The 72,089-nt window shown below is 45.8% G+C and overlaps 1 protein-coding gene and 1 long non-coding RNA gene across 8 annotated transcripts; both read right to left on the bottom strand.

Moving 5' to 3' along the window:
• Positions 1 to 9,696: 9,696 nt before the first annotated feature.
• LOC101942090 (uncharacterized) lies at positions 9,697 to 36,910 on the bottom strand. 7 transcript variants are annotated; one of them, XM_005312786.5, is made up of 11 exons: positions 36,783 to 36,910; positions 34,216 to 34,270; positions 23,651 to 23,995; positions 21,333 to 21,602; positions 20,496 to 20,612; positions 19,003 to 19,104; positions 17,622 to 17,744; positions 16,812 to 16,907; positions 16,176 to 16,268; positions 13,729 to 13,793; positions 9,697 to 12,273 (listed from the first exon to the last, which is right to left on the bottom strand). In XM_005312786.5, the coding sequence occupies exons 2-11, from the start codon at positions 34,268 to 34,270 to the stop codon at positions 12,232 to 12,234; spliced, it is 1,308 nt and encodes a 435-aa protein (XP_005312843.2). In that variant the 5' UTR covers positions 36,783 to 36,910; the 3' UTR covers positions 9,697 to 12,231. The 7 variants fall into 7 exon arrangements, with proteins under 7 accessions (XP_005312843.2, XP_005312841.2, XP_065412476.1 ...); XM_005312784.5 differs by having other exon boundaries at positions 9,697 to 12,402; XM_065556404.1 differs by lacking the exon at positions 17,622 to 17,744.
• Positions 36,911 to 57,626: 20,716 nt separating this feature from the next.
• LOC135973390 (uncharacterized) lies at positions 57,627 to 67,875 on the bottom strand. The gene is made up of 4 exons (XR_010590206.1): positions 67,474 to 67,875; positions 62,135 to 62,260; positions 60,544 to 60,587; positions 57,627 to 58,591 (listed from the first exon to the last, which is right to left on the bottom strand). It is a non-coding gene; the product is annotated as an uncharacterized LOC135973390 (long non-coding RNA).
• Between the last annotated feature and the right edge of the window lie 4,214 nt (positions 67,876 to 72,089).

Here is a 72,089-nt window from a genome sequence, read left to right on the forward strand (position 1 = left end):
GGGGTGACAAACTCAGGGTCTCCTACATCCTGCATGGGTACCAGGAACCTGCAGGTGCAGTGTTAATTCTAAGATCTGGGTCTAAATCAGGCAGACAAGGGGCTCCTTGCAGGTGCATTGGGATTCTCAAGCCTGCTGGGGTGGATTTACCCCTGTGCTGCAGTCACCTCACACTGGTGTTACTGGTGCAAAGTGACTGCCTGGGGCCCCCATTAGCAACCACCCTGCCTGGCACAGAGTCGGCACTGCATCTACCTGTCAGACGCTCCGGCTCATGCAACCGTCCAGGGCAGGCAGAAAGAGGGTGAGGGAGGATGGAGGTAGCAACAGCCATGGCTTGGCTGGTCTAGCGCCCCAGTACCTTGCCGCTGCCACAAGCCCCTGAGAAGCTATGGCAGCAGGTCAGGCAAACTAATGCAGCCCAGGAGCTAAGCCAAGTCCCAGCAATGCCTTAGTAGGAGAGGTGCAAGGTACCTCCCCTGTCTCTGCAGAAGAATGCTGCTGCTGCAGGGAAGAATTCCCCATGTGTGTACACTTGATGATTCTGAAGCCCTCCATGCAGAACAACCTACCCATCATCAACTGCATGATTTGAAAATCTAATCCAAAGGCTTTTTAAAAACAGATTGAATCCTACATCTGTGTCTTCAGGGGAGTCTAGAACAGCAGTGGGTGTGTCTAGTGCAGCACTAGCAGACTCCAGTTTGCTGGAACATAGGGCATGACTAAGGCAAGCCCAGGGCCTAGCCTCTAAGTGGGGGTGGGGCATTGGGTAGCAAAGGACAGCTGTATTGGGCCCCGTCTCCTCTTCCAGGGGTGGCAGCAAGGCCCACGCCATTGGGAACAGCAGGCATGACAATGGAAATCCCTTTCTCTCCCCTGTATTTACCCATGAGCAACTGCTCTACAAAATGAATTCCCCTAATTATCTCATATGAATGTTTGTCCACCGCTTTTTGAACTCGTGTGGGAACACACTGCTGCATTGTCTCCCACTGGAAGCAGCAGGCTTGGGGGGGCTTTTTACTTTTTAATCTCAAGAAACGCTCGCTGTCACTCTGAATATGCCATTAGGTGAGAGAATCTGCAGCAGTGCATTAAACTAGTCCCTTTGGGGTATTTTAAGCCGCTACTCAAGAGTTGTACTCAGACGGGTGTAAATTTTGGCCAAGGAACTGGGAACTGTGCCTTTATATTTTACCAAATAAAGGAGCTGCTGTGGGGAGACTATAAACATGATAGAAATCCTAAAGAGAGGTGCTTATGCTGGTACAGCATGTCGATGGTCTGTACGATGAGTCTACACTTACAGTGACCACAAAGTAACTAGAACAAGTGCAGTGATGTAGGGCTACTAAGAACAATAGTCATGAGTTTAACTGACTCATTTGTTGATACCGTTTCTTAATCACATCCAAACTCTGGTAGACTGATTTCTTGAGATTTTTGACTTTTTGGTTGAGTAAAAACACATTTAAAAATAAAATATAGGCGCTGTCATATTTTGGGTGGGGTTGTGGCATGCCATTTAAATTAGGTTCCTGGAGCATAAACTTGCTCCATACATGACCGTATAATTGTGCACCTCCTCATCACTAAATCCACACCAGTCAGTAAGTTGACTATGAAAAAGAATCAGTTCAGTGCTCAAGCAATACGTCAGAGCTTTCACTGGTGTGGGGAGGAGGGAAGAAAAGCTCCCTCCCCCCTTTATTAACATGTCACTGGTTTTCATTTTTTTATTTGACAAAAATGAGACTGTTGAAAAACTCACGCTGGTTCATGATGCAGTTTGCATTCTTTGACCCATCATTTTTTGCAAACAATTTTGTTTTTTGATGTGAAATTTTTTTTCAGCTGTCTCTTTTCAGTACAGATGGGGCCTTAGGGGCTCCTTTGGCCCAAAAGGAAGCAATCACATCCAGAACCAGGCTGTTGGCCTTTAAGGCCCTACACGATCAGTTTGCTAGGCCATACAGGAAGGACTGAGCATATGAGGGTTTTTGAGCTGGGTAAGGGCTGCAGTGTTGAGCTACTTTACTGGCTGCGCTAATTGTACAGGTGCTATTATGCTACTTATCAGAGGGGTAGCCGTGTTAGTCTGTATCCACAAAAACAATGAGGAGTCTGGTGGCATGTTAAAGACTAACAGTTTTAGTTGGGCATAAGCTTTCATGGGTAAAAAAACCCACTTCTTCAGATGCATGGAGTGAAAATTACAGATGCAGGCATAAATATACTGGCACATGAAGAGAAGGGAGTTACCCTTACAAGTGAAGAACCAGTGTTGACAAGGCCAATGCAGTCAGAGTGGATGTGGTTCACTCCCAATAACTGATGATGAGGTGTCAATACCAAGAGAGGGAAAATTGCTTTTGTAGTGAGCCAGTCACTTCCAGTCCCTATTCAAGCCCAAATTAATGGTGTTAAATTTGCAAATGAATTGTAGCTCTGCAGTTTCTCTTTGAAGTCTATTTTTTAAGTTTTTTTTGTTGAAGGATGGCTACTTTTAAATCTGTTATAGAACGTCCAGGGAGATTGAAGTATTTTCCTACTGGCTTTTGTATGTTACTATTCCTGATGTCCGATTTGTGTCCATTTATTCTTTTACGTAGGGACTGTCCGGTTTGGCCAATGTACACGGCAGAGAGGCATTGCTGGCACATGATGGCATATATCACATTAGTAGATGTGCAGGTGAATGAGCTACTGATGGTGTGGCTGATGTGGTTGGGTCCTCTGATGGTGTCGCTAGCATAGATATGGGGACAGAGAGGGCAACGAGGTTTGCTACAGGGATTGGTTCCTGGGTTAGTTGGTGTGGTATGTAGTTGCTGGTGAGTATTTGCTAGACATTGTGTTGACCTTGATTGGCTGCGAAAACAGCCAGCAGCTGTGGTAGAACTTTCTATCAGCCTTTATGATCACCATCCTTATTTGTTACCCAAGTATATAAATTGGGTAGGGAGGGGGATTTTGGTTGAGCCAACAGTTGTGTTTAAATTATGAAGCAGTGGCTATACAAAGGAAGAGCACAGTCTTTTCTTTCACATGTGACCAAGGGTGGCAGGTGAACCCCTGCCTTCGGGGAGGCTAGCTCGCTGGCCCTGCCCCCTCCACCTGAGGCCCCACCTGGTGGCCCTACCCCTTCTGCCCAAGGCCGCTGGCCCAACCGCCGGGCCGGCCTGAGCCGCCACTGGCCACCCAAGCTCCAGGCTGCTGGTTGGAGCTGAACCCCTGCCAGCTTCAAGGGCGAGGGGCAGTGGGGTTGAGGGCGGAGCCTCGACACAGAACATGGGCTTGGGTTAGGAGCGGCTTAGCCTCCCTGGCCTTTGATACCCGCTGCCCGGAATGTGGAATTTGCCGCCACCAGCATCCCTGCCTTTGTCACCTCAGCTCTAACCACTGGAATGTGCCTACTTAAGACTATTCAGAAGCTGAAACAGCTGCTGCAGGCTCAGGCTCCAATTCAGCAAACCGTAGTCTTATGTGCCTTGCTGAAATCTATACAGACTGTTGACTCGGGGACTCCGTAGGTTCTGGTTGGCTTCTGCATAGATTTTATTGTACTGGCTTTGACACCAAATCCTAAATGGCCTTGAACCTGCTGCCTTGAGAGCCCTTTGCTCTCTCAGTGTAGCCTTGCCACAGATGAGGTAACTCAGAGCTGCTTCAGCTGGCTTGTCCTCTGTTAATGGAGAGAGACAGGCAAGCAGTGCATGTTCCATCAGGCCACTTGATTTTTGGAACGCACTTTCTTGCTTCCAGACTAATGTGCTCTGGGGCAGACTGGAAGGTGTATCTCTTTGTTTGAGCTTTTGGGATGGGATGGTGGGCTGGGATGCATGGGAGTAATTTATTTCTTGATGACTCCTGGTTTATTGAGGCTGGCTGGATGCTCATAGTGTGCTTTATAACAGGGGGTGGCCAAACTTACTGCCCCTTCAAGCCGCATATGACAATCTTCAGAAGTTGGTGAGCAGGCAGATGCATCCCACGGGGCTGAAGCCCCAAGGCCTCTCCTCCTCCCCACTGCCAGAGGTGGTGCGTGGGGGGAGGCATGTGGGGTCATGTGCCTCCCCATATATTTGCCAGGGTTTGCTGTCCCAACTCAGTCTCATGGTGCCACCAGGCCCTCTCTCTGCACGGCAGCTGGTGGAGCTGGCAAGCTGGGACCTGCAGCCATGGGGAGAGGCAGTGGCAAACAGTTGGGAGCTGCAGGGAGAGCTAAAGCAGCAGCCCCTCCCGGCGGCTCCCATCTGTTTGCTGTTGCCTCACCATGTGGAGCTAACACCTGGGAGCAGGGCAGGCGCAACCCATTAGGCAACCTAGGCAGTCGCCTAGGGCACTAACATTTCGGGGGCGGTGACCGCGGCGGCCGGATCTTCGGCCGCCCCGGTCATCGGTATTTCGGGGGCGGGACCTTCCGCCGCCTCTGTCAGGGGTGGCATTTCGGGGGCGGGACCTTCCCCCGCAAATCTTTAAATTGTGCCCCCCACTCTCAGCAGGCACCAATTGTCTCTGCAAAGCCCCTAGCTCCACCACAGGGCAGAAGCCCCGAGTTGTCAGCCCCCAGTCTGGTAGGCGGAGAATGGGAGGGGTTTGGGGGGCTCTGGGAGCCGCACTTTAAATGTGAAAGAGCCACATGTGACTTACGAGCTGCAGTTTGGCTACCCCTGCTTTAAGATGATAAGTTCTTAGATTTATGTTCTCTCTTTAAATATATTGTCTATTTGCATAGTATACTGGCACTTAAAGTTATTAAAAATCTTATCTCCATGCTACAGTGGGAAACAGAGCTTGCAACACCGAGGCTGAAAATCATAGCACCTGCTCTCCAACTGCAATAAACATTCTGTGTCTGTTTGAAAAAACAAAACTTGGGGAAAACTTCCCCCAGTTTGATCTGTGAGTGGTTCAAGCAGCAGCCCCAACTTTCACTGTCAGAGCCAAAGGCAAGAAGTTTCTCTCCCATCTGGATCTCCCTTGTTTTAGTGGACTGGAAAAAGCACTCATGGAATATATTTTCCAGCCACAAGTGGAATATGGCTTAAGGAGGAGTAAAGGCTGCTATAGGGGTAAAATCTTAAACGATATCTGTGAATGAGTCTCTGTAATACACATACAAAACTCTCATTCATCAGATCTACACTGGCAGCTTTCACTCCTCCTTGTGCATTGTGCCATTCGTGGCTGGAAAATACAACCCCAAAATTAACACAATGTGATTCTTGTTGCAGACTGTCATCTCTGGATAGAATAAAAAACCTAAACACTGGAAGTGTCTGAAATGTACACATTAAAGTCCAGCCACTATTGCACCGGTCCTGTTGCTGTTGCACTGATGTAGAGAGGTCAGACTTTAAAAAGCTCACAAAAAATCCACACAGCATTAGTTGTTTTTAATAAATGCAATTGCAAGAAAATGTAGCTGTACTTTTCTTCCTTTCCAAAGAGCAAAATGTGAAGCCCTGATTCTGATCTCCCCAACGTTACACCAGTGCAGCTCTAGTAACTTTGGAGTTACTCCTTATTCACACCAAAGAAAGAACAGAATCAGACCATTGCTGTGATCACAAATAAAAATATTTAAATTTTAATAATTGTGGTACAATAGCTCTGCTTGGGATTTAATATCGTCACAATAATGCATAAAGCAAACACATGAAAGCGTGCAGCTATGGTGGTATAGCATTTGCTCACACAAGATGCTAAATGTCCCCAAATCACTTAAAAATACAAAGGAACCACTGTCCAGTTTTACAGATAGGTGGAAACAATGTGACACTCAGCACTTCTATACTTTAGCTTTGACAATGTGATTCCTATCTAAATACATTAGTTTTTTCAAATCTATATAGACTTTTTTTAACCAATATTCAAATAAAATGTCATGCTAACACTATGTATCATTGTAATTTGTACATACTGTGAATGAAAACCCAATCAAAAAATCAGGCCACAGACAGCTGGCTTTATTCACCCCTCTCCCCACTCACCCCCACCAATACCCAACACATCAATGTCAATGGAATGTCCTTTCTTTTTCGTTCTTAGAAAACAAAAAAGGCAGGTTGGGGTCATGTACAATATAGTCACATACAGTACTGTTTGAACTAGTTGCCTGTGGCATTCCAAATACTGATCAATGGTGCCCTCCTGTGGTGCCTGAGAAAATAACATCAATGTTTAAGGAGTTTTTCACCTGGAGTGGCACTAGTTTAATCAGAGGGTACGTCTTCACTACCCGCCGTATTGGTGGGTAGCAATTGATTTATCCGGGATCGATATATCACGTCTCGTTAAGACGCGATATATCGATCCCCGAACGCGCTCACCGTCGACGCCGGAACTCCACCAGAGCGAGCGGCGGTAGCGCAGTCGACGGGGGGAGCCGCGGCCAGGGCCGGCTCCAGGCACCAGCTTGTCAAGCAGGTGCTTGGGGCAGCCGCTCTGGAGAGGGGCGGCACGTCCAGGTATTCGGCGGCAATTTGGCAGACGGTCCCTCACTCCGCCTGGGAGCGAAGGACCTCCCGCCGAATTGCCGCCGCAGATTGCGATCGCGGCTTTTTTGTTTGTTTGTTTGTTTTGGTTGCTTGGGGTGGCCAAAACCGTGGAGTCGGCCCTGGCCACGGCCATCAATCCTGCACCGTCTGGACCCCAGGTAATTCAATCCAAGATACTTCGACTTCAGCTACGCTATTCGCGTAGCTGAAGTTGCGTATCTTGGATTGATCCCCTCTCCCTAGTGTAGACCAGCCCAGAGAAAGGAGACGGGCAGTAGTGATTGACAGGCAGGGGGTGGGGTCCAGAGGCATGGCTGGAGAAGTCAGAGCAAGCCAGAAACCTGTTTGCTGGTGACAAGGGCAAAGAAGAAAGAAAAATGAGTGGTTGGAAGTCACAGCAGCTCTGAAGGGCTTGAAAAAAGACTGAGCTGTTTCCTGAGGAATGTCGTACCAAAATGGGGCAGTCACTCTTAGATGACAAAGGTGGGACTCCGGAGCTAAACCATAATAAGCCTCTGCTGCTTAAATAAAAAGACAAAGAGCCAAATTTGTAAAGGCATTTAGGTACCTAAAGATGCCGCTAGTGGGATTTTTCAATCTGTAGGCACCTGATTATCATTAAAAATCTGTCCCTAAATCCATTAGTGGGAAATAGTAAGAAACTCAAACCTGTGGGGAACCAACCAGTAGAGAGCACTCATAAGCCACACTCTTCTATAGTGGGTTACAGTAATACCCAAGAAACATTGTGTAAGACAGTGGTCCCCAAACTGCGGGGTGCACCCCCCAGGGGTTGCGGAGGAACATTCGGGGAGGGGAGGGGCAGCGGGGCCCAGGCCAGCCCCCACAGAGGGTGGGGAGGGAACACCATCCAACCCCAGCTCTGCTCTGAACCCATCCCCTGCCACGGCCCTGGCTCCCAGTCCTGCATCCAGCCCCACCCCCAGCCTTCGCCCCCGCCCACTGCCCCAGATCCAACCCCAGCTGCAGCCCCCTTACCCCTGTTTGCCTCCCACCCCCAGGAGAAGCCGTGCCCCCGCTCTTAATCCTGGCTCCTGGGGCAGGGGGGGGAGGTGCAGACAGGGGTAAGGGAATTGCAACCCTGAAAATTTGGGGCCCACTGGTGTGGGAAGTGAGATCCACAAAGAGATTTAGGCCTCGGAAGGCTGAGTACACACTGCCCGACTTTTAGCTATCTAGAAAAATCACAGCAACACACTGTGCTCCACACAGCCTTGGTAGGTGCCTTGGCTCTTGACACAGTTCGTGGGCAGAGACTGGAGTCCAAGAATGAGCATCACCCAAGCCAGCATGCTAGGTGTGGAGTCCAATTGCTACATTGTACTCAATAAATACAGATACAACGAAAGACACAGGATGACAAGGAATACCCAGCATGGCTAAACCAACCTCATTTCGTTCTTTGACAGGGTGGGTGGGGGATCGGGGAGTAGTAGACTTGATATATCTTAATTTTTAATAAGGCAAATTAAGGAAAGGTGATTTAGATGAAATTACAGTCAGGTGGGTGCAAAACTGGTTGAAAGACCCACTCAGAAAGTAGTTTCGGTCAGCCACTGCCTCCCAAGAGTCAGGCATAGTAGATGAGGCTGAGGTTGAAGCTGGATATCGGGTAGGGACTGGGCCCAAGGGAGGGCTGTGAAACCAAGATATTTGGATATGCGGGGATCAGAACAAGGATCACAGTCCGTAGACATGCCAAAACCATACTGCAGCTGGAGTGCAGGTGCAGGCCAGAAGTGGGGAGCTGCTTAGGCTAGCTAATGGGCAATGCTGACAAGAAAAAAGAAGAACAGGAGTACTTGTGGCACCTTAGAGACTAACAAATTTAGTTGATGGATTTCCACTCCATACAGCTAAATGCAGTGCCTTGCATAATGACAGGTTTCAGAGTAGCAGCCGTGTTAGTCTGTATCCGCAAAAGGTGCCACAAGTACTCCTGTTCTTCTTTTTGCGGATACAGACTAACACGGCTGCTACTCTGAAAGCTGACAAGAAAGCGTGTCCTACGCCTTGCCCCGCTCTTGAAGGTAGGCCCTCCCTGCAACCCAAATTTAGGGACTTAGCTCTGCTTCGTGAAGCATGAATAGGAACCAGCCATCTGCAGTCACACAGCTCAGGCATCCTCTCCTGAGGAAGGGGTAGAGCTGTCTACCTGTACAAATATTAGCCAGTAGTTAGAGCACTCAGCTGCAATGTGGGAGACCTGGGTTCACTTCCCTCTGCTGGGGGTACACTGATTTGAACAGGGGTGTCAAACCTCTCAGGAGAGTGCTCTAACCACTGAGTTACAGGCTATGCAGATGTGGGGGCTCCCTCTACCTTTCCTGTTGAAGTTGTTGCAGGTTGGAGAAATAATGCAAGTGATTGGAGCAGGAGGACTGGACCTTGGGACTCCTACGTTCCCCAGGGGTGCCCAAACTCCTGGGCTACAGCATCATTTTCGCTTGCTAGCTCTATTTAAGTATTTATCCACCATGGCGCAGTGTCCCACATCCTAGCTGAGTGTTGTAACTTCTGGGCTATAAGTTAAGTTATAAGGTAGGCGGCACCACCACCTTGCTGCCAGATTCTAAATGGGCCTTGATCGAGTAGGCATGCTCAGAGGCTACCTACTGGATCAGGCCCCCCACCTTTCTCCCCACAGTTCATGAATCACTCTGGAGCTTACATGGGAGACAGGTCCAACCTCCCCTGTTGCATACAGGGAGGCAGCCCAGTGACAAAAACATGCACTGAGGGAACTTTTACCCTGAGAACTTGGGTGCTCAGTGAATTAAGACACCTACAGGGTTTGGTGGGAGTTTTATGGAGCCAAAACTGGCATTTAGATGCCTAAATCTGGGGTTTAGGCAGCTAAGTACTTTTGTGGTTTGCACCCAAATCATCTACCTTTTGTCTCTGACTTTGGTCAATCAACTTTTCAGGAGAGAACGTGAGAAAGAGGATGCCATTTACCTCTGGAGGGAAAGGAAACAGAGCTCAGAAGGGTTTGGATGGCAGTCTGAAGGAGCTGGGTTTGAATCTGCCCTAATCAGCAAGGACGTGTGAGTGGAGAAACCAGAAACTGGCTAGGTGGGTGCAGTTTGGGTAAGATAAGGAGCCCTCACCTCACTGCTGAGAGTGCGGGGGGAGGGGGAGATCAGATTAGAAACGAGACAGCATGAGGTAATATTTCTCTCTGTTATTTTACTTGTATTACTCCTAACACAGACATAGGAATGCTATAAAAGAAAATCCTAACACTAATGTAACAGTGACAAACATACATGAGTACCATGGCTGCTAGATACATGCAAGAGCTGAATGACACTGGAGTTATACTCTGTAGAAGTGACATTAAAGTTGCAGAATCCAGCACTGAAAAGATAGGAAATGCCCAAACAGAGATTGTCAACTCCTGCCCTTCCCACACACACTTCCGTAAACACACAATAAACCACAGGAAGTCTGTGACAGAGTCTGAAATAGAATCTGTCTCGCTTCAGCCTCAGGCCTTCAATACAAGACAACAATTTTTTTCTTGCCACTCATCACGTCATGTAGTGTCTACCCTGAGCATTGACTGAGGCAGGGGTCCCATAGACTAAATTGTAGGTGATGATGCAATTAAAAACGGCATTATTAAAAACCTATGCCTGAGGTGCAGATTTGTGATTACATGGGCAATCTTTCCTACTAGTATTTTTTAATTTGAGTGCTTGACTTTGCAACCTTAATATTCTTCTAATGTAGCTTTTTGTAAGTCATTTTCTAGTGTCTAAAACAAACACAATCCTGCTATCCTATTGAGCTATATTGACAGCCAGGTGAACTAATGGCAGGGTTTGAACTAATACCTTTTATGTGTACAACATAAAGCTATTTAATAGTAACAGCAGTACAGTGGAATGGCTTACATGACTATTTGCTAGCTAGTAGAGGAATGGTGGGAATCAGGATACTATCAGGCACTATTCCTGGTTTGTGCATTGAGGGTTAATAAGGGCCGGCCTTATGACAATGGTGCCCTGGGCGAACTCGTATGATGGTGCTCCCTCCATCACCCCTGGCTCCTATGGCCCCCCACCTCCGGGCCATTACCTACATTTCATATGGAAAGTCCATTCAATGTAGATGGGCGTCTCCCATGGTCCAGTGTGAATTAAGTGTTCCTTGGCGAGCCACTTACTTTGACTAGTCCCTTCAAGATGTGCTGGCTAACTACCTTGTGGGAATTACCCTAGGAACAAACATTTGACATCCAGGTATAGAGCCAATACTCATTACTTCAAATACAAAAATGATACATGCATACAGATAACATAAACATATTCAGCAAATCATAACCTTTTCACAGACAGTGTGTGTGTTGGGGAGTGTGAGACTGTGTGTGTGTGTGTGAGAGACAATCTGTGTTGGGGGACTGTGAGAGGCAGAGTGTATGTGGGTGTGACAGCCTGTGTGGGTGTATGTTGGGGAAGTTTGATAGACAGTGAGCGCACTGTCACTTTAAGTCCCCCCTGCGCTCCTCACTCATGTTGAAGTTTCGCTCCCCCTGGCCCTAGCCTGGCCGGCCCCCGCCGAAGACCCGAGCAGCGCAGGGCTGCAGGCAGGGAGGGACTCGGCTCTGCTCTGGGCAGCGAGTGGTGGGGCGCGCCACCAGTGACCAGCCCCAACCACGCTGCTCTGGGCTCCCCGGGGCTGGGGCAGAGGTGGAGCCCTCAGCCGGCCAGCTGAGGAGCAAATGAGGGAATGGCCAGGGGGGCGGGGAGAAGCCCGCCGGCCCAGCATGAAGGAGGGGATGGAGAAGAGAGGAGTCCGGCCACAGCAGGCCAGGGGAAGCCCGAGCTCCTTTTGTCACCCCTCCGGCTACAGCGTCCTGGGCATGGGTCCAGTTTGCCTGGCCCTAAGGCGGCCCTGGGGCTAATGGTTAGTCATGCTACCTCTGTGTGCTTTTTCCATCGCCAACAAAACTAAGATGGCAAACCCAACTCCCAATCACTTTGTTACCCTACAGGGCTGAATTCTACAACCAGTCCTGGTAGGAGTGACCTTGTGTAACCTCTTAGTTACAGACATCTGCAAATGAATGGGGGCAGAGGGAGTTAGACTGATACTACCCCAGTAAGAGGCCTCTCCCGCTAATAAAAGCTCTGATGTGCAGAGAATTGTTAACCCAAGGCAGTGGAAAAGCAGAGTGAATAAGCCACCCCCCTGATCGACGTAAGTTACACCGACCTAAGTGCTGCTGTGAACAGCGCTATGCTGACGGGAGAACTCTCTCTCTTCGGCATAGAGCGTCTTCACCAGACACACTGCGGCGCAGCTGCACTGCTGTAGTGCTTGTAGTGTAGACTAGCCCTAAGTGTTTTCATGAGAACCGTAAAAGGCACCTCTGACCCCAGCCCATCACTTTGCCCAATTTCAAATCCCTGCTTCAAAAACACAGAGGAACAAGAGCGCTTCAAAGAAATGGGTGGAAAAATACTCAGTTAACATTAGCAAAAAAATGAGCAGAGTCCTGACAGTGAAAATTTCAGCCTAGGTGCTTAAATTTTGGCAAAGTTTATAAGCAACCAACCACACAGGCTTGCAAGAGGAAGCCTTAGCCAGACTTAGGTATGGGTGTTACCGAGAGCTGGCCATAATGATGACAGGTTTCCAAATTTGATTGTAGCTTCTTCTGGATCATTCTTGGTGGCATGAGACTAGGTAATGCTCTTTACGGCCGCTGCAGCATGTCTGCCCCAAGCTCCTGCCGCACCTGCACAACACATGTATGTGCATGAAGTGTGCCCTACCGCATCCCACTGCTGGGGCTCAGTGCCAGCCTTGTCATGGGGCGCAGGGAAACTCGGAACTTCCATAAAATATTCAGAACAGTGACAGGGCCCTGCACAGACAGGGGAAAGGATTTCAAACCCCCTTATTGCTACTTGGATGCCAGCAGCTCCAGGGCAATGGAGAGAACTGAGAGAACGTGTGACTAAAACCAGGGCCACCCAGAGGATTCAGGGGACCTGGGGCAAAGCAATTTTGGGGGCCCCTTCCATAAAAAAAAGTTGCAATACCATAGAATACTATATTGCCCCACTTCCTCCCCACCTCCCCACCTCCCCCCTCCCCGGTCTGGGCAGCCCTGACTACTAAAACTGGCATTTTGGAGAACTTGATGGGCCGTGGTCATCTCTGCTGGAAAACAAGAGCAGCATGGAAACCCTGTGGGGAGAGGGTAGATCTGCATCCACTTCGACTGTAAGCTTTACGGGGCTAGGACTGTCTTGCTGTGTGTATGTACAAAGCCTAGCACGATGGGCCCAGACCATGGTTGAGGCCCTTCAGTAGCCACTGCAGTAGGAGTGTTAACAGGAGTACGAGAGACAAGGTGAATGAGGGAACATCTTTTATTGGACCAACTTCTGTTGGTGAAAGACAAGCTTTCAAGCTACACAGTGACCCGAAGAAGAGCTCTGAGTAAATTTGAAAGCTTGTCTCCCTCCCCAACAGAAGCTGGCCCAATAAAATATGTTACCTGCCCTACCTTGTCTCTTTAATATCCTAGGACTGGCATGGCTACACCACCACTGCAAATAACGGGATTGTGATCATTATTTTAAAATAAGTTTGACAGCCTAAAGACTCCCTAAAATCAGACTTCCCCCCATTGTGCTTGAATGGGTGGCAGCCCTGTTGAATGGGTGGCTAGTTCAGCTCCCAGCTTGTTGACAAAGATCTGGAGTTAGCTTATGGACAGACACATTCTGCTTCAGAACAGCCAGGGAAACCAGAAGTTTCAATGCTTGGCTTGCACCCTGTTACCATGGCTATATAACTGGAAGAAAATAACACTCCAAGTTTAAAATACCCGAGTTCTGTTAGTTTTTGGAGTGTAGAGAAGCCCCGTGGCTGTGGGTGACAATGGGGCTCAACTCAAAGCTGAAAGTAAGTTAAGGTTCAGCACTCTTCATGTTCTTGGGTGAGAGGGAAAGAAAGCCCAACTAAAACTCTGGTATGGATTATATAATTATTCAGAACCACAACTGCCAGGATTTTCAGCTCTGGCTCCAAGTCTCCTGCCTTCTGTGGGTTAAAGCCAGGCCCCTCCCCTGCATGGTATAGGTTGTAAGTTAAATAATAATGATCATAATAATTTACAACTGAACAGGCAGAGGAAAACTCAACAAATAGACAATAAAAAGTGAGTTACAAGGCCTGCTACCTCCTGGTCTGCTTCCTCTTTGGAATGTCGTTTATTTTCTCTTTGGTCTCCTTGGCTCCTGTGATCTGCAAAGTAGTGAGAGGCTGGTTAGCTCCTGTGTTGTGTTTTATATAAGTAACGCTTCGTGTAGAGGGTGACTGCATCTCTGTGTGGCATTTTAAGGGAGCCCAGCTGTAGAGAGGAGTGCAAATCAGTCTTTTGGAGAGCACGAGTTGTCAGATCCTCCCTTTCCACCATAAGGTGGAAATTTTGGGATTTTAGAGTCAAGGGCATGAATGTGAGTGGGAAAATGAAATTTCCGGTCTAATACTCGCCATCACCTGCACTTCACCCTCTGTTAATTACCTGGTTCTAATCGGATTTACTAGAATCTCCAGTGGCATTTGCTCTTGCTGGTATTTCAGACACTGAAGGAGGAAGAGCTATTGATAACATACAGATTAACTTCAAGAAAACAACATACTCTTAGACTTTCTTCCCCAGGGCAGCGATGGCTTTTGGAAGCACTCCCAGATGTTAATACCTGTGTTACAAAGTGTTCTGAGAGAACCAGGCGAATGATAAGAAAAAGGCACAAGAAGTTGCATATCTTGAGACCAGCATCCCAGGAGAACTGGTAGATGGGGTAGGAAAGGAAGGAAATCTAGCCTGCTCGAGTGCCTTGTAACTGAGACATACCTTTATCTGCCCAAAGATCTAAAGTGACACAACAACAGCTAGAGACAGCAGTTCATATCACAAGGCCACAGAATCCAAGAACTATAAATACACAGACCTGGGGGGAGGAATGTAAGGGCATGGCTACACTTGCAGATGTAGAGTGCTGGGAGTTAAACCAGCCCTCAGAGACAGCAGTAGGGAAAACGCTGCCGTGTGTTTACACTGTCAGCTGCAAGCGCAGTGGTGTGGCCACATTAGCAGCTCTTGCAACGCCACAGAGAGCAGTGCATTGTGGTAGCTATCCCAGTGTGCAAGTGGCTGCAATGTGCTTTTCAAATGGGGGGAGGGGTGGAGTGTGACAGGAAGTGTGTTGCGTGTATGTGGGGGGAGAGACAGTGTGTTTTGGGGGGCAGAGAGTGTGTCAGCATGCTCTCTTATAAGTTCAGAGAGCAGCAGGGAGAAACCCCAACATCAGCCCCCCGCCCACTCTCCCTCAGCCCTCTCTCTCACACACACCAGCCTCGGCAGCGGTAGTATTCCACAGTAATGGTTTGCTTTGTCCCAGAGCAGATAAGCATGCCAGCTGTCAGAAACAGAGCTTTGAAAGGGGATATCCCCATGCCTGCAGCTGAGTTCAAAACAATGACAAGAGTGGCCACTTGACTTCAAGGGATTATGGGATGTTTCTGGAGGCCAATCACAGTGCAGTAATGCAACACGTCGTCCACACTTACACCCGGGCGTTTCAGCCGGGGTGCATCAAGCTTTATGCTTCTCGTGGAGGTGGATTACCAGGAGCACTCCAGCTGCAGTCCAGGCGCTCTACGTGCCTTGCCAGTGTGGACACCTCAGGAGTTAAGGCACCCGGGGCTGATTTAATGTGCTCTAACTTGCAAGTGTAGCCAAGGCCTAAGAGACACGCACAAAGTAACCAGGCAGTCTGAGCAGCGGGGGAGAGACCAATGGCATTTAAGATGCAAGACTTTAACAACTCTTAATAAAGGACAGCTGAACAATTTGCCCCAGCGAGCTAAGCAGTTATTCAGTCCTTACACTAATTTTGTTCTGTTTAACATTTAGTCCAATTTTACTCTTGTAATTTCTATGCCGAATAAAACCTTGCTTTTATTTCAAGGCAACTGGATGGGTAATTGTTGGTAAGGAAAATCCCTGGCCGAACGGTCTTGAGGGAAGGAGATCAACTGCAATGTGGATATAGGTTTTGGAGGTGTGACTGCAGTATGTGTAGACATGCCCGAGCTAACTTTGATGGAGCTAGCTTGGATTCCCATAACACTGAAACTGCAGCAGCACTGACTGAACATAGACGTTAGGTTCCGGGCTGGCTTGTACAGCTGGTGCTGTAGCCTGTGCTGCTGCAGCGTCACTATTTGTACCCAAACTAGCGAGATTAGCGCAGGTATCCCTGCAGTCTTCCAATTACCACTGCTTCCTGCTTGCAGTGTACATTCAGTCCCAGGGGGACAGAGGTACCTGCTTGAGCACTTCATTTAGGGCCAGCTTGTTAAAGGTATTTAGGTGCACAACTGCAGAGCTAGGAGCCCTGGGCCCTGAAAACTCCATGAGGCACCAATTGGAACTGTTAGGTGCCTGAATACCTTTAAAAACCTGTCCCCTAGTCAAAGACATCTCCCAGGGCATTGACTGTAGCCAGGTCAGTCGGAGCATGGGGAACTGAGAGAGCCATACACAAAGTTACCCAAGAAAGAGAGAGGCAGTAAATTATGACCACACAGCAACTGGATTGAATCCAGAAGGATACTCACACCAAATGAAGAGGGTTAGAAGGCCAAGGAGAGATATTACAGCTGAGGTGACTGCATAGCCGGTCAGATCTACAGTCTGTGAGCAGCCTCTGTCTGTATGTATTTTTTTTTAAAAAGAGAAAGTTACAGCTTGTCAGTAGCTTGCTCATTTGTCCAAAGAAATCATAGGGGAGCTAAAATGTAGGACATAAACTTGTATTTAATCCAGACCTCTATAGGGCTAAGACATGTCTGTGGGAGGAGAGAACCAGAACATCTATATTTTATAATAATACACGAGATTCAAATGTGCTGCCCTGGAGATCCCTGACCAGGACTTTCGAGTGACCAAAGGTGAGACAGACCTCCTGAAAACCCCTCCTAGGTTTTCTGCTGAGCCAAGGGCACGGCGGGATGGGACTTTGGGGGTTAGATCAGTGCTGTGTGTGGATACTCATGCAGCACAGACATGTTCAGAGTTCATGTGCAGTGTCCCCATGTTTTGATACAAGCGACTCCCAGTGATGGGGGGGGGGTCACTACACCAGGCTCTGCAGCAAGAACCGCCCATGCAGAACCTCCAGCTCTCAGAGGTGAAGGTTTGTTCTCAGGGAAACATGCAGTGTAAACGTAGGTCACTAGAGGGTCTGTTCTCACCTTGGAGCTTGTAGATTTTCTGGAGTAGGAGGCTGGCAAACAGGACCACTAATATCACTGCTCCAGGGGCTGCAGAGTCCAGGATGACACGCTGCCCTGGGACAGGGAGGGAAACAAGTGAAGGCAGAGAGACAAATGTGTTATAAAAGTTCCTGTATGAGGACATTTCTGCTATGTACAAGAGCATGATTCCAAGGAGTGCCTCATGCAGTAAACGGGTCAGATCATGGGGCTTTGCGTTTTATTACAAACCAGAGTTATGGAAAGAAATGGACAGGAATCAAGTCTCATCTAGTGGCAGCTGATATTTTAAAAAACTAGTGCAAATTCAACAGCTACGCAGACAGACAAGCCATCCTACAGCTCTGTTGGTCACCATCAAGCTGCTCAGCTCCACCTGATTATACCTTCAGTCTCTCACTCATCCCTCCCGCATACCTGGTGTTATCTCATCGCTCGCTGCAGTAAAGTGACTGACACATCCAAAATGCTGATTCATGACCCAGAGGTTTCAGAAGCGAATCCCACGTCCTTTCATGCTGCCCTCTCCTCGGCCCATATTTCCACCTTTTAAAGTCATATGTTTGGGGCAGGGCAGGTTAAGAGTTAGATGTTGGATAGGCCTTGCAGTGAATGTGAAGGGAATGGGCTGCAGTGCGTGTGTCAATATTAGTACCAGTAAAAGCCCCCTGTACAGCCCTTTCCTCTAACTTAGTGAGGCCTATCAGGGTCTTTCCTCAATCCCATTTAGGAAATAAATCAGTTCACCACCTGTCCCCCAAGAGTTGAATCATAAATAGAATGACTCACATGGTTTGGTCTTAAATCCACTGAGCTTTGCAGGCTGACACACCAACGTTGCTGATATAAAGGCTGTTACTATTATCACATATACAAACAAAATCTGAAGCAATATGAAGGCAGCAGAGGGACCTGGGAGAATTAAATCAGAATTAGAGAGACTGATATGGTTAATCTGGCTTAGTAAAGGTGAATGTCAGCGAGAGATCATTATTGGGTCTGGGCACTATACAGATGGGGCTACAGTCTGGCCTCAGTTACACCAGTGACACCCCATTGAGGTCAGTGAAGTCAATGGGGTGCAGGGGCATAGCAGATGGCAGAGTTTGGCTCCCGGGCTGGAGATGAAGTTTATAGTGGGTAAACAGTTGCACCTGTGGACTGGAAAAGTGACTGGCAAAGGGATAGTGCTGAGTGCTGAGTGCTACAGGCTGAGGCATTACAGCTTATAGGAGGTTGCAGTTTCACCCCAAGAGGCAACACTGGGTAGAATTCACTATAAACCAAAACCTTCAGTCAACATATAGATCGCACCCTTATTATACATCAACTACCCCGCTGCTCCCTCTCCTCCCATCCTAAGCTACTCTGCAACATCTACAAGATGTGCCCGTTTCCTGCTCAACTGTGACAACCAGTATCTACGATCTCGGATACCTACCAGTTTCTAAGACCTTGCTGCTAAAAAAGTGTTACTTCCATGACCTTGTCTCGGTGGACTGGATTGCGTGGGGCCATTTTGGTGCCCGGCTCTGGTTGCATAGGAAGATTAAAGCTTTCCTTCATTTTGCACACTACCTATTTGTCAGTTGGCCAGTTCTGACATTCATGCATGTCTCTGGAAGGTTTCTGAAACACAGTGTAATAGTCTAGCTTTTGTCACCCTGCTGACCCCGGCCACATGATCAGGCCACTACCTAGGTCAGCCAGTGAAACTGACAACAGGGTGGCTGAATGCACATGCACCTGAAGGTCCACCACAGCCAATCCTGCCACATGTAGCTGCACTACCCTCCTTGCCCTGAAATGAGCCACCATACCCCCCGCCCCCGTATGAGTCCTCCACCATCCCCAAATGCCCAAAGCCTCTAGTACACTCCTCTTTGAAACCCACCAAAATCACTGCTCCTTCCCCCTGCATGCAACAGTTGTCCTGTTTTTTTACTGAGGGCCAAATCCTCAGCTGGAGTAAATCCGTGTAGTTTCACTGGCTTCACTGGAACTATGTTGATTTACACTAGCTCCAGATGTGACTCTGAATCTGATCATCCTCCCCTTTGATTAACTGTAGGTTTCTTCTCTCTTCATAGACTCATTCAATTCACCTCATTCATCTCCTTACAATCTGAAGCACACACATTTGTTAGTATCAGAGACAGGGAAACTCTACCTTCCTCCTGCATCCAGAGGACAGTTGCAGCGAACAGCAAGATGCAAGAGACACACACCAGACCCTGAATGAATATGATCATCCATCTCCAGGTCTCCCCCTCTAGAAAAACAATAGACACACCAACAGTGAGTGCCCAGAGCTGCATGAAACCTCAGGCTCCGCGGATTCTGTTTTCAAGGGGTGACACAAACTTTCTCAGCTTTGGTTTGCCTGAGGTTTATTCCCCCTGAGCTTCAAACCAACCCCCAAAACTCAAAGCGAAACTTAGCTAAAACCACAAAGATTTGTCTAGTTTCAGGTGAAAACATGAGAACCCACCTGGTTTCCTCCTGAACCAGACAACAATGAAGGTTCCAAACCCAGCTTACACATGTTTACAGGAGCCGCAACCACATCTTGCAGGTGCAGGATGCATCCGTGCTCCAGTTCGGGAGCACTTTGCACGCACTGCATATCCTGGGTGTCATTCACAGAATCAGTTTTCACCCGTAAAGCCCTACATGGTTAGTGCCCTGTCTGCCTCAGACAGCTGTTCCCTCCGTCCTTTCTCAGCAGCTGGCAGCTTCTTGGCTTAAAAGAGGCAGGACTGGTGCCAGGCTGTTTTCAGTACAGGGCTGCCAACTCCGTCCTTGGTCAGACAGAGATTGAGTCTGTTGACTAACCAGGCAGGCTGCAAGGCATAGCTATTCTCGATTGCTTTTACAGATGGGATAAGGAAAGTGCAGGTGGGTTAGAGTGTGTGTTGGTTGGGATGTGGGGGTGGAATCTGGATGGGCAAGGGTAAGTTAATTATTAATTCATTTATAATTTTTGATGCTCCTAGAGCGTGGGACATGACACATTTTATATCAGAGCAAACAGAGGCTGTGCCATTGGTACAGTGAACAATAATCCATTAAGCATCGTTGTCAGTGAGTGATGATGTGCAGAGTGAAGTACTACTCTCCAGGAGTAAGGGTGGAAGAATCTGGCCCCAAATGTAGGGAATGCTTAGGAATCAAGACAGAACAGGGTCTGAAGAGTTCAATCCTGTTTGTTATGCTGAGTACAAGCAGTGGAGCTGGGATCTGCAGCTGCTGTTTAGAACTGGGTAACGCTCCCCAGGATTTCCACACAGGGTTGATCAGAACCAACAAACTGATCTTGCTACACTGGTGAGACCTTCATCTTGGGCCTGACCCAAACCCTATTGAAGTTGGTGGAAAGGCTCTTACTGATTTCAGTGGCCTTTGAATTAGGCCCACACCCGAATGTCTACACTGCAATGTTATAGCCCTGCAGTCCAAGCCCAAGTCAACTGACCTAGGCCAGCCATGTCAAGCTGCAGGCCTTGTATTGCAGCGTAGACATATCCTGGGAGGCTAAGGGGAAAGCAATCGGCCAATGCTGCCTGCCATTATCTGATTTGATCTCAAGCAAAGAAGAGAAGAGGGTTTAATTTTGTGTACAACAGACACTATCCAAGAGCCGCAGGCATATAAAATACTTACTGATTCTTTGCTTTCCTGACTGGCAGCACAAGACAAAGAAGCCCATCCCAGAGACCAGAGCAAACACCAAAGCAACAGCAGACATTTTCAGAGCATGTTCTAGAGGAGGTGAGATACCTGGTATGTGGAGAAAATAAATCCCAGTCTTATGGGGAAGCAGAAGAGAAATAATCAACAAACAGAATAGAACAGAGAGGCTGTGGGAGGTTGGGAGCTGTTGAGAAAGCTGTTGGGAGCCAGGATGTTTTCTGCTTGAGGATGTGCATGAGAGGATTGCTACCCCCTGCCAGTGATGGCACCTGGTCCCAAAGACAAACCCTTCCAGCTGGGTTCTAACCTCTTCTGCAGAGCTGCACCGATAGCAGGACGAAGTGAGATCATTACTGTGTTCATTCAAGTAAATGTAGTCAAATAGCACATCAATAGGTAGGAGAGTTCTGGGTGTTACACTGCTCACTTTTGACCTGATACAACACATCTACCAACCACTGGGAAACTACAAATTTGGTTCATAATCTGCTGTCTAGTGGCCAAAGTAGAAATGTATTCAGACAGGATCTATATCAGTGGTGGGCAACCTGCAGCCCATCGGGGTAATCTGATTGCAGGCTGTGAGACATTTTGCTGATGATGACCGTCCACAGGCACGGCCCCCTGCAGCTCCCAGTGCCCGTGGTACACTGTTCCCAGCCCATGGGAGCTGCAGGAAGTGGCGGACCGCTGGCTGCTGCTTCCCACAACTCCCTTTGGCCAGGAACGCTGAACCGTGGCCATTGGTTGCTGCGGCCACAGAATTACCCACGATAAACTGAAGCCCAGGAGTAATGCAACACTTACCGACAATGATCAAGTTCAGTGAGGATTCCTGCCAGCTGATATCATTGCTGACATTGCAGGAATAGAAGCCACAGTCTGATTTTTCCCCTTTCCCAATGTGCAACACACTGTCATTTTCAGAAAGAAGGTAACATCTTTCCTGGGGGAGAGGGCCTCCTTCTTTCTCCCAGTCAATGTTCTCCACTGTTCTCTCTGGCACGTTGCAAAATAACTCAATCGGTGAACCTGCCAGGCTAGAATTGCTCCATATCTGAGGCTGGGACACAGGCCCTGAAAAATACACAACACTGGTGTAGCACCATTCTTAACAACACTCATGCTTCTTTCCTGGAGTTAGGGGGTTCAGGACCACACCTGAGATAAGCTGAGCAGGGACAGGTCCCTGCCAGAGTGAGCCCTGGGGAGTTTGGACTGAGTGGAAGTTCAGCACTCAGGAGAAGGGGTTACGTGTTAGTGGTCTAAAGTCAAATAAAATCTGTCGTCATTGTTCATAATAAAATAGTAATGAAGTAAATGAATACAGAACTAGCTATTCAATTTAAATATAATCTATAAGGATTTAGCTTCCAATTTACAGATTAAACCCCAGGCCAGCCTAATTCCCATTCAGAGCAACTGCCAAATTATCCATGGAAGGAGAAGAGCAGCAGCGGATGAATCAGGGTGGCTGCACAGTGCACTGAATGTCCAAAACACTGCTAGCCTGTGGAACTCACTGCCACCAGATATCAGTTATGCCAAGAGCTTAGTAAGAGTCACAAAAGGATTAGACATTTACATTAATAATAGAACATTCACGGTGACATTAGATAGGCTTACACAAACATTTTTTAAAAAGAAGGAATATAAATACTCATGGCCACAGGTTGACAGCCACTAACTGAGGAGGTTAGGAAGAAAATTCCTCTATGGGCAGGGCATTCCATAACTGTTCACTAAGGAGTTTCTTGCACCTTCCTCCGAAACAGCCGGTACTGGCCACTGTCAGAGACAAGATACCGGACTAGACAGGTTTCTGGTCTGACCTGGTATGGGGATTCCTATGTTCCCAATATTATTTCTATGCCATTTCTCTTGTACAACATATCTGGAGAGAGAATAGTTCTGAAAGAAGACTTCCTGAGATGGACTTTTAATATTATTTTAACTTATTTATACTGCTCTGTTTTTTAAACAAATTGGCCATAGAGAATCTGACCCTTGTAATATATTTACAAAAATAAAAACAAATATGTATATAATATATACTGATTTATGGACCACAAATGCACTAATACTGCATTAGCATTGTAGATGATAAGTATCTATGACCAGTTTAAAGGAAATCTCGCTGTCCTATTGATTCCCGTCATGAATAGCTACCGTACACGGACAAAGCAAAAAATAAACAATGTAAGCACAACGCTCAGGGTGAGGGCAATTGTTTTGTTTAGAGGGCGATATGCTGAGCTATTGTATCCTCTGGTGAGATCTATCCAGGGTTTTCTGCCAGTACATTTTTCCCCTCCCTCAGCTCTGTTCTAACTGGTGCTCTGTGCTTAGAGAGCTGGCCATTAACGAGCAAGCACAGGCATTCAACCCTGGAGCATTACTAACACTAGGTGTCATTCATATGTTCCCTGTATAGCATCCTGAACAGTCACTCCCAAGTGATTTCCCCTACAAGAGGCATCAAAGCTGTTCTGTGCATGGGCAGCAAGGGGCGCGGTGCCACCAGAGTGGAGAGTGGTTTCACATAGCACATTCAGACTGAACACATCGAGTCTCCATCATTCTGGGGATTCAGAGCCCCTTCCATATATACACGTTTCCCAGTGCAGAGTCAGATACAGCCTTCCCCATTCCGGGACTCGCAGATCTCCCTGACATTTCCCAGTGTGTTCATCAGCATCCCCAGTCTGGCTCATAAGAACATAAGAATGGCCATACTGGGTCAGACCAAAGGTCCATCTAGCCCAGTATCCTGTCTTCCGACAGTGGCCAATTCCAGGTGCTTCAGAGGAAATGAACAGAACAGGTAGTCATCAAGTGATCCATCCCCTGTCGCCCATTCCCAGCTTCTGTCAAACAGAGGCTAGGGACACCATCCCTGCCCATCCTGGCTAATAGCCATTGATGGACCTATCCTCCATGAACTTATCTAGTTCTTTTTTTAACCTTGTTATAGTCTTGGCCTTCCCAACTCCTTTGTGGCTTGATGAAATTCCCCCTCCATTATGACTATTCCCATTCACACCCTGGATTGAATGGATCCTTCTAATGTACTGATTTGTAAACGTTGGAAGAGTAAGACCATCTCCTCAGTGTCTCTCACTTACTGAGAACTTTCAGAAAGGTTGTCCTGGCTTCACTCTCGATCAGATTGATACTGGCTTTGTAGACCCCGCTGTCTGTCTCTTGTAGTTTTTCCAGCAAGAGGGAGCCATTAGTTGAATAGAAAACGACTCTGTCTCCATAGTGCGTATAGATAGTTGGCTCCAGTGACCCCACGTAGTACTGCACAATGAAGTCTGATATGTGGCCATTTAGATATTCCCACTGGATGAAGTTGATGTCTTTTATGTTGTCTGGTGCAGACAGCAGCACCGAGGATCCCACGGCTGCAACTTTTCTTTCCAGAGGTCTTGCTGCTTCTGAAGTCCACTGGAAAACCACCAGCAGCACTAGCCAGACAGGGAAGAGAAGTGGAAAAGCAGAAAAAAAAAGTCAGTCATAAAGCAAAGTCCAAAGGGCATTTTCCATACCAGGTCATTCAAAAGCTTATACCATCCTCATTACTTTAGCACCACAGCACCTTCCAGAAGTGCATTGCACAAGAGGACTAGCATTTGTCCAGAGTTTTTCCCCTTGCTTCTTTTTCCTCTTGAAGAAAATTATCTGAGGGTTTTATAGTTGTTTATTTTTAATATTATCTCTGCTGTGCTATGTGTGTTAGGGAAGGCAAGGTCAAAGCAGCATGCCTGGCACTTGGAATGGATGGTGAGGACATTTGAGTCAAGTCTTAGATCTTGTTGGAGTTCATTCTACAGCCTTGGATTGCCCCTGTGAAAGTTCCATCTCACACACAGGCAAGTTTTACCCTTGCAAGTGGACAGCTCCAGTATGGATGTTTTATGCCTGTAACAATACTGTAAGCAGAGCTGTGCTGCTTATATTTTAACAAGGGGAAAATCCCACCAACAGTTTGTGATGAAACTTCATGCTCTGGGGTGAGGACAAGGAATATACTGATGTGTTTGCCCATTGAAACAAATATGCTCTCTCATAGCCAAGAAGGGAGGCAGCATTTCTTGGACAACAAACTTCTGTGAAACTGCACTTTGTGTGAAATGTGTAGAACTTGCTCCTGAAAACATGCCGAGTATGGGGATAGTATCGGACATACGGTGATAGCATCACAATGCAGGTGAATAGGGCTGCACTATTTTTCAAAGACATTGTCTGAAAATGCCTCAAAATAACAGCTCTGCAGAACATTTTTTTATGAACTCCTCTCCAACACATCATAGTTGGCTATTTTATTTCTATCTTTTATGCAATTCAGAGCCCAGGATCTGAAGAAAAAAACCCAACAGTCTACTTACTGAAGTACCTAAATATTTTGACCTATTTGAATGTTTCATTTTCCTCATCTGTAAAATGGGGATGAAAGGACTTACCTTCCTCACATGGTTGCTGTTAGGGTTCACTAGTTCTGTCTGAACAGTGATTGGAAATACTATGGAGCACTAGTGACTCCATAGTTAACGCTAAGTGGAGCTTTCTGTTTCAGAGCCAATTTTTCAAAGTTTCTTTAAGATTGTGATGCCTCACCAGGACCAGAGGTAGCATTAGTGGTGAAAGTATGGAGTCATTTGGCCCAGCGGTTCCCCAGCCACACACCCCTCCCCTCCTCAAACCACTGATGAGCTGCTTTTAATATCCAAAATTCACCAGCATGGGGAGATTGTCTTGGATAATTATGCCATAAGAAAGGTTGAGCAGACTGAAGTAAATTTGAGGTCATTTGGTCAAGGTGTTCCTGAAATACTGTCTGCTTCCAATAAATTGGGCTGCTTTTGAAAAGTTTCAGTGTTTTATAACTTTTTTGTAGAGTTACAGGAATGAAACAAAAAAACCTAGGGCTCCTTGGATCCTCCTATGACATTACAGGGCTGCCGAGCTGAGCTATTCAGTGGTAGTAAGGCGAAAGCAGGGGTAGGGGGGAAGGTTGCAAAGGCACATTCATGGTGGTTCTATGCTGCTGCATCCTAAATCAACATCCTGCTTATGATGGTGCAAATTTTGGTCCACTTGTGGAATGATGCAGAAGAATTTTTCATTCTACAGGAACTCCCGAGAGACAGATTTTGGGGCAAGACAAACTCCCCATGCCCCACAGCTTGTAGCTCACTAGGCGTCTCTAATAAATAATTAATCTTCCCATCTGTCACCAGACAATGAAATAGTTCCATGGCACACAGGAACTATTAGGCACACGCGTCTAATCCATGTTCTGTGCACAGATGCTCAAACCAAGCACTGGTCCGTTTGGCTCAGGTTTTTTGCTTGCTCACTTTGCACTGTCTTTTCTTCTGTTTCCCTTTCCTAAAATAAACCCCAAACAACAAAATGTAATCCCTTTTCTCTCCCTGTTTCCCACCTTCTCACTTTTGAATCTCCTAGTAGCTATGTTATCTGGTATATAAGTGCCTTGAGCAAATGGGGTGTAGATCCTGCTGACTACTCCACTGTGACTCTTCCTGGGAGTACACAGGATTGTGAGGCACCTCACCACCATCCACCCTTAGTGAGAGGAAGTCTTGTCTGTGCCTATTGGGGGTCAGTTCCCCAACTCCACTGCCCCTGGGTAACCCAAGCACTCCCCTCTAAGCTTATGCAGGGCCCTCTCTCTTTATAGGTTGGTCCCTTCCAACCCTTGACCCCTCTAAGCATCTCTCTGGAGTGTCCAGCCCCCATTCCACTAGACATGCATAGTAGTCACAGATCCACTGTTTCCAAAGCATCAGCACACCCCAGCTTACCAGCTTCAATGCAGATCACTGCTCCGCTAGAGACACAGCACAGAGATATGTTTATAGTGAAATCAAGTAAGAGTTTGTTTAACAAAGTATAGAGACTCAAGTAATAGCAAAAGAAGATTTGCAAACAAATGGTTACATATAAAGTAAAATTGTATCGAGTATTCTAGAACCTAGACTTACTTAACTAGTTCTTTTCCTGGCCTATGGAACAATGCTCACCTAAAATCCTTCCAGTTTTTTACACCCAGGCATAGCTATGATCTTCCATTTAAGAGACAAGGCACACTGTCAATTTGCCTCTTAGGTGAAAGATCCAGGATGTACCTGCACTGCCAGTTATACCCCAACAATTCACTGACTTTACCTGTAAAGAGGACTTCCTACTTGCTTTTTATTTCTTCCTGGAAATTCCCTCTCATGAAGATATTGCACTCTCTTGATTAGCATCAGATTCAGTATGTAAACAGACCTTCCCTGTGAATCCACAATGACCAAACAGTGAGATAAGTGTCTCTTACCCCCTGCCTGCAAGGAATATGTTTGAAGTTTGTCACCTGCTGGTTACCTGCCCTAGGAATATAATTTTCACCATAGAAACATTAATTCCTTAATTATTCTCCATCCAGACACAGCACAAAGATTAAGATGACGAGTGGGCTACTGGCTCCCAATAGAGATCTCAGTGCCACTCTTTAGTGAATTATTGTTTATATCCAACTTTGGGGACCCTTGTAAAATCCTATGAACCCTCCGTGCCCTCTGACAGTTGATACATAGATGTCCTTGGGTATCCTAGAACAAACTACCAAGGGAAACGGCTGTTTCTCCATCTCTTGCATTCTTCAGACCAAGACTGATGCTTTTCTAGAAGATATGCTTTAGCCAAACACAAGTATTTAGTCTCCATTCATCAGTAAGGCCTGGTCCACACTAACCCCCCACTTCGGACTAAGGTGCGCAAATTCAGCTACGTTAATAATGTAGCTGAATTCGAAGTACCTTAGTCCAAACTTACCGCGGGTCCAGACGCGGCAGGCAGGCTCCCCCGTCGATGCCGCGTACGCCTCTCGCTGAGCTGGAGTACCGGCGTCGACGGCAAGCACTTCCGGGATCGATCCCAGAAGATCGATCGCTTACATCCAGACCAGGAAGTAAGTATAGACGTACCCTCACTAGTTGAAATTCTTTGGCCTGTGTTACACAGAATGGTATCACAATCTTTTCTGGCCTTAATCTATAAAACCATGGGATGCGCCCGCACAAGTTTTACCACCACAAGTGTGATTGAAATACCAATGTGGATACAGCAACACGAGTGTTATTTTGCAGTGTGTCTGCTCTCACTCAGGCTTGGCTAACTTGAGAGAAGTAATTTGAGAATCAAAAACCCAAGTTAACTTTACAGTGAAGACATAGCCTTGGTGGTTTTTAAAGTGCTTGTACACAAATGCTAGAAATCTAAATAATAAGATGGGTGAACTAGAGTGCCTTGTGATAAAGGAGGATATTGATATAATAGGCATCACAGAAACCTGGTGGACTGAGAGCAATCAATGGGACACAATCATTCCGGGGTACAAAATATATCAGAAGGACAGAACAGGTCATGCAGGGGGTGGAGTGGCACTATATGTGAAAGAAAATGTAGAATCAAATGAAGTAAAAATCTTAAGTGAATCCACATGTTCCATAGAATCTCTATGGATAGAAATTTCATGCTCTAATAAGAATATAACATTAGGGATCTATTATAGACCACCTGACCAGGACAGTGATAGTGATGATGAAATGCTAAGGGAAATTAGAGGGGCTATCAAAATTAAGAACTCAATAATAGTGGGGGATTTCAATTATCCCCATATTGACTGGGAACACTTCACTTCAGGATGAAATGCAGAGATAAAACTTCTCAATACTTTAAATGACTGCTTCATGGAGCAGCTGGTACGGGAACCCACACAGGGAGAGGTAACTCTAGATTTAGTCCTGAGTGGAGCGCAGGAGCTGGTCCAAGAGGTAACTATAACAGTACTGCTTGGAAATAGTGACCATAATACAATAGCATTCAACATCCTGTGGCGGGAAGAACATCTCAACAGCCCAACACTGTGGCATTTAATTTCAAAAGGGGGAACTATGCAAAAATGAGGGGGTTAGTTAAACAGAAGTTAAAAAGTACAGTGACTAAAGTGAAATCCCTGCAAGCTGCATGGCCACTTTTTAAAGAGACCATAATAGAGGCCCAACTTCAATGTATACCCCAAATTAAGAAACACCGTGAAAGAACTAAGAAAGAGCCACTGTGGCTTAACAACCATGTAAAAGAAGCAGTGAGAGATAAAAAGACTTCCTTTAAAAAGTGGAAGTCAAATCCTAGTGAGGCAAATAGAAAGGAGCATAAACACTGCCAAATTAAGTGCAAGAATGTAATAAGAAAAGCCAAAGAGAAATTTGAAGAACAGCTAGCCAAAAACTCCAAAGGTAATAACAAAATGTTTTTTAAGTACACCAGAAGCAGGAAGCCTGCTAAACAACCAGTGGGGCCCCTTGATGATTGAGATACAAAAGGAGCGCTTAAAGACGATTAAGTCATTGCGGAGAAACTAAATGGATTCTTTGCTTCAGTCTTCATCGCTGAGGATGTTAGGGAGATTCCCAAACCTGAGCCAGCTTTTGAAGGAGACAAATCTGAGGAACTGTCACAGATTGAGTGTCACTAGAGGAGGTTTTGGAATTAATTGATAAACTTAACATTAACAAGTCACCGGGACCAGATGGCATTCATCCAAGAGTTCTGAAAGAACTCAAATGTGAAGTTGCGGAACTATTAACTAAGGTTTGTAACCTGTCCCTTAAATCGGCTTCTGTACCCAATGACTGGAAGTTAGCTAATGTAACACCAATATTTAAAAAGGGCTCTAGAGGTGATCCCGGCAATTACAGACGGGTAAGTCTAACATCAGTACCAGGCAAATTAGTCGAAACAATAGTTAAGAATAAAATTGTCAGACACATAGAAAAACAAACTGTTGAGCAATAGTCAACATGGTTTCTGTAAAGGGAAATCGTGTTTTACTAATCTATTAGAGTTCTTTGAAGGGGTCAACAAACATGTGGACAAGGGGGATTCAGTGGACACAGTGTACTTAGATTTCCAGAAAGCCTTTCACAAGGTCCCTCACCAAAGGCTCTTACGTAAATTAAGCTGTCATGGGATAAAAGGGAAGGTCCTTTCATGGATTGAGAATTGGTTAAGACAGGGAACAAAGAGTAGGAATTAATGGTAAATTCTCAGAATAGAGAGGGGTAACTAGTGGTGTTCCCCAAGGGTCAGTCCTCAGACCGATCCTATTCAACTTATTCATAAATGATCTGGAGAAAGGGGTAAACAGTGAGGTGGCAAAGTTTGCAGATGATACTAAACTGCTCAAGATAGTTAAGATAGGGTTACCATTCGTCCGGATTTACCCGGACATGTCCTCCTTTTTGTGCTAAAAATAGCGTCCGGGGGGAATTTGTAAATCACTCAAAATGTCCGGGATTTCCCCCCTCCCCGGCAGAGCAGAGCGAGCGGCTGGGAGGGCTGCAGGAAAGTCACGGGCTGGACTCCGGAGCAGCTTCCTCCTCCCTGCATTCTGAGCCGGCAGCTCCTCCTCCCTTGCAGCCCAGCGCCCTGGTCCGGCAGCACTGTGCAGGGCCAGGGACCGGGTTTTGTGTTGCGCTGGGGAGCGCAGCCACGTGTCTGGCTCGCACAGAGCCCAACACCCTGTTCTGAGCAGCAGGGTAAGGGGGCCAGGGGGCAGGAGAAGGGGCAGGGGGGCTCTGGAGGGGGCAGTCAAGAAACGGGGGGGGCTTTTTGGGGGGAGTGGAGAAAGTTTTGGGCAGTCAGGGTACAGGTAGGGGGTAGGGTCCTGGGGGGCAGTTGGGGGGGGTCTTAGGAAGGGGCAGTTAGGGGATAAGGAACAGGGAGGCTTAGGTAGGGGGTGGGGTTCTGGAGGGCAGTTAGGAGCAGGGGTCCCAGCAGGGGGCAATCAGGGGACAAGGAGCGGGGGGAGGTGGGGGGTTGGGAGTTCTGGGGGGGAGCTGTCAGGGGGCAGGAGTGGGGAGAGGGATCGGAGCAATCAGGGGACAGGGAGCAGAGGGGTTTAGATGGGTTGGGAGTTCTGGGGGGGGGCTGTCAGGGGGCAGGAGTGTGGAGAGGGATCGGAGCAGTCAGGGGACAGGGAGCAGAGGGGTTTAGATGGGTTGGGAGTTCTGGGGGGGGGGCTGTCAGGGGGCAGGAGTGTGGAGAGGGATCGGAGCAGTCAGGGGACAGGGAGCAGAGGGGTTTAGATGGGTTGGGAGTTCTGGGGGGGGGCTGTCAGGGGGTGGGGAGTGGTTGGATGGGGCGTGGGAGTCCCAGGGGTCTGTCTGGGGGTGGGGGTGTGGATAAGGGTTGGGGCAGTCAGGGGACAAGAGGCAGGGAGTCTTAGATAGGGGGTGGAGTCCTGGGGGGCAGTTAGGGGCAGGGGTCCCAGGAGGGGGCAGTCAGGGGACAAGGAACGGGGGGAGGGGCTAGGGCGGGGCTCCTCCCGTCCTCTTTTTTGCTTGCTGAAATATGGTAACCCTAGTTAAGACCAAAGCAGACTGTGACGAATTTCAAAAAGATCTCACAAAACTAAGTGATTGGGCAACAAAATGGCAAATGAAATTTAATGTGGATAAATGTAAAGTAATGCACATTGGAAAAAATAACCCCAACTATACATACTATATGATGAGGGCTAATTTAGCTATAAGAAGTCAGGAAAAAGATCTTGGAGTCATCGTGGATAGTTCTCTGAAGATGTCCACGCAGTGTGTAGAGGCAGTCAAAAAAGCAAACAGGATGTTAGGAATCATTAAAAAGGGGATAGAGAATAAGACTGAGAATATATTATTGCCCTTATATAAATCGATGGTACATCCACATCTTGAATATTGCGTACAGATGTGGTCTCATCTCAAAAAAGATATACTGGCACTAGAAAAAGTTCAGAAAAGGGCAACTAAAATGATTAGGGGTTTGGAACGGGTCCCATATGAGGAGAGATTCAAGAGGCTAGGACTCTTCAGCTTGGAAAAGAGGAAACTAAGGGGGGATATGATAGAGGTATATAAAATCATGAGTGACGTGGAGAAAGTGGATAAGGAAAAGTTATTTACTTATTCCCATAATACAAGAACTAGCGGTCACCAAATGAAATTAATAGGCAGCAGGTTTAAAACAAATACAAGGAAGTTCTTCTTCATGCAGCACACAGTCAACTTGTGGAACTCCTTACCTGAGGAGGTTGTGAAAGCTAGGACTATAACAGCGTTTAAAAGAGAACTGGATAAATTCGTGGTGGTTAAGTCCATTAATGGGTATTAGCCAGGATGGGTAAGGAATGGTGTCCCTAGCCTCTATTTGTCAGAGGATGGAGATGGATGGCAGGAAAGAGATCATTTGATCATTGCCTGTTAGGTCCACTCCCTCTGGGGCACCTGGCATTGGCCACTGTCGGTAGACAGGATACTGGGCTAGATGGACCTTTGGTCTGACCCGGTACAGCCGTTCTTATGTTCTTATGGTTAAAGGGGGACCGGTTCTTCAACCCAAACAGCATGAGTCTGAGGAAGTTCAGCACCCTAGGAATGCATTCCCAATGTCTGCCCAAGTCCTGCCCCCAGAGAGACGGGTAGTACTGTGTGAGTTATGATGCCAGGTACAGTGGTGTGGTGCTGGGCTGAATAGGGGTCTACTTATTCTATGCCACCCTTACTTCTCCACTGCTGCTGGCGGCGGTACTGCATTCAGAGCCAGGTTCCCCGCCTGCACCTGCTGCTCTCTGCCCTCCCTTCAGAACTGGGCTGCTGGAGGGACACAAACTACTACAGACATAGATACATTTGAGAACCACTGGTTTAAAATATAGAAAGGTCACAACAAAAAACTTCAATGTTCTCAAACTTGCACTTGAATACAAAACCTTAACAGTGACCTCCTCTGCTTTTGTATCAACAGATCAGCATCTTCTTGTTACACATTCCATGCACTTGGGATGTTCTTCTGCCTTAACGCTGCTGAGATCATTATGTCAGCCCTTGTGAACACTGTGAGCTGTAACACGATGCAGTCAGTTCTTTGTGTCTATATCTTATTCTCATTTAAAAGTTAATGTTGTAGTTATGTTCCTGAAAAAATTTGCGACTTTAAGCAAAACGATGTTAAGCAAATCCAATTTCCCCATAGGAATTAATGTAAATTAATGTAAATGGGTGGGTTAGGTTCCAGGGAATTTTTTTCATCAGACAAAAGACTATATTATATATATAGATACACACACACACACATATATATATGTATAAGTTTTAACGGTATAAGTTTTAAACAAACAATTTAATACTGGCACACAGCTATGCTGATTGTGAAGCTTGGTGGTGAAGTCAGAAGGTGGGATATTTCCTAGGGAATGCCTTACTGCTAAATGATGAACTAGCGATCAGCTGAATCCTCAAGGGTTAACCCATTGTTGTTAATGTAGTCTCACACTCTACAAGGCAGCACGAATGGAGGGAGGGGAGACAGCATGGCAGACAGACACAGAGACACACCGCGTGTGTGAGAGATGCGCATTGCCCCTTTAAGTACGCTGACCGCAATCTAAGTACACTGCCTTGTTAAGTAGATCCGCAAGTTGAGACAGTAGCTGCTGCCAGGAAGCTCCCTCCGTCCTGAGCCCTGTCCTGTCTCCCCTCTGCCCCCGCTCTATGGAGATAAGGGGTAAGCAAGGTGCAGGAGCAGTGGGGAGGGGGACATCCTGACATTAGCCCCCTTTCATCCTCCCCTGCACAGCCAGCAGGAGACTCTGGGGAGCAGCTCCAAGGCAGAGGGCAGGAGCAGCACAGGGCAGTGAAGGCAGGGACAGCTGAACTGCCAGCAATTGATAGCCTGCTGGGCGGCTGCCGCACAGGGAACTTAGGGGAATGGGGAGCTGATAGGGGAGCTGCCAGTCCACCCTGGTTCCAAGCCCCACCAGCTAGCTTCAACGGGCTGCTCTTCCTGCAAGCAGTGGACAAAGCAGGCAGCTACAAAATGATGTTATAAGGGAGCATTGCGCAACTTTAAATAAGCATGTTCTCTAATTGATCAGCAATGTAACAACAAAACAGCGTTAACTGGGACAACTTTAAGTGAGGAGTTACTGTACATGAAGAACAATGCTTCATGTTCAGCAGTGACACATCTCCTGGCAGATGGAGGGAACCTTCACCAAGGGGTCTGTGTGATCAATAACTTCCAAACTCACTCCATTGACTCTCTTGTAGACTTCTGTAAACTGAATAGCTCTAGATGCTGTGGAAGCAGCACGGCACATGCCTGTATTCCAGTAGCAGGTCTGCCCATTGTAGTTGGGGAGGGGGAAACACTTTCACTGACATAAAAGGGAACACAAAATATTGAGCCAAGTTCTCATGCAGAGTGGATCTCAACTCAGGTTTCTGCTCTACCTGCATGTATGCAGAGGATCTCTTTGTCCTCTGTTGCTATAGTAGATAATGATGAACTGTAACAATTAACATAAAATAGTTAATTACATGTTGCTTTAACTTCCCATCCAAGATGCATTATAATACAGACACACACAATGCAGTCACTATATAGTACCTCTTAACAACTGCTTTCACGAACATACAGAATTTTTTAAAAATTTATTTAGTTAGGCAAATAGCCTTCCAGACTCAAGAACAAAGAGCCTGATCACTTTCATACATTTTAAAACACAGACACTTATAAAATATAGTTCAAAGCTCACTAAAGCTGCTTCCAGACTGAGCCTAGTTCAAAGGAATATTACCTGCAATGAATGTGCAGCCTTTACCCAGGGTTTCCAAGAAGAAACAGATCAGCATCTGTGAAAGGAAAACTGTTTAACCATCTAGTGACTTTAAAACTGGAATCCAAACATTAAAGAAACCATAGTAACTTCCAAGAAAGAAACACAATTCTATTTTTCTGTGATATACAGGAGGTGGTTTACACCCTGATTCTCAAAGATTTGTAGGTGCCTAACTGCCATTGATTGATATCTTTGAGGATCTGGGCCTTGGATACTCATCCGCACCAGTAAAAGGCTAGACTAGGGCAGGGACAAAACTACAAGAGATCTAACTCAATTGCTGAAAAGTCCTTCTCTCCTACTTGTTGTTTGAATATACTGCTCTAGAGGCTACTGTCTGCTTTGGTTTCTTAAGCTCATTTTACCAAGGTAAAGGCAAGTCTCCAAGATAATCGTCTGACCCAAGAAACCAAAGTATAAGTATAATGACACACAAAAAGTAGCAGCAATTGTAACATGAAGCCAGATCCTTAGCTTTTACCCTTAGCTTGGGTAAAACTGTTGCAGCTCCATTGAAGCAACACTAGTTTACTTCAGCTAAGTAGTTAGCTGAAGATCAATATGTAGACCAGTGGAGAAGACACAACACCTCCAGAATTAAGCTTACCAGCAGGATGAAAATTCGGAAGCACTGACTCCTGTCTGGAAATCAATTAACCTGAGGTACTTAACATGTTTGTATTGGACACCCAATGTGTTTGTTCTTGGTTACAAATGTTTGTTCTTTACCTTATGTATCAGCACATGAAAGACACCTGTTAGGTCAGGTATAGTTTGTTCCCTAGGGGCCATTGCAGGAAGTTTTCTAGTGCTTCATCCAGCCTAGTTTTAGTGTTTTCAAATATTTAGATGGGCAGAAGTGCTATTTTGGCTTTTGTTTTTTAAGGAACAAGGCGGCAGTTAAAACAGCAGCATGCCAATAATAATGGGTCATCTACACATGGAGCTACACTGGAGTGCTTTAAATTTAAAACTTACCATTATCCTAGAATAATTTTCATGTGTTGACATGCCCAACTGAACCTCAGTAACCATGTTATCATTACTCTCTCCCACTTCCCTCCTTCTTTGTTGATATACTCACTTGCTGCATCTTGTCTCAAAGCTAGATCCTGCAGATACATACACCCCCACAAACCTTACTGACACAGTCCTATTAACTTCCAGTTGGGCTGCTCACATGAGTAAATAGCAACATAGGGTCCTGTGGCACCTTTAAGACTAACAGAAGTATGCCTTTATCTACAGAAGGCGCCCCAGGGGACTACTTCTGTTAGTCTTAAAGGTGCCACAGGACCCTCTGTTGCTTTTTACAGATTCAGACTAACACGGCTACCCCTCTGATACTTGACACACACCTTTGCAGGATGTAGGCTCTTCAAGGTAAGAGACTATGACAACTGCACAATGCCAAGCACAACGGGGTCTGACCCCAATCAAAGCCTTTGGGGGCTACCATAATATTTGTGATCAGAACTCAATACACATTCATTGTTAGTCACCGAATTTAGCATTTCCTACTGCACTCCTTCATCTAGAAGTGCATATGGAATCCTGTGGGCCCTGTTAACAATGAAAAAGATGCCAAGACAACTTGGCTTATAACTTGTGATGCCAATCAGTAGGTAGTGAGTGTTACATTTCAGTACCCTTCTAAATATGCTTATGCTATCCAGCTTCATAGCAGTCTGTGACTCCTGGGGACTGGCTCCTGGATCTCCTTGGAGGGGGGGGGGGCAAAGGGTGTTCCGATTCAATATTGGGAGAGAAAACAGGAATATAAAGCTATAATGTCTCTGTCTATTCCCCAAGAGGCTTGAGAGAACCACTGCAAGGTCCCCGGGGAAGGGACTGCTTTGCAGACACGCACCCCTGTCCTGTCCCCAGTTTAACTAAAAACATTTCCCATCCCCTGGGGCGCCTTCTGTAGATAAAGGCTTCTTCTGTGAACTCTCCCAGGTGCACTCCTCTGCTCCACGCCTGGCTCTCACACCGAGCCGCGTCAACCGGAAAGCTGCACACACCCTAACATGGGGGCTCCCGCAGGCTGCGCTGCTGGGTGTGTTGCGGGGAGAAGGGAAGCTGTGGTTTTTGCGTCTGACTGCCCAGTGCTGGTCACACCCGTAAGCCGCCTGCGCCTGCCAAGGATCGGGTGCACCCCCAGGTCAGGGGGAACCCGCAGAAGGGTCGCTGGGACAGATCATTGTGAAAGGGCCGGAAGCTCGGCCCGCAGAGGGAAGCGCTCAGGGCGGATTTCCTCTCCCCGTTGTTCTGGGGAGCGCGGGTCTCCTGCACGGCCGGGGGCAGGAGAAGAAAAGCACCAAAGAAACTTTCCTAATAACCCTCTTCCCAGCGCTGGTCCCCACCTGCGATGGGTGGAGCGGGGCATAAAATATCAGAGCGGGGTGCAAAATCCCAGCTCCGGACCGGGTGACCGATTGAGAGTGAAACCGAAAGTTAAAGACACGCCCTGCAAACAGCTGGCAGCCGGGGCAGGAAGGTGCCAAATCGCCACATACACTTACCTCAGCTAATAGCAACCCTAGGGCAGAGCCCAGGGCTGCTAAAGACACTGGTGAATCATTTCCGCTACCTACCCTCCCCGACAGCGCCTTGCTCTATAGTCCCAGCTCCTCCCCAGGGCAGGTCTACATTAAGCCCAGCCCATCAGATCAGGTTCAGAGGGGTAGCCCTGTTAGTCTGTATCCACAAAAACAATGAGGAGTCCAGTGGCACCTTAAAGACTAACAAATTTATTTGGCATAAGCTTTAGTGGGTTAAAAACCCACTTCTTCAGATGCATGGAGTGAAAATTACAGATACAGGCATAGATATACTAGCACAGGAAGAGAAGGGAGTTACCTTCCAAGTGGAGAACCAGTGTGGACAAGGCCAATTCAGTCAGGGTGAATGTGGTCCACTCCCAATAATTGATGAGGAGGTGTCAATACCAAGAGAGGGTAATCAATTATTGGGAGTGGACCACATCCACCAGACTCCTCGTTGTATATCTATGAAACCACTACACAGAAACCAACAATACTTTTGTATGGGCCTGATCCAACACCAACTGAAGTCAATGGAAAGACTCCAGTTGACTCCAAGAGGCATTTAGATCAGGTCCTATGTGAACAGAGTGTGATTCTGGTGATTTTGGTATCCCTTTATTATATTGTGCTTAGATTTGTAAAATAAATAATGAACAAAAAGCTTATTTCTCTATGATAATTTAGGTAATTAAAGAGAGAATTAAAATCAAGTGTTACAACATATTGCTAAGAGTTGGCTTCATCCAAAACCAATTCTCCAAAGACTTCTGAATTGTTACAATATCACTGCACAAAACGCACAAAACAAGGTTCCCAGTCTGTTCCGTACATTATAACACACTTTCACGTCCAGCCTGCCATAATCAAAAGACTGGAGAAACAGATGGCTCTTTGATCTTACTGCATGTGCCTGTCTGAAAGTGCCTGTGTTAGTGCTCACACCCACTTTCAAGGTGAAAGATGAAGAAATTCTATTAACTAAGCCAGACCCTAATTGTGCCCACTGATATTTATATGTAATTGAAATGTTCACGGTGCCAACATTGAGCAGGATCAGTGCAGATAAAGAAGTAATGCCATGCTTCACTGTCCAATGGGAAAAGGGACAGTGGATTTGGGTGGCAAAGGGGTATCTGGCTTCCAGAACTGAGCATAGTGTGTGGAGCAGAAATGATTGTGAGGCATCCAGGACTTTTGAGTCTGTGCCCTAACAGTAGTTGATTTGGAAATGCCATTTCTGATATATGAGAATTGGATACATGCTTTTTTTGCCATATATAACTCAGGAATGGTTTGGACTTGACACTGGAAATGTATTTGGAACAGGACCAGTTTTATATGTGAGTTTTGGGGCTGTCTATTTTGGAGGCTAATTGCTGAATTAGGAATGTCTCAACAATCCATTGCGCTTGACAGGCGCCTGCACTGCGCAAGCTAATGACTCAGTTCTATAAGGTGCAGAATGCTGATGAGTAATTCTATTGACCTCAATGAGACTTACTCACATGCTTAAAGTAAATTGACGGGACTACTCATGGGCTTAAAGTTAAGCATGTGCATAATGCTTTGCTGAACTGGGGCCCAAGTCAGGAGCAACTCCACTGAACTCATTAGAGTTACACTGGTGTAAATGAAGGCACCTTAAATACCTTTGATTTTGAAGATCTGGGCTTTAGTGTCTCAGGCTAATGCCCACTGATTTCAGTGGGAGTTAGGCACCTAAATACTTTTGGGGCTATAAAATCATGACTATGTGGAGAAAGTAAATGAGGAAGTGTTATTTTTTCCTTCTCATAACATAAGAACAAGGGGTCACCAAATGAAATTAATAGAAATCAAGTTTAAAACAATCCAAAGGAAGTTTTTCTTCACACAATGCACAGTAACCTCTGGAACTCTGCCAGAGGACATTGTGAAGGCCAAGACTATTACAGGGTTTAAAAAAGAGCTAGATAAATTCATGAGGATAGGCTATTAGCCTCTGATTGCCAGAAGTTGGGAATGGGTGACAGGAGATTGATTACTTGATGATTAATTGTTCTTATTCCCTCTGAAGCACCTGGCATTGGCCACTGTTGGAAGACAGGATGCTGGGCTAGATGGACCTTTGGTCTGACCCAGTATGGTCGTTCTTATGTTTTGAGCCTCTGTGCCTCCGTTCCCCCTTTGTAAAATGGGGATAATGGTACTTCCCCGCCTGCGAGAGTTGTTGCGAGGATAAAGATGTTAAAGTCTGAGAGGTGCTCAGATGCTATAACATAGGGGCCCTATAGGTGCCTGAGCTAAATGTCTGCAGAAAACCTGAAAGAAAACCCTTCCCTCATTCAGCTAAGAGGGTTTCTAACCTAGAAGCCAGATGCTAATGGTTTAAATGTCAGATTGATCACTATTTTACTGCTGATTAAAGCACACAAGAAAGAAGGACGATCCTGTTGTGAGGAGCTGCACCAGCTTCTAGATGTGATCTCTCATTTTGCTATCATGACTGGGTAGCTCTTGGTTTAAGGGGTAGAGTACTGCCACTTTTTTTCCTATTGGACTCCTGGGTCCAGGATGCCAGCAGGGAGGGACAGAGCCTAGGGGTCATCTAAGATCACTAAGGCAGCGCAAAGCCTGAAGATTCCAGAAGAGCATCCTAACCCCAGCAATAATCTCCCTGTGTGTCTGCACAGTACCCAGGGCTGGCTCCAGGCACCAGCGCAGCAAGCAGGTGCTTGGGGTAGCCAACGGAAAGGGGCAGCATGTCCGGGTCTTCGGTGGCAATTCGGCGGCGGGTCCCTCAGAGGGAAGGGCCTGCCACCGAATTGCTGCAAAAGAATGAAGTGGCGGCAGTAGAGCAGCCACCGAAGTACCATCGATCATGTCTTTTTTTTTTTTCCGCCTCTTGGGGCGGCCAAAGCACTGGAGCCAGCCCTGACAGTACTTAGAACAACAGGTGCCTGATGCAACTGGGGACCTCTGGATGGAACCTCAGCACCTGATTAATGAGGTACAGGGAAGAGTTTGGCTGAAGTTCCATTTGGGGACATAATCATCTCACCAAAAGTCCTCTGGAAGTTTACTCAAACAAAATGACTCACATGCTTTGCTTGTAAACCCATTGAGCTTTTGAGACCGGACTGTCATTACAGCTATTAGCAGGCATGTTACCAGTATCACATACGTAAGGAGAATTTCAGGCAATACAAAGGCAGCAGAGGGACCTAGAAGAAAGAGTGAATTGAACCAGAATGAGAAGTGTTAGAAGTGGTTCCTCTGGCTTAGTAACGTCGAATGTCTAATAGAGATCTAGGTGTTAAAGGCAAGAAAGCCAGAGGAGCACCGAATGAGACACCTGCGCTGCTTGGGCCTTCTAGTGTGGTGGGGAATTTATATCCCTGCTTCTCCTTATTGGCCAGTAGATTTTACCAGCAAAAGCCATTGATCAGCTAAGGGAACATTAGATCTAAAATAACCTGTCAAGGTCAATTGATGTGTGTTTGACCATATGCAGTGGAGCTGTAGCCGTGTTGGTCCCAGGATATTAGAAATACAAGGCGGGTGAGGTCATATCTTTCATTGGATTAACTTCTCACCAACAGAAGTTGGTCCAATAAAAGATATGACCTCCTCCACCTAGTGTTTGACCATCAGAAAAGCCCAGAACTGGATGGATAAGAAGGCTGAACGTGGCCTGTGTGGTCACCTATAACTGACCCTGCTTGGCCCATCAGAGATGTTTTAATCCAGGTCTAAGCATGAGCCTTTATCACTTGAGATAAAGGACCCAGCCCTCTAGTGGGAAGAAATATCATGCTCATAAACTGCTCTTATGTACGAGCCTCTAGATGGGCACAGAGATGCATACTCTCCTGGTGTGAGTTACACACCACAATCACACCTACACCGCCCCAGCCTGCCTGGTTTGGCATTCATAGGTTGATCTCCCTCTGTCCTGGGCAGTGTTGAACTTGCTCCTTTGTTTGGCTGTGGGTTTCTTCCCCCTCTTCAGACTCATTCATTCTGCTTCAGTCATTTCCTTACACTCTGAAACCTGCTAATCTATAGTTCCTCTCAGAGCCAGTGTAATTTACTTAGATTACAACCTCTTTGGGGCAGGAGCTTTCTTTTTGTTCTGTGTTTGTACAGCAATGGGGTCCTGGTCCTTGACTGGGGTTCCTATACATACATATTTAATATACAAAGTAAATAATAATTTCCACCTTCCTCTTGCATCCAGAGCAGAGCAGCTGCGTACACCAGGAAAGAAGAGACACACACCAGCCCATGAGTCTAGGCACTGAGCCATCTCCACAGCTCTCCCCTTAGGAAAATAGCAAACCCACCAGAGTTAGCAACACTCAGAACTGTAGGAAGCTTGGTGGAATCACAACTGACACATCCAGACTAAGCAACTAAAGCTTCTACTATCAGATGTATCCCGTGGCACTTTAATCAGCTAAGGTGCTACTGATAACACGAGTAAGGGCATTTATTTAATTACATGACTTTTATCTTGATAAGTGTCCCATTCAACTACAGCCTCATGACCATGGTATTGTATCCTACTGCAGGAGCATAGGAGTGATCAGATTTACTCACTCAAGCCCGGGGTGGTGCAATGGCATGGCCCGGGGTGGTGCAAATGGCATGTCCCTGCACCTGCAGGAGCAGCCGTGCACTACAGGGTGGATTCACCCTGGGAGAGGGCAGGCAGTGGGAGGAAGATGGGCAGAGAGCAAGATGGACGTGGGCAGACTTAGGAGACCTGGGTTCAACTCCCTGCAGACCTTCTTATCGGAAGTGGAGCCTGCTAAGCCAGTTTGCAGCAGCCTCATCGGTCCAGTGCAAAGCCCTCAGACCACCATCAACTCTGGCCTGAGGGCAGTCGTCAGCAATGTGAGATTGTCTGTCTCTGGCCACAGCCACAGGTAGGGTCCTCTTATTGGCCCCAGGTGTGAAGGCTGTCTCCACATTGACCCTGGCCTGTTCAAAACCAGTTCAGAAGGGTCCATGAGCGGCATGGAAAATCAAAGCCGGGCCCGCATATGGTCTGGTCAGTTATAAGAGACTGGTTTCTGACATCAGCTGCAGACAGTTTTTGATGACAGAGAAATCTGGGCAGGGCAAGTGGACCCCTCAAAGACAAGCGCACTCTTGGGCAGTCCAAGAGGTCTGTGTATTGCGGTGGGGTTGGGGCCAGAGAAGTACCTTAGACAGAACAATTCTGGCCACTGCTCCATCTGAGCCCCTGTGCTGGAGACTGACTGGGAAATGGGCTCTGTTCCCCATCGGTAAATGGGGATAACAACACCCCCTCTTAGGGTGACCAGACAGCAAGTGTGAAAAATCAGGATGGGGGGTAATAGAAACCTATATAAGAAAAAAGACCCCAAAATCGGGACTGTCCCTGTAAAATCAGGACATCTGTTCACCCTACCCCATCTCTGTGTCTAGGCTATTTACTGTGCATGTGTTACCCCCTCCCTCCCTCTGCTGAGCTGTATGGAAAGGAACCTGGCAGATATTGAGCAGCTCACATTAGAGGGAGACTGCCCAGGGGAATTAACATGTTCTCTGGAGTGAAAGCCAACCTTCCATGGCAGTGCGAGGAGGAATAACTGCCTGGCAGACAGGGTATGAGCTGAGAACTGGCTCTGAGAAAGGGGATTTTAGTGGGTGTCTTGCCGCTTTGTGATTTGCAGTCCCACTCCTATCATACAGAGATGGCTCTAGGCTGTATTACTCCTGTTGCTATCTGAGATGGCTCAAGATTGTCCCACTACGAAGGGGGATTTGAAAGACATGGGAGCTCCTTTTTCCTACAGATAATCACAGGGACTAAGGAACCATGGATTTTGGGAGTGTTTCTTGGGCAATACAATCCTATTAGTTTTCCCACAATAGATTCTAAATTAAAAGTTGAAACGTATTGCATTTCATGTTCTTTCCTTTACAAATCTTCTCTTCTCTGTTATCAGTTTAATTAAATAACATATTTATCATTTTGGTGCATCATTTCTATTAGAAAGAGTTTGGAAACATTTACTACAAAGTAAGACCAATAGCCAGGTATTAGCTGAACTTGTACTATACACGATCTTTCGGGAAGGGACTGCCTCTTCATGTGTTTTTATACACAATAGACCCTTCAGTACTATTACTGCAACTAAATAATATAATTAAAAGAGCTGGTTGAGAAATTATTATTTTCCCACAAAAAAGTTTCAGTGAAAACAAATTATTTGCTTCAAAAATGTTTGGAAATTCTTTGGATTTTCATTGAAAAAATCAAAATACTGCAAACTTGAGAACTGAAACAATTTTGATTTTCTGCTGTAAACATTTTTTATTTTTTGGAGGTTTATTTATTTTTTAAAGAAAAGCAGATTTTTTTTAATTTCTTTGTTGTTGAAAAAGGAATTTTCCAAAATTTAAATGGCATATTTTCACACAATAATAAATAATAATAATGATGTTGATGCACAGAATAAGCAGCAGACTAGACTTTGCTTTCACTGGACATACTGTCTGAAATCCACAGGCAAAGAGATCGAATACTTACTAATTCTTAGTTTCTCTGGTTGACAAAATGGGACAATTAAGCCCCATCCTGAGACAGCAGCAAACACCAATACAACCACAGAAATTCTCAGACTATCTTGCAATACAGGTGAAATACCTAGAGAATGAATCCAAAGGTAATGGGAAAGCTGAAGAAACTCAATAAAAAAAGACATCACCACCTCTTGATAGTCAAGTTGGGGCAGTCCGGCAGGATTGTGAGATGCTGGAGCTTTGGGTTCTCTTTTAGACCAAGTCCTATTTATTCCCAGTTCTTTACTGAAAGAATAAAGTTCATAGTCATCAGAGATGACAGGCTCTGTTTAAGATGTGACCACCCATTTAGTCTGGCTGTGGACACCTCTTGTCCAAAGGCACATTCTAATTAGTCAGCTGGGCCTTGCTGGTCATGACACAGCTATGCATCAGCAACCAATCATGCACCACTCGGATTTCATCATTGGGGCACAAATAAAAAATGATATGCACATTATATTTAATTGAGAAGGGGTGGAACTTTGATGGTGCAGAAACAGAAAGGTAGGTGGTAGGGGAATCGGGGTGAAGGGTGTGAGAGTTTTAAACTGCCCTAAGGAATTTGGCTGCCCTTTCAGCAACAGCTTGTGGTCCTATCAGTCCCTTGCCAGTGGCAAAGGAATGGATCAATAGTCCACATTTTATTTTTAGAAAAGAAAGTGAATTTAAACTGGCAGCTGGGCCACAAAGTGCCACTGAAAGACTTGCTAGGCTTCTGGGGACAGGACATGGGAGAAGAGTCCAAATCAGCCCGGGAGCCTTAGACAAGGAGAGCTGGGCTAACAAAAGCAGTTACTTGCAATGGTCAAATTCAGTGAGGATTCCTGCCAGCTGATCTCATTGCTGACATTGCAGGAATAGGAGCCACAGTCTGATTTCTGCCCTTCTGGTATGTTCAAAATCCTGAGATTTTTGGAGAGGCGGAAATCTCTCTCCTGTGGGAGGGGCTTCCCATCCTTCTTCCAAACAATAGTGTCCACTCTGCCCTCTGACGCATCACAGAATAACTTAATAGCTGACTGTACCAGAAGAGAATTGCTCCATATCTGAGGTCGGGACACAGGCTCTGGGAAATGTACAGAATACACAACACTTCTTTAGTATTTATCTTATAGCACTTTTAAATGTTTGGTTTAGGGTCACACTTACAATGTAAGTTATAATCTTAAGTTTCTAATGATATTGCTACATTTGCCCTTGCTTACGCATTAGTATAGTCCTGTAAGAAGCCCCAACAATACAGAATTTCAGCATATATTATGGTAACAGTAGTGGTCAATTGCTGTTTTTGTATTACTTGGGTTACATTGTCAGAGTGTCTAGCAGGGCATTTATACCATATTCAGAAAATGAAAATAATAAGATATGTGTACAAATTTTTTTAGATTTCTAGGTAATTAAATAATAAATTACTAATCTTATGGATCATTGAAAGCTGTGATGCGATATATATAGTAGAAAACAATTATATAAAGACACACAGCTACTAAAAGTTTACAAAGTAAGACAAACTATGGGAGAGCAATTGTTAGGGCCAGTGCAAATGGTTAGAGATATTGTATTCTTTTAACTCTCTCCATCAGCACTGGGGTCTCTGCTTAGAAAACAGGCCCACTAACCAATACGGGAATTTAACTCCCATAATTGTCGATGGCATTTTTGCAACTGATTCCCTGTGCACTGTATTAAGTCTCCAATGTTTTTCAATACAAGAGATGGCAAAGCTGTTCTGCATGTGGCCAGCAAGGGGCACTCTGAAACCAGAGCACAGCGGCTTCCGCAGTCCCTGAGCTGAATGAACACAGCACCGCACTGACAACTTGTTGCCCCCATTCTGGGACTCAGAGATCCTCTCCCACCCCAGCCACCCAGGGAGGTAGCTCAAAGCAGTATCATACACAGCTTCCATCATTTGCAGGTAGGGTGACCAGATGTCCCGATTTTATAGGGACAGTCCTGATTTTTGGGTCTTTTTCTTATATGGGTTCCTATTACCCCACACCACCTGTCCCGATTTTTCACATTTGCTGTCTGGTCACCCTATTTGCAGGCCACAGCTAAGTCTGCCAGTGAGCGTCTCTTTTGTGTCTGGCTGAAATCATTACAGCTCTTCTCACTGCACTGAACTCTGATCCCTTCATCGGGGGCCTCTTCGCTAATATACTCACAAGCACACATACGAGGACTAAAACCATCTCCTCTGTGTCATTCACTTACTGAGAACTTCCAGCAGGATTCTCCTGGCTTCATTTTCTACCATATTGATCGTTGCTGCATAGATCCCATTGTCTGTCTCGCACATTTTCCAGCAAGAGGGATCCATTGGCTGGATAGAAAATGACTCTTCCTCCAGAGGGTGCATGGGCAGTTGGATCTGGTGAACCTTTGTGGTACTGCACAATGAAGTGGGACGCGGTGCCATTTAGATATTCCCACTGCAGGAACGTCATCCCCTTTATGTTGTCTGGTGCAGGCAGGAGCACTGAGGATCCCACAGCTGCAGCTTTTCTCTCTAGGGTTCCCTCTGCTTCAGCTGCCCCTTGGAAAATCAGCAACAGCACTGGGCAGAAAGGGAAGAGAAGCCAGAGATGAAAAAGCCTGCAAGTTTTATGCACAAGAGAGCTGTTTAAAGACCCCCAGGGAATACAACGATCATGCCAGGGGGACATGCTGCACCAGTGGATGTACAAGTTGCTAGCTGAGAGCATTTATAAATGGTTCATAACCCCTAACATATTTCCAGCTGTCACCCATACTCCCCTCTTGTGAGAGTGTGAAAAAACGGAGTGCCCTCCATGGGAGCTGTGGGCGACCGGCACCTCTGCAAACCAAGGCATTTTCATGCAGGTGCTTGTTTGGGGGAAGTCCCCTGAGAGTCTTTTCCAGCCTCAGTTACTGACCACCACACAACCAGGTGTACTTCACCACCAGTGTGCTTTATTACATCCCTTCCACAGGCCGCAGCCTGCAGTGTTATATACATACTAGTTACAAGCCAGTTTCCCCCCCTTGCTTTGGGAAAAGGGCACAGCATCATTATTGACACCAGCCAGCCCTGCCTTCCTTCAGGCTCCCTCCTCTCCTCCCCAGCACTGCCCTCTGGTTTGCCAATACAGTCCTGGCTGCGGGAACTACTTCTGCCCTATCAGCCCTCAGCTATATCTCTACTCAGTTAATTGGCACCCTTGGCCAACTGCCTGTCTTCCAGTCAGTTCCTAGTTAATGTACACCTGGGGATTTGAGTGACAGGCAGCTGGGTCAGCTCCTAGCTCAGCACTCCCCGTTACAGTGTCTAAAGACAGAGGTAGGTGCCTAGCCTTACGCGCTGAAATTTGAAAATGATAGTGTAAGTGACTTGGCCAATGCCACACAGTGACTGACAGACACTTGATCAACACTTAGGATGTTTTCCCTGGGTATTTATGAGTCTTTCCTCTCTCTCTCTCTCTTTTTTTAAAAACATTTTTAACCCTTGCTACACATAGAAGAGGTTTATTTCCAACCCGTGCCTGTTTTCCCAGCTCATTCCTACAGCTGGGCATATATTTGTGCTGGACCCTCTTTTTGTTCATTCCCCGGTGAACTGAATGTGTGCCTGTTGTTCCCTGTGCCCCCAGGCCTTTCACGGCCTGGCCTGTAGCACATTTAGGGTTAGACCTGGTTGAAAAATGCTCCAAAAAATCATGAAAAATTCTAATTTTTTTAAAAGACGTTTGGATCCTGTGACAACAGTGGTATGGAAAAACTTGCTGCTGTTGCCTTAATGCTGCTGCATCTGAAGTCCTGGGGTTTTCAAAGGAGTGGGCGGGGGCAGGGGGGAATTCAGATCTGCATGATTTTCCAGCAAGGGTGAAAGACATGCCAAGGCCTTGAAGTGGAGCATTTTTCTTACTCTGCTTTATGAGCTAATGCTGTTTGCTGTGACAGTTCATGGTGTGGCATTTTTTAGGATGCTTCGTAGGGATGCTCACTAAGGATGGGGAGGGATAGCTCAGTGGTTTGAGCTTTGGCTTGCTAAACCTAGGGTTGTGAGCTCAATCCTTGACGGGGGCCATTTAGGGATCTGGGGCAAAAATCTGTCTGGGGATTGGTCTTGCTTTGAGCAGGGGGTTGGACTAAGTGACCTCCTGAGATCCCTGACATTCTATTAGCTGGAAAGGAAAACATTAGATATTTAACGTATAAGCCAGATGCTCAGCTAGTGTAAATGCAGGAAACCTTGTTGACTTCAATAGAGTTGTGTCCATGTACTCCAGCAGAGGGTCTGGCTTGCTAGGAATTTTCAGGCAGGGAAGAAGGGGATCATTAGTAGAACCCCCTATGGCTGTGGAGACAATGGCCAAAATCAAATCCCCTGGCACAGATGATATCATGGATACATGCTTTCATCCTGAATACACATGGCCCCAAAACAGCTGTTTTGTATCCAGATGGTATGTAGTCTACCCAAATTAAACGTTTATATTGTGGAACACTGATGGCCAGATCCTCAGCTGGTGTTAATTGATTCATTACTTTACTGCATCCAGGTTGAATTTAAGCTGGGATTGTGCTGCCCAATCCCCTAGTGCACTTAAAGTCATTCGGATTCACACACAATCCTTCTATTCCCAGGGGCATCGGTTTATGATAATTCTATTTCCTGGCACCTGATTAGCTTTTAAACCAAAACAAGACTTTGCCCCTTACTCCTTGGTTACTTAATTTCCTTAATAGCCTTGAATAGTAGGTTGGAACATATAAAGAGTGTTTTGAAATTCCAAGTAAATTATTTCCATTGGATCATTTTTAGTAATTTTAGTAACTTTTAAAAATATCTAACAGGTTCTTCACATATGCCTGGATCTCCCGGTGGTAGCAATGAGAGATTTGTGCATAGAAAGAAAGCAAAATATTTGAGTTGGGAGCCATCCTTTGGCTCGAAGAGAAGTATTGATTATTATAGTCTCAGTGATTTATTATTATTATTATAGTACATGAACATAATGAACATTAGTATTCAGTTTAGCACAAGATAAGATAAACTGGTTAATTATGTGCAGCTTTTATGGCTGTAATATCCAAGGTCCATCATAGACTCCCATACACAGCACACTAGTTGTGTGGCATTTTAAACAGGTGCTTTCAGCAACAAGCATAACACTGATATCAAAACATCTCTCTGTTGTTTTAGGTGCTGATCCTGCAAAGACTTATGCTTGGGTTTAAGATTAGGCATGTGAATAGTCCCACTGAATTCAATTTGCATGCATATAAATTGAACACTTGTGTAAGACTTAGCAGGATTGGGGTATAGTTTTGTACAGACCAACTATCCTTGTGCTCCAGCTCATTCTACCTTTGAACAAAGCAGCAGAAGTTCTTAGCTATTTGTCCTTGTCTTGTCCCAGCAAATAAATTTGCGGTGTAGGGATATTAAAGAAGATACTAACAGTGATTCCCCCAAGTGACAGTTCCCCCCCCCCCCATAATTTGTCCCCCACACTTTAAAATCCAACAGTTTCATCAAGTACAAAAATCTCTTGGGTCTTCTGTTAAAACTTGTAAGCTACTGTCTGTAGAAACCATTGACTGTATCTGTCCTGTGAAAGATACTTTATTACTATGTAAAACTTACAAACAAGTTAATTGACTTTGTTCTTGAAGTAATTGATACAGTGTAAACAAACGCTATAAGCCGTTAAGTGACTTTCACTTCATTGTAACAGCAACGGCTCCTAGGAACAGAACCCCACCCTCTGTGATTAAAGGGCCGGGAGTCTCAAATGAATTAGCACACACCCCGAAAGTGGTGAAGACAGTAAATTAAAATATGGTTAAGATATGGAATGTATGTTGATGAATGCTTGATGTACATGAATGGTTAGGGAGGTGCCAGCCTAAAAAGGGAGTATCCATCGGCCGAAGACAGTGTCAAGTGGACCACCAGACAATCCCCGGAGGGTAAACTGGGATCCACCCCATCACCTGGAAGGATGAGAAACACAAACTGTGGACAGTGTGGAACCACCAGGAATGTGCCACTTTGGACAGTGTGGAGCCACCAGGAATGTGCCATCTGCTGTTTGAGTCAGCAACAGCAGGATGAAACAGTTCCCATAGACTAACATAGGAATTAATTCCTATAAGAATGGACTCTAAAGACTGAGGACCTTGAGTCTCTGTTTCTGCTGCCAATCTCCAGGAGCATCAGGTGCACCTGACACGGACTTGGCTCCATCCTCATGACCAAGATACCTGGCCAGTAACTTGGCATGAGCAATTTCTAGGCTGGTAACTATAACACCTATACAGAACTTGAATGAATGATTCTGTGAATGAATATATATATATATGTGTGTGTGTGTGTGTGTGTGTGTAAGGAATAAGTAGTGATAGGAATAAGTAGTCAAACAAGGTTGTTTACTTTTATCTTTTGCTTTATTATATTTACAATAAATGTGGCATCTTTGCCTTATCCATCTTAATAAGATCCTGCTGGTTTTTATTCTATTGGTATAACATCTGGACCAATAACTAGGAGCCTGATCCCGTCAATAGCCTTTTAAAATAAGCACACATATAAAATAAAATTGAGGGCCCCATCCTCACCTGGTGCAAACTGGCATAGCTCCAAAGGCGTCAAAGGGATTCCACTAATTTACACCCGCTGAGGGTCTGGCGCAGTGTTGAGCCCATTGGAACTGCACCCGAGGATGGCCCAGCAGAGACACTTTACCTGCAAAGAATATGCAGCTTTTCCTGAGTAACTCCGGGAAGAGGCAGATCAGCATCTGTTGGGGGAAAAAACAGTTTAAACTGCATTGGCTTTAAAGTAATAACCCATGCAAAAGTCAAAAGAAATTTTAAGGCAACCACAGCAGATGCGAGCAAACAATAGGACTATAATTTATACACAGAGTGAGATTTCCGGAGTCACATAAAGGGTTTAGATGGCCAGATCCTCTTCATTTGGGTGTCTGAAAATCTGAGCCTAAATACAACCCCAGACCCCAACTGATCTAGCCTATTTCTACACCCCTCCCTCAAGTCATAACTTACTGTTTTCCTCCCGTCTTTTCCTTTCCTCTCTCCCGTCTTTCTCTTCGGCTTGCAGTGGAGCACTAGATCTGCAGACTTGTGGCTCGCTCTCTGATTTCCAACGCCCAACCTTAGCATTGTGTGTTTCTCTGCACTGACTAGGGTGACCAGATCACCCAAGTCAAATATCGGGATGTGGGGGGAAGGGGGGGTGATGCGGGGGGGGGGGGGCAAAAAAATCACCCTTCCTCCACAAGCGCTGGAGGGAGGCCCGGGAGACGCAGGGGAAGCGCGGGGCCAGGGTGAGTGAGAGTCCGGCCTGGCCCCGAGAAGGCAGGACTCAGTTGGGTGGTAGGGAGAGGAGGGGGGCGGCCCGCGGTGCCAGATGGCGGCTGTTCTCCCCCCTGGGCAGCGGGACTCGGGAGCCGCCACTGCTGGAGCTCCCACTGCCGCGGGGGGAGGAAGCGGCCGATGGCCAAGCTCGGCGGCTGCGGCTCTGGCACCCGGGCCGAACCCCCCAAGCCGGGGCCTGTTGCGGGGACCCAGCAGCACCCACGCTGCGCCCAGCCCCTGGCCAGTCACGTCTGGGCTGCTGCCCAGCTGGTACTATCCCACGGCGGCCCTGGAGTGGGGGCAGCAGGCCCCAGCCCCTCCGGCCCGCTCGGGTCCCGCAGGGGAACGAATGGGGCTGGGCTGCCGATGCCTCCGCCCCAGGGCCACCGCGCGATAGCACCAGCTGGGCAGCAGCCCAGACACGACTGGCCAGGGGCTGGGCTGGGCGCAGCGTGGGCGCTGCTGGGTCCCCGCAGCAGGCCCAGGCTCGGGGGGTTCGGGCCCGGGTGCCAGAGCCGCAGCCACCGAGCTTGGCCATCCGCCGCTTCCTCCCCCCGCGGCAGTGGGAGCTGCAGCAGCGGCTGCTCCCGAGTCCCGCTGCCCGGGGGGGGGGAAGAACAGCTGCCGCCTGGCACTGCGGGCCGCCCCCCTCCTCTCCCTACTGCCCGACTGAGTCCTGCCTGCTCGGGGCCAGGCCGGACTCTTACTCACCCCGGCCCCGGGCTTCCCCTGCGTCTCCCGGGCCTCCCTCCAGCGCTTGCGGAGGGAGAAGGAAGGGTGAGCCTGGGGAAGAGGCGGGGATTCGGGGAGGGAGCCAATGGGGGAGGAGGGGGTGGAGTCGGGGCGGGGGGGGGGGGGCGCGAGCACTTCCGGGCTCTGGAGCATTTCCTTGTTTGTCCCGCGTCCCGACCGCACGTCGGTCGGGATGCGGGACAAACAAGGAAATATCGGGACAGTCCCGATAAAATCGGGACATCTGGTCACCCTAGCACTGACTCAAACAACAGTGCTGCCAGGAAGCAGGGAGGGGAAGCAAGGGGCTCCAGACTCAATGCAGAGAGAAAGGGCCTGATAGCTATCTGGACCTGGGGATGGGGTGGGAGCAGAGCTGCATGATCACGGGTGAAGAATGTGTAGGGGGGCAAATCCCACTTCCCCCAAAGAATAATTTGGTAAAACTCTGAATCTTAGTGGAGATTTCCTCCCTCCAGGCTGATTTTCACAGGTATCTCTGGGGGAGCGGCCTGTGGACTTTATGGGCTAAGTCTCTACAGAACCAATTTTATCAATGAAGTCTCTCACACTGATAGCACAGAAGAGTTAGGGTGTCAAGTTGGATAGCTGGGTATACACAGGGGAACTGGATGAACCTTTGCTTGATTCAGTTCTACAGTCTCAATTCCATGCCCAAACAGAAGAATGTGACCCAGTCCAGATTATTCAATTTGGTCAAAGATCAACATGAAGATACATAAATAAGGAACTTTTTATTGAATGAGGTTATATGACTGGTTGTCTGCGATAGCAGGAGATGGGACTCAATGACCCAGGAGGTCCCTCCCAGTCCTATGTTTATGAGAAGAGCTCTCCAACTAGAGCAGAGGTGAATTTGCCTAATCCCACCACAACGTTTGTGGAAGGTACTGTAGAGATACCTTTTTGATTGCACAGAACAGACAGGCTCCTGGCTCCTGAGCTGTCACGTTTCTTGGGTATAGACCCATGTCTATCTACCTCCTGGCCTGGTTTTTTCCCGGGTGTAGAGTTCTCTGCCTACACTGTGATATCCCCAGCAAGCCAGTCTGCCCAAATGTCAAGTGTCTGCACTTAGCTTTCTCTCTGAGAGCTCTGAACAGTGGGATTGCCAGCAGTTATAAGTTACCACACAGCTCTTTATAGGCAAGTACATTTATTCTTAAGGTGAAAGCATTACATAGAAAACACATTTAAAACAATAAAAGTTCCTATACACACACTAGAAACTTACCAAAGGTCACCATTCAGTCTTCTGGGGCCTCAGTAGGCTACAGTCCTTCCAACGCTTCCCTGGAAGGTTTGGGGCTCCCCTTGCACAGAAGGTCCTGTCCATTTGCCGTATGAGAAAAGCAGCCCTGAGTCAATTTAAACTCAGGGTATTTAGCCAAGAAACATTTCTTTGTCTGTTGGTCTCTGGAGAATCCAGTTTGAACCAATATTTTTGAGTCTCTCCAGATGGGGTACTTGTCTGGAGGTGCTACAAGCTGAGTAAATATGCCTAGTCATCCCCCACTGTTCTTCATTCCTGGAGGAACTGTGGTCACCTTCCCCAATGGAATTACATACAGTTCCTGGCCACCAATGATACACAAACTTCATAAAATAAGATCACTCCCACAGATATTGCAAGGCATTGTCATATCTAGGGCCCTATCAAATTCATGGTCAATTTCACAGTCATAGGATTTTTAAAATAGTTAATTTCATTATTTCAGATATTTAAATCTGAAATTTCATGGTGTTATAACTGTAGGGGTCCTGACCCAAAAGGAGGTTTGGAGGGGCAGGGGGGTTGCAAGGTTTTTCTAGCGGAGGTCATGGTATTACCACCCTTACTTCTGTGCTGCTGCTGATGGTGGCGCTGCCTTCAGAGCTGGGTGCCCACCCAACTCTGAAGGCAGTGCAGAAGTAAGGGTGGCAATACTGTGACCCCACTACAATAACCTTGTGATTGCCCTCCCGCGACCCTTTTATGGGTCATGACCCTCAGTTTGAGAAAGGCTGGTCTCCCCTGTGAAATCAGTATAGTATAGGATAAAAGTACACAAAGGATCAGATTTCATGGGTGAGACCAGATTTCATGGTCCATGACGCATTTTTCACAGCCGTGAATTTGGTAGGGACCTAGTCATATCTGTCACACACACTTTAAACGGTATGTCCTGAAATTCTCTTCAAAACTGTTTAAAAGCTTTTGCTGCTCTGCTTTTTAAATGTCTTTGGGGTGGCGGAAAGCTACATGCTAAGCTAGGACACCCTCCCTTTCCTTCCCCTCTGCATGCCTGTTTGCTGCTTGCCTCCTCTACAGTTTCAGTTTTGCTGAGGTTGTTGCTGGTAAAGATTTTTCTTTTGGAGCCTGAGGAAGAACGCACATGTGAGCTACCCCAGAGCAGTACATGTCATCATGCTAGTGCACGAGACAGGAAGTACAGTCCACTATCAAAAAACACCAGTGAAACCGACAACAGAAAAGGCTGCAAAAACACAAACTGAAAAATTAAAAGTGATAAAAAATGTTTTCCAGTCATTTTCATTGACAGCTGTCTTAGTTGTTATTTATAACAATCGTTAGGTAGAAATTATTCTGATAAGCACACGGTTTTTCAAGTTGTGGATGTCCCTTTAACTTCTGGAGGCCCAGATTCAGCAAATAGTCTCCCCATCCCAGTAGGGGACATAAGAACAGCCACATTGGGTGTGACGTTATCTGATTAAAATATGACCATATAGATCATTGTTGCAACCACTGTTATATATTTGCAACAAATCTTGTACAAAATGTGGCATGTAAGATGTCTATGAAAAGGTTATGATTTGCTGGTTATGATTATGCTATCTGTATGCATGTATCATTTTTGTATTTGAAGTTATGCTCCATCCCTGTTTTCACCTCCCAGCTTCTGGCAAATATAGGCTAATGACGCTATACTTACCTGGATTTCAAATGGTTGTTCCTGGGGTAACTAACAAGGTAGTTAGCCAGCACATCTTGGAGGGACTATTCAAATTAAGTGGCTCATCAAGAAACACTTAATGGACAATGGACCATGGGAGACGCCCATCTACACTGAATAGACTATCCTGCAGACGTGCTGTTTGAGGTATAGGTAATGGCTTCTACTGTGTCCAAACCTTTATGCATGGACATGTGACTTGCCCATGTGACTCCAAACACTATCTTGTCACCTGTAATTTTCCACTAGCTGTGCTGAGGGCTTTGTTTGAAACAATGGGTTCCCTCCACATGGCAGAAGATATAAAAGGCCCTGGAAACACCTCCATTTGTCCTCTACCTTGCTCCAGCCTCTTTTCTTCTCAAGCCTCTGGAATATGAATTTATACTAATGGGAGCTGACTCTCACTTTTCTTTTTCTTTCTTTCTTTCTTTGAATAAACCTTTAGATTTTAGATACTAAAGAAATGGCATCAGTGTGATTTTTGGGTAAGATCTGAGTTATATATTGACCTGGGTATGTGACTGGTCCTTTGGTATCACAAGTACCTTTTATTTGAAGAGACTGGTTTTTAAAGAACCACACATTTCTAAATCCAGTGTTTTTGGTGGTGATACAAGGACTGGATTACCTAAGGAAAATGCTTTTGTGACTTCTTGTTAGCCAGTGTGGTGAAATAGAAGTTACTTTTGTTGGTATATCTTATGGAAGAATAAATACCAGTCTTGGGGTGTATCTGCCCTATTTCTCAGCAGTTTGTCCTGAATTTGGCATCCTCAGTTGTGACCCACTATGGTACAGTTACACTGGGTCAGACCAATGGTCCATCTAGTGCAGAATCCTGTCATTTGACAATGGTGAATTCCAGATGCATCAGAGGGAAAGAACAGAACAGGGAAATTATCAAGTGCTCCATCCCTGTTTTCCACTCCCAGCTTCTGGCAAATATAGGCTAATGGCACTCAGAGCATGGTGTTGCATCGCCGACCATCTTGACTAATAGCTATTGATGGACTTATCCTCATGAACTCCATGAAGTTCTTTTTTTGAATCTAGTTATAGTTTTGGCATCTACAACATCCCCTACCAGCAAAGAACTTCCTTTTGTTTGTTTTAAACCTGCCGCATATTGATTTAATTGGGTCACCCCTGTTTTTTGTGGTATGTGACAGAGTTAATAACACTTCTGTATTCACTTTCTTCACACCAGTCAAAATTTATAGAACTCTATCATATCCCCTCTTAGTTATCTCTTTTCCAGACTGAAACGTCCCAGTCTTTTAAATCTTTCCTCATATGGCAGCTGTTCCATACTCCATCATTTTTGTTGCCCTTCTCTGTACATTTTCCAATTCTAATATATCTTTTTTGAGATGGAGCGACCAGAACTGCATGCAGTATTCAAGGTGTGGGCGTACCATAGATTTTTATAGAGGCATTATGATATTTTATGTTTTATTATCTATTCCTTTCCTAATGGTCCCTAACAGACTTTTAGTTTTTTTGACTGCCGTTGCACATTGAGCAGATGTTTTCAGAGAACTATCCACAATGACTCCAAGGTCTCTTTCTTGAGTGGTAACAGCTAATTTAGACCCCATCATTTTGTAAATATAATTGGGATTATGTTTTTCAATGTGCATTACTTTAATTTATTAACATTGAATTTCATCTGCCATTTTGTTGCCCAGACAACCAGTTTTGTGAGATCCTTTTGTAGCTCTTCACAGTCTGCTTTGGACTTAACTATCTTGAGTAGTTTTGTATCATCTGCAAATTTTGCCACCTCACAGTTACCTGCTTTTTCCAGATCATTTAGGAATATGTTGAACAGTACTTGTTCCAGTACAGACCCATGGGGGTCACCACTATTTATCTCTCTCCATTCTAAAAACTGACCATTTATTCCTACTCTTTGTTTCCTATCTTTTAACCAGTTACTGATCCATGAGAGAACCTTCTCTCTTATCCCATGACAGCTTACTTTGCTTAAGAGCCTTTGGTGAGAGACCTTGTTAAAGGCTTTCTGAAAGTCTAAGTACATTGTATCCTCTGGATCCCCCTTGTCCACCTTTGTTGACCCCCTCAAAGAATTCTAATAGATTGGTGAGACACGATTTCCCTTTACAAAAGCCATGTTGACTCTTCCCCAACAAACAGTGTTCATCTATGTTTCTGATCATTCTGTTCTTTATTATAGTTTCAATCAATTTACCTGGTACTGAAGTTAGACTTAATGGTCTGTGTGATGGCTCCCCGGCCACTGAGGGCCCTTAGTGGCTCGATTGTTGGTTAGGGGGGCTGTAGCAGGACTTGACCCCTTCTTCTCTCTCAGGTCCTGGCCCAGGGTCCTGTGTCGCTCAACCCCTAAACAGGGGAGATGGATCTTTCTCCCAGCCATGGGGTGTGTGTGGGGGGGGCGGGGGGTTGTTCAGGGCCTATTTTCCTGGCCTGCTCCCTATGTAAGTCCTTTTAGTTTGGGGTATGGCCCCGCTAGTCCAGTTGCCCCACAGTTGGGGCTTATCTGTAGATTCCCCTTGGCAGGGGAAGATTTACTTGCCTCCAGTGGCTGCATTGGCAGGCAGGCTGCTGGTCTGTGCCTTCAGGCAGACATACAGAGAGCTCCTGCCTCTTTGCCAGTCAGCCCCTGACTGAGCCAGACTTCCTTCTTTTCTCCCCCCCTCCAGGCCTGGCATTGATTGCAGGTATAACTGGGCGGGGCTAGCTGAACCCACAGGTGTTCTTTAATCCCTGCTGTGCCCGGCAGCAGTCTCTCTGCTCTTTCACAGTCTGTAATTGCCAGGATCAACTCTGGAGCCCTTTTTTTAAAAAATGGCATCACATTAGCTATCCTCCAGTCATCTGGTACAGAAACTGATTTAAGCGATAAGTTACATACCACAGTTAGTAGTTCTGCATTTTCACATGTGAGCGGCTTCAGACGATTCATTTGCTTCAAGTTAGGCACATGTTTAAGGCACCTTGCTGTAAAAGAGCCTAATTTGCTCTTCCTTGTTTGATTCCTGTTCTCCTCTAGCATAGACAGCCCTGTCCCATCTATCCCCATCCACATTCCCAAGGACACGAAGGGATTAAAATTGAATTGTATTACCAACTCTAAATATTCAGAAATCCCAAAAGGGAATAGAAATCTTGAGATTAAAAATAATAAAAATAATACATTTGGAGTTCTTTTTATTGACCTTATGGGTTTTTATCCTTTAAGTTGCACTAGGGTCACTTTGTGCGTGTAATCCTGAGAGCTAGAAACTTTCTTTCTAGCTTTCAACTGAAAGCTGAGCTTCTTCTGCATTCACATGACTCCAGGAGCTGGGGCTTTGAGATATACACCAAATATTGTAACTGTTGCGATCAAATCATGAGAGTTGGCAACAGTAAAGAAACATACAGATATGTCCCTTAGAAAGCTGTCCCTTCAGCTGAAAAAAGGAAATCACTTCTTTTATATTTAACCAGTGTTCACAATGGCAGGTGTATAGTCCACTGAACAAAGAATATTCTGTATGGATGGACTGATTGCTGTTCTTGATGCACAAGGAATATTCCAGGCATTCAGAGCTCTGCTAGAACTGATGCCTGCATAGGGTTATGCGAGCAGAAGTCACTTTAGCTCCTGAGGTATCCAGCTCAAAAACATGCAACACTTCTTGTGCTCAAAATTGGGAATTTAGCTCTTCCTGGAGATCACGACAGCTCTTCAGTTTTAGTCCATTAAAACTCTACATATTTAAAATACATTTTCCTTGGGCCTAGGAAATCTGTGAAAGTGTCTGGGCAGTTCTGGGTGACTTCAGGGACTGAGTATCATGGGACTGAGTATCATGGGACCTCAGTCCTTCCTTACTGCCTCCAGTTTCCATGTTTCTGAAAAGGAACAATTCTTTTGTTTCCAACAGAACCACCAATCACATAGCTTCAGTAATGGAATAGCACGTACTTCTCACTCCCCAAACCTGCTGCTGTCAGTGTCAGGCTAGTTCATCGTCCAGAGAAGCCGATGGTTGCATACTCAGTCTGTGGCTCTGATCTGGTCAAAGGATGTTCTTGGGTTTCGTTAGTGTTCATATAAGTGCTTTGTAAATGCAGAGTACTTTCCACAAGGGAGTCCTCCGGATTCTGGACCTACAGCAAAAATCAATATAAAGATGAGTTTCTGAGGCACATGAGTCGGTCTGGATAAAAAGAGATCACATGAGCTCTGCCTATGGAAAGTAGTGAATGGTGGGCTATTTGATGTTTGCTTACCATGAAGGGAGTTCTACCCATGGAGACTAAGCTGAATGGCTTATAATGGATTGTGCTATCTTTAAATAATTACTTTAAATCACGTAAAGCAGTTGGTGGTTTAGTGATGCATTTTTAAATGAATAAGTATCTGGAAGAATGAAGTTCAGTCTGGTGGACTCTGAGTCTTGGTTCAGGCTGGGAAGAGGGAAGGACAAAGATCGGGGAGACATGAGTGGAGGCAATGGGGGTAGAGGTTCCCCTTCTTCAAACTGTAAAGCAGGCAGCTTGTTCTCTTAACGGCAGATACCGTCAGCAGAGTGCGTGGGAAAGCGAGCACAACAAGAGCACAGAATGGAGCATGTTGCAAACCACACACAGCTACAAGAAAAACCACACAGACTTTCAGCGGGTGGGAGTAGCAGCTTCACAGAGCGGGTGAGTCCGGGCCTGCCAGGAGGAGCTGGGCTGAGGAATGAGGAAGTCTCTAATGCTGTAGCACAGGCCTGAGTCAGGGACCAGAGTGCAGGGAGTAGATGGGGAAGCACAAAAACTATTTAATGTTGGAGCACAGGGCTGAGTTGGAGAGCAGGGAGTGGGTGATGATATGCAGGGGAGCGGAGGGAGGGAGGAGAAGAGGGAAGCAGAGGAGCAGGCAGCATCAAAGAGCAGATCTGATCTGACCCTCCTTCCTTCCGCCTCACTTTCAATTTTTTACACGAATTTCTATTAGTTCCTTTTCTCAGCCTTTGGCCTCTTTGTTCTCATCCCTATGACGTCCGCAGGAAGCCGAGTTTCTGGTTTGGGTTTAGCACGGTAGATTTGCTGGAGCTCAGCTCTGGTGAGCTCCGTCTCGCTTTGATCACTGATTCTGAGAGAAGGGCTGTGGGTTTGATGCTGAGTAGGGTGACCAGATAGCAAGTGTGAAAAGTCGGGACGGGGGTGGGAAGTAATTGGCGACTATATAAGAAAACCCCCCAAATATCAGGACTGTCCCTATAAAATCGGGACATCTGGTCACCCTAATGCTGAGGCCCACAACATCCACAGCTTCAACAAATACACTTCAGTGCAATGAGAATGAGTGACACTCTCCCCCTTCCCCCGTCTCTCCTCACTTTAGAACCTCAGTCTACAGCTGTGGTGCTTTGGAGTTTGGGGAAGGTGATGGGAAGGAAACCTTGTCCCCAGACTATTCCTGCTGCTTATAGTTCAGATATTAGTATCTATGAGCTCCATTTAATGGATGCCCAGAATTAGTATTACCCATTAACGCATTGAGCCAGTATTCTGCTCCCAGACCAGGGACAATTTTCAAACTCCTCAGCAGGAGGACATTCCCTTATGACTGCAATGCCCGCCATCAATTAAGATTGCCTCTTTCCATATGAGCACACACGCTATTCTCTAGATCCAACCAGACTATCTGATGGAAGAGCAGGTTTCTTTGAAGCCTGGGTCTACTCTGAAGAGTGGCACTGCAAGTATAAGTTGGCCTACAAAACCTGTATCACCGGTGATGATGCATGTGATGGAAAGCATCTAGCTTGATTCTCAGAGCCAGCTGGGAGTTTACTGGGCTGGGAGTTAGGAAATTTATCTTCTTCCTTGAGAGCTGAGCACATCCGATAAAGAAATTCTCAAGACATGATCAAAATGGGATCCCTCAACTCCATTTCAACAGAGTTAATTTTCCAAACACAACCACACATAAATGTTCCGGCCACAAAAAGAAATTCCTCCATGTGGTTACTATTCAGCTAGAACCAGACCCTACTTTCTGTCTTCTCACAAGGTGTGGGTTTATTTTGCACCCAGATGTACCAGGTCATAGTTTTATTATTTCTTACCTGCTCTTGCTTTATAATTCTGGTTGTTTGTGATCCAGCTGCACCTGTAAAGTTCACTTTAATAGTTAGTAGAGATAAGTTAGATTGAGCCCATATTGTATAGACATGATTAGTCTGTGCCCTCAGTGTTGCATATACAAGTAATATCTGTACTGCTGGCAATTACTGATGATTCTCATGATGTTCCTGAAACTTATGAAAGCCTCGTACAATGTAGCACAAAGAAAAGTGAAATTTTGCATTGTTTTGAAAATTAATGTTTTGGGGACAATTGGTCAGACTTGATGACTTTTTTTGGTGTTTGTGAAACATTTTGTGACATTTTAAACATTTTAAAATAAAAAAAATCAAAATGGCTATCAAAATTTTTCTTATGCAGTTGGATTTTGACTAAACAACAAAATTAGAGATACCATGGTGCTAGCACTTGCAGTAATATTTTTAATAAAAAAAATTTGAAAAAAAATCAGTGAAAAATTTCCAAACAGTGAAAAATGGGTCCATTTCAAACCCTTCCAAATGCAAACAACTGTGAAATGTCAATTTTTTTTGTGAAAATTAATTTTTCATTTTTTTTACCAACTCTAATGGAGTTAGACCAATGTAAAATGAATGTAAGTGAGAGCAGATTCAGGTCTAAGGAGATTAGCTTGGCCATATTAAGGTTAGAGTATGAGTGAGACATGCCAGAGGAGATGGAAGAGAGACAGATTGAAAGGGCTTGTCCACATTACAGAGACTATACAGGCACATCACCATAGCTATGCTGGTATAACCCCATAGTGTAGATGCTGCCTACACCGATGGAAGAAGTTTTTCTGTTAGGCTGTCTACACTTAAAGTGCTGCAGCGTTGTAGCGGCGCCATTGTAGCCCTTCAGTGTAGACACAGTACAGTGATGGGAAGAGTTCTCCCATTGGTGCAGGTAATCCAACTCCCCAAGAGGCGGTAGCTAGATCAGAGGAAGAATTCTTCCATCCACCTAGCACTGTCTATATCGGGGGTTAGGTCAGCATAACTCCATCTCTCAGGAGTATGGATTTTTCACCACTGAGAGACATAACTATGCTGAAGTAACTTTTCGGTGCAGACCAGCGCTCAGTGTAGAAACACCAGCTCCCTGAACGATGGCAGCGATGTCGATGGAAGCCTCTTCTGTCAACATAGCTGCACCTACACTGGGGGCTTGGTCAACATAACTATGTCGCTCAGGGGTGGTTTTGTTTGTTTGCTTGTTTTTACACTAAGCACCCCTTTGGTTTAAGGAGGCTGTTTTGTTACTGAGCACCACTGAGCACAGACTCCTGAAGGCAAGAACTGCAGGGGCTGAGCCCAGTCAGACCTGCTGGGTAAGCACTGTTGATGCACAGGGGGCTGTAGCATGGGGCTGGTCTGTGAGTGGACTTGACACCAGAGGGGGTTCACTCAGACAAACCAAGAAAGAGATAGAAGATCAGCCAGCCCTGTACCGTGAGTGACGCCATCTCCCTCCAAACCCACCAATACAGCTTTGAATTTGCTTTAAAAAATGTCTTTGAAGAACCTAAAGCACAAATATTAGCAAGTGAAAGCAATGAGCTGATTTACTCACCCCGGCACCACCTGCAGCACAACAGCAGCAGCAGAAGAAAGAGTAAAGTAAAGCAGCCTCCAGCAATGTAGTCTACTGGGTGCCCAGGGATGGCAAGGTTGTTATCTTCTGTAGGTTCACTGGACTCTGAGAAATACAAGAATTATGAGCTATCTGTGTATTTTATCTAGCAGTAACTAGCGTTGCATTAAACATACAATTTTTCACAGGAAAAATGTCAGGCACAGTCTAGTCTCTTGTTACAGGCAGCAGCTAGTTACTATAGGAGAGGTCAGGAAGCTTTTTGGCTAAGGCCCCTCAGTGCAGTGGTTAGTGGTTCTTCTGAAGTTAGGAGAAATTGATTGAGTGTTGGCCCTAAAACCTTTTGTACTCAGCAGTTGGGGAGAAGCTGTGAAAACCTGCACAGAGTGGCTTATAGCTCCCTTTCTTACACTGGCCTCTGTGCTCCTCTCATGCCTTCATGCTGTCTAGAAGGGAGCAGAAGGACATGATTATCATGCAATAAGGATGGGAGTTTGCACACAGGGGGTAAGCAGCTATGAAGTTTTATTCCCCTTCCCCTCTCCCTGCACAGCATTTATGATGAAGATTTGCTGTGCGGTTGGAAGAGAGACGTAGCCCGCTGGACAGGAGAAGAAGCCAATTTACATGGCATATTCCTCTCAAGATCTGATATAATTTTTGATGCAATGTGTGTGTGTATATAGAATTCTGCCTCCACAGTGTGACCCATACATGTAGGGAGAGCCAATGGTAGCAATGTTTGGGGCAACTCAGATATACTATGAGTCCATGCAAACTGTTGTTGTAGATCTCAGGCCTTAGAACTAGTTTCCTGGCTTTGTTGTAGGCTTATGCCAGACCCTCTGAGGGAATAGCGTATTCTCCAGTGAATACACATATGAGTTACATTCATTTGTTGTAATATTGCAGTGTTCAAAGGTTAATTTACAAGGCCCACTCACATCAGTCAAATTCCTTCTCCATCCCATTGTTATTTAAGGGAAAGGGAAAGACAGGAAGAAAATATATCTTTAAAGAAAAGGAAGAACACATCCTAATCTAACACCTCTCCTAGGTCTCCCAATGGATATTGTCTCAGATGTATCTGTCTTACACTGTAGGCTCCTCTGGGCAGACACTGCCTTTTTATGTGTCTTGTACATCACCAAGCACATTCTAGATGCTTAACAAATAGCAGTAATAAGAAAAATCCATGAAATTGAAACAGGTGGGCCAGTATTGTACAGTACTTTGCGTATAGTATATTGAAAGTAAAATCTGACTTTATCTTTCTCACAGTTACAGGACATCTAGCACTGAATTGTTTTAGCAGGGCAGCCAGGATTCTCTACATTATTGTGTAAACATTTATCATTAGTGTCTAGCAAAGTGTAGGGGTCACATCAGGATCTCAGAGGAAAGCAACAGAGGGTCCTGTGGCACCTTTGAGACTAACAGAAGTACTGGGAGCATAAGCTTTCGTGGGTAAGAACCTCACTTCTTCAGATGCAAGTAATGGAAATCTCCAGAGGCAGGTATATATCAGTGTGGAGATAACGAGGTTAGTTCAATCAGGGAGGGTGAGGTGCTCTGCTAGCAGTTGAGGTGTGAACACCAAGGGAGGAGAAACTGTTTCTGTAGTTGGATAGCCATTCACAGTCTTTGTTTAATCCTGATCTGATGGTGTCAAATTTGCAAATGAACTGGAGCTCAGCAGTTTCTCTTTGGAGTCTGGTCCTGAAGTTTTTTTGCTGTAAGATGGCAACCTTTACATCTGCTATTGTGTGGCCAGGGAGGTTGAAGTGTTCTCCTACAGGTTTTTGTATATTGCCATTGAAGAAGAATAAGACAGGAGATCTACATTACACACTTCACCTCTCTACAAAGGAAAAAGGACCGTAAGCTGTCTAAAATCCTACCTGCCACATGGGGCCACAACAGGGGTACCCCTAACTCACCCAGCAATATCGTCAATTTATCCAGCTACACACTCAACCCAGCAGAAGAGTCTGTCCTATCTCGGGGACTCTCCTTTTGCCCCAGCACCCCCACGAACATGATACAGTTCTGTGGTGATCTGGAAGCCTACTTTCGCCGCCTCCGACTCAAAGAATACTTTCATGATAACACTGAACAGCGCACTGATACACAGATACCCTCCCACCAACAACACAGGAAGAAGAACTCCACATGGACTCCTCCTGAGGGTCGAAATGACAGTCTGGACCTATACATAGAATGCTTCCGCCGACGTGCACAGGCAGAAATTGTGGAAAAACAACATCGCTTGCCTCATAACCTAAGTCGTGCAGAACGCAATGCCATCCACAGCCTCAGAAACCACCCTGACATTATCATCAAAGAGGCTGATAAAGGAGGTGCTGTTGTCATCATGAACAGGTCTGACTACCAGAAGGAGGCTGCCAGACAACTCTCCAATACCCAATTCTACAGGCCGCTTTCCTCAGATCCCACTGAGGAATACACTAAGAAACTACACCATCTACTCAGGACACTCCCTACACTAACACAGGAACAAATCAACATACCCTTAGAGCCCCGACCGGGGTTATTCTATCTACTACCTAAGATCCACAAACCTGGAAACCCTGGACGCCCCATCATCTCGGGCATTGGCACTCTCACTGAAGGACTGTCTGGATATGTGGACTCCCTACTCAGACCCTACGCCACCAGCACTCCCAGCTATCTCCGTGACACCACAGATTTCCTGAGGAAACTACAATGCATTGGTGACCTCCCAGAAAACACCATCCTAGCCACCATGGATGTAGAGGCTCTCTACACAAACATCCCACATACAGATGGAATACAAGCTGTCAGGAACAGTATCCCTGATGATGACACAGCACAACTTATTGCTGAGCTCTGTGACTTTATCCTCACGCACAATTATTTCAAATTTGGTGACAATATATACCTCCAGACCAGTGGCACCGCTATGGGCACCCGCATGGCCCCACAATATGCCAACATTTTTATGGCTGACCTGGAACAACGCTTCCTCAGCTCCCGTCCACTCATGCCCCTTCTCTACCTACGCTATATTGATGACATCTTCATCATCTGGACCCATGGGAAGGAGGCCCTGGAAGAATTCCACCATGCTTTCAACAGCTTCCACCCCACCATCAACCTCAGCCTGGACCAATCTACACGGGAGGTCCACTTCCTGGACACCACCGTACAAATAAGCGATGGCCACATTAACACCACCCTATACCGAAAACCCACCGACCGCTACGCCTACCTTCATGCCTCCAGCTTCCACCCCGGTCACACCACACGATCCATCGTCTACAGCCAAGCACTGAGGTACAATCGCATCTGCTCCAACCCCTCAGACAGAGACCAACACCTACAAGATCTTCACCAAGCATTCTCAAAACTACAATACCCACACAAGGAAATAAAGAAACAAATCAACAGAGCCAGACGTGTACCCAGAAGCCTCCTGCTACAAGACAGGCCCAGAAGAGAAACCAACAGAACTCCACTGGCCATCACCTACAGTCCTCAGCTTAAACCTCTCCAACGCATCATCAGTGATCTACAACCCATCCTGGACAATGATCCCTCACTTTCACAGACCTTGGGAGGCAGGCCAGTCCTCGCCCACAGACAACCTGCCAACCTTAAACATATTCTCACCAGCAACCACGGACCGCACCATAACAACTCTAACTCAGGAACCAACCCATGCAACAAACCTCGATGCCAACTCTGCCCACATATCTACACCAGCAACACCATCACTGGACCTAACCAGATCAGCTACAACATCACCGGCTCATTCACCTGCACGTCCACCAATGTTATATATGCCATCATATGCCAGCAATGCCCCTCTGCTATGTACATTGGCCAAACTGGACAGTCACTACGCAAGAGGATAAATGGACACAAGTCAGATATCAGGAATGGCAATATACAAAAACCTGTAGGAGAACACTTCAACCTCCCTGGCCACACAATAGCAGATGTAAAGGTTGCCATCTTACAGCAAAAAAACTTCAGGACCAGACTCCAAAGAGAAACTGCTGAGCTCCAGTTCATTTGCAAATTTGACACCATCAGATCAGGATTAAACAAAGACTGTGAATGGCTATCCAACTACAGAAACAGTTTCTCCTCCCTTGGTGTTCACACCTCAACTGCTAGCAGAGCACCTCACCCTCCCTGATTGAACTAACCTCGTTATCTCCACACTGATATATACCTGCCTCTGGAGATTTCCATTACTTGCATCTGAAGAAGTGAGGTTCTTACCCACGAAAGCTTATGCTCCCAGTACTTCTGTTAGTCTCAAAGGTGCCACAGGACCCTCTGTTGCTTTTTACAGATTCAGACTAACACGGCTACCCCTCTGATACTTGATCTCAGAGGAGTTTGTCATTAGATCTTATTTAGGTTATACATGGGAATCTGACAGTAAAGAATTGTAAATGGTTGTGACATGATTAGGTTGACTCGGATCTTGTCACATGACATACTGTGGTTTATAGTAATTATTGTAATTTGTCTTTCTATTTAAAATAACTGCCCACCCATAAAAGAGATGTAGCCAGCCATTTTAGACACACTTCGGTCTGACCAAGAGAACAAAAACAAGTTTTAAGGTTTACCAGGCTCCAAAACTATAATTAAAAAGAAAAAAAATGGCACTGCCCCTTCTCTATCAGATTCATGCTCAGCTAAGAACAATATTCATACTGCCTCAAATTAATTACTAATCAGTATAAAACCCAGAGGAAAAAACCTTCAGGAAATACCTCCACAGCAGTGCAAATGGAAACTGAAAGATTAAAAACTATGGAGACTTCAGGGATTGTTAACTTTTCCCAGGGAAGAAGATCAATCATAAAGACTCTGTATTAATATCAACACTCCTGAAACATGCTCTAGGGATTAGATTCATAATAAATAGCTGCGTAACCAAGGTGCCATGTGCAGAATCTGGTCCCATCTGTCTGTTTCACTTGAAGCTGGTGATGTATCAAAAAACTGTTCGCATTTTCATGATAGGTGAATCAAAATCTTTTCTTTCTGTTTTGTACATAAACCTACAGCCATGAAATACTCCACAAGTCTGGGATCTCTGGTTTTATCTGGAGGAAGAGGGTGAAAAGGGCTGCTGCTTTTAAAGGTTCTCATATATCAGAGACTGTAACATCATCTGGGTTCTCATGCTTTGCCCTGGATCTACATCCCACAGGAAAAATCACCTATTGCAAATGACTGTGTGTAGATTGCACCAGTGATAGGTCAGTCTCCCTTAATGCTATGGATATTATAAATTACTTCTGTATGCTTACCTGGGTTTCCATTGTTAAAATGAGGAGCTGATACAGTTAGTGCAATGTCTCTAGTTTTTTTCAGTAGTCTAAAGTTGACGGTGTAGACTCCACCATCAATTTGCCTCAGGTTCTGAAGGAGCAGAGAAGCATTTTCAGGGAAAAATATAATGCGATCTTGATATGAGGGATGTATAAAAACATATCCAGAATGGCAGGTGGGAATCCCCTCAGCACTGACAGAGAAGTTAGTCCCTGTGTAGGTGACAAGCACATTGGTGGTATTGCTGAAATTCCACTGAATTGACAGTGGAGAGTGAAATGGTGTCTGGAATTTATAGGTGACAGAGAGAAGGACAGATTGACCAACAGTTCCATTGAGTGAATCCTGAGGAACTTCAATGAGAAGAGCCCAAGAAACACCTGCAATAAACACACAGAGACCAGAAATTTACCCGCAGCCAAAACAAGTGAGAATCTGCAGCCAGTGTCATTTGGCAAACACATTGTAATGAGAATCCCTTGTCTCTGGAGAGAAAATGATAATTTAATGCTATTTGTAATGCTAATTTTCCAGACATCACAATAAGTCCCATTAAAACAAAACTAAGTACAGATGAGATACGGCTAAATTAATATCTCATATGCCTTATACAGTCCCTTTGCAAAGTACCAGTAATGCAGGTGTTAATATTCCTAGGAGATCCCCTGAACAATCAATTCTGAGCCAATATACATAAAAGAAGAGGCTACTGCTCTGGTTCATTTATAACAGCAAATACCCTGAGGCTCCTTAGAGACTTGAACAAGTTCGAGGGTCTTAGTATAACACCCCTGGGCTGGGTCTGTCCATATTGAAAAGTACAAGTAAACTCATCATTTCAGGGAATGGACTTTTCTGTTTCATTAATGGAATGCCAATGCCTGTACTCCACGAGAAGCTGAAGAACACAGGATTAGTACAGAGGTTCTCCATGTGAGTTATAATCGGGGATGGCATGGCAGCTCCACAGGCACTTCCACAGGGCCCAGTGGCTCCCACACAGGATGTGCCACTAGGCAGATGGAAATGGCTGGTGGATTCACGTAGTTACTATGCAGCTTTAACCAGCTATCAGAAACATCCATGTAATACAACTCTATCTTTATAGTGTCTTTCATGTAAACACAAAGAGCCGTGCTTTGGGCTGTGTAACAGCTAATCTTGTTATAAACCCCATCTCAGTATTCTAGCCTGAGTGAAATATTGTAACACGACCATTATATAAACAGACAATACAGGCCATTAGATTAAATACTAATACAAAGATTTGGGGATAGCTCCCTTCTTTGTGTCTAGAGTGAAACAAAGGATTAATTACAAATCATTAAAAATATTTTAAAAAGCATATTACAAATATAGAGTAACACATTTCAAGCTTTGTACAGACATTAGCCAAGTCATCCACACAACACCCCCATGAGGTAAGTATCCTACTCATTTTGAAACTGGAGACACTGAGGCAAGGAGAAGTGAAATGACCTGCTCAGTATTGCATAGCAAGTCACTGGTAGAGTTGGGATTAGAACACGGGAGATCCTGGCAGCTAATCCTGTACCCATTCCTGTACGTCATGATGCTTCCCTCTGTTTTTTTCCTGGTAGTTATTGAGATTTATCAAGCTCCAGTTACTACATTTTCTATTAAGTGTTTTCTGCTTTTCCCCCTTCCCAGACTTACCGATAAATACGAGGACTGGGGAGAAGCTCTGGCAGCTCCTTTGAAAACTCATGTTTCTCTGCGCTCAAACTGTGGCAGCAATTATGGAGGAGGAGATTGTCTCATTACTGATGTCTGAAATGCCCTCTCCTCCCAGGAAGGAAGTTGCTTTTATTCTGAGGGTTGATTTTCCCTCAACCTTTCACCTCTGTTAGAACCTGTGAGTGATTTCCTTCACTGCCGGTGATACAGACAATTATGAATGTAAAACATTTCAGAAGTTTCTGTTGATTGAGCCTGTGTCACTTGGGAAAAGCCAGGCTAACTGCAGACTTTTCAAATGCAAACCAAGTGATCTGCTCCTGAAGAAAATACTTAACAACAGGATGACATTCAACCCCTTCTTTCGTAAGTTTCCCTCCACTTGGTAACACACAATGTAACTTATACACTGTATTGCGTTACAGAGCAATATCCACAGAGCTGAAATCAATTGTACCGGGGAATTCTGAAAAAGAAGAAAAGTAGGCTTGTTTCTCCTTATCACAGGGATAAATTTGGCCCAGTGCATGTTGTTGTGGTTTAAAGAATCTATGTTTGAAAGGCACTAAATCCTCAAAGTTGCCTTCAGTGATGAAGGTAAAACAAGGTCACTAAAGGACAGTACTTCATCGGAAACCAGCCGTAGATATCCACACAGGGGTACAGAAGATCAAGTTTGAAAGTGACAAGTCACTATGTATAGAACCAGGAAGGCAAGCGCATGTGTTAAAATCCTTGCACTCTGAATATAAAAAGTTCCTGCCACAAAATCATAAATTCGCAGGTCATCAGGAAACGCTCACACGGAGGAATGTCACTCTGACTGGAGTGCTTCCTGTGATGGGTTGGGTCACAGAAACCCCCCTGCCCCCTTGGGACTGCCACCTGATGTGCTGAGACTACCTCTAAGCCCGTTTCCCCTGGCAGCTTGGGACTTCAGTACCTTGCCTGGTTGTGTCAGACACGCTAGCCTGCTACAAACACAGACCCAGGTCTGAACCACTTCCCCCAAAAGCTGCAGGCTTAACTGAAAACAGCTTAAGAAGTGCTCCTGTCTCCAACACCCAGATACCCGGTTCCCAATGGGGTCCAAACCCCAAATAAATCCGTTTTCCTCTGTATAAAGCTTATACAGGGTAAACTCATAAATTGTTCGCCCTCTATAACACTGATAGAGAGATATGCACAGATGTTTGCTCCCCAAGTATTAATACTTGCTCTGGGTTAATTAATAAGTAAAAAGTAGGATTTAAGTGGTTCCAAGTAATAACAGACAGAACAAAGTAAATTGCCAAACAAAATAAAATAAAACATGCAAGTCTAAGCCTAATACAGTAAGAAACTAAATGCAGGTAAATCTCACCATCAGAGATGTTCCAATAAGCTTCTTTTACAGACTAGACTCCTTCCTAATCTGGGTCCAGCAATCACTCATACCCCCGTAGTTACTGTCGTTTGTTCCAGTTTCTTTCAGGCATCTCTTTGGGGTGGAGAGGCTATCTCTTGAGCCAGCTGAAGACAAAATGGAGGGGTTTCCAGGGGCTTATACAGTCTCTCTCTTGTGGGTGGAAACCCCTCTGTCCTCCTGTGTGAAATCCCCTCAGCAAGATGGAGTTTTGCAGTCACCTGGGCAAGTCACATGTCTATGAATGATTCAGCTTTTTGCAAGCTAACGCCATTGTTTACATGTTAGTTTGAACATTCCCAGGAAAGCTCAGATGTGGATTGGCATCTCCAAAGTCCATTGTTAGCTACGTACTCCCAATTACTTGAATAACCCCTTCACACTATGTTAACCAAATCTGCCTTATGTGCTTCCTACAGCAAACACTTTAAAAACAAGCATAAAGCCAATGCTCATAACTTCAGATATAAAAATGATACACGCATACAAATAGAATGAATACATTCAGTAGAACATAACCTTTGCAAATATGTTACATGGCTTATCTAGCATAAAACGTATTCCAGTTATGTCACATTTACACTCATAAACATATTTCTATAAAGAATTATGGGATGCAACGTCACACTTCCATCAAACAGTCTCCACGAAGGTCAATCCAAAGGTCTTTTGCTAAATTGCCCCAGGAATGAGAGGATGCTCTCTATGGTGTAGTAATTGGTTAATGCTCCTGGCAGGTGGCTGGGTGAGTGATTTTAGATACATTCAAAAAGAGTCATTCATTTTTAAAGTGTTAAAGGCCTTTGGTGAAGGGGCAGCGAGGGCTTTCAATGTCCAAAGGGGACTCTCAGGCCTGGTTTACACTTAAAACTTATACCAGCACAACTACATCAGTGAGGGGGCGTGAAAAAAACACACCAGCTAGAAACACAAAACCCCCAGTGTAGCCACAGCTATACTGCCGACAGTGTGCCTTTGTCAGCACAACTAAACACATCTGGGGAGGTGATGTTCCTACATTAGCAGAACTCTTCCTTCTGTCAGCATCTGCTGAGTGTGCACTAGGGGACTATACCAGCATAGCAATGCCAGCACAGGTTCTGCAGTGGAGACATAGCCTCAGTAAAGTTAAAGCCCCTGAATAAATGATTTAAATATTATTCAAGGTGTAGCAGTTTCAAGGCAGCAAACATTTCCTGTAACTTTCTGTATGTGCATGACACAAGCCCCCATAATACATGTGGTTACCTCATGCTATTCAGAATGATCTAAGCCACTGCTAGTCAAGGAACCATGCTAACCACAGCAAAAACACTTCTTTGATGTAACTGACTCACACTTTCTGCATTGGTGATCTTAGACTGAGACCACCGCCTCCTCCTGACCTTGTGTTTCTGGAGCAGTGAATTCTGCCCTTAGCAACACCAGCATAACAGAGAGCAGAACTTCGTTATCAACATGCAACCAGCCAGTGTTGTGGATGTGCAACCA

The sequence above is a fragment of the Chrysemys picta genome, chromosome 9, assembly GCF_011386835.1.
Source record: "Chrysemys picta bellii isolate R12L10 chromosome 9, ASM1138683v2, whole genome shotgun sequence".
NCBI classification, from domain to species: Eukaryota; Metazoa; Chordata; order Testudines; family Emydidae; genus Chrysemys; species Chrysemys picta.

Excerpts from the sequence above, each read along its gene's own strand:
- LOC101942090 (XM_005312784.5), bottom strand. The coding sequence starts at position 34,270 with ATGCTGATCTGTTTCTTCTTGGAAACCCTGGGTAAAGGCTGCACATTC. Across the intron at positions 19,105-20,495 it reads GTCAGGAAAGCAAAGAATCA|AGGGGGAGACCTGGAGATGG; the intron begins GTAAGTATTTTA and ends TTGTTTTTCTAG. Across the intron at positions 16,269-16,811 it reads GAAAATCTACAAGCTCCAAG|ACAGAGGCTGCTCACAGACT; the intron begins GTGAGAACAGAC and ends AAATACATACAG.